General features: G+C 37.3%; 1 protein-coding gene, 1 long non-coding RNA gene and 1 pseudogene across 2 annotated transcripts; 1 reads left to right on the top strand and 2 right to left on the bottom strand.

The window, feature by feature from the left end:
* Positions 1-12,801: 12,801 nt before the first annotated feature.
* Positions 12,802-13,746, bottom strand: LOC148690783 (uncharacterized). Its single transcript, XR_015956764.1, has 2 exons — positions 13,501-13,746; positions 12,802-13,153 (listed from the first exon to the last, which is right to left on the bottom strand). It is a non-coding gene; the product is annotated as an uncharacterized LOC148690783 (long non-coding RNA).
* Positions 13,747-31,319: 17,573 nt separating this feature from the next.
* On the bottom strand, positions 31,320-34,253 carry LOC137717784 (cytochrome P450 711A1-like). Its single transcript, XM_068457274.2, has 5 exons — positions 33,844-34,253; positions 33,381-33,533; positions 32,186-32,978; positions 31,981-32,076; positions 31,320-31,906 (listed from the first exon to the last, which is right to left on the bottom strand). The coding sequence occupies exons 1-5, from the start codon at positions 34,071-34,073 to the stop codon at positions 31,580-31,582; spliced, it is 1,599 nt and encodes a 532-aa protein (XP_068313375.2). The 5' UTR covers positions 34,074-34,253; the 3' UTR covers positions 31,320-31,579.
* A 25,754-nt stretch (positions 34,254-60,007) lies between these two features.
* Positions 60,008-63,351, top strand: LOC148690782 (abscisic acid 8'-hydroxylase 1-like; annotated as a pseudogene).
* Positions 63,352-72,089: the final 8,738 nt, after the last annotated feature.

Here is a 72,089-nt window from a genome sequence, read left to right as displayed (position 1 = left end):
GAAGACCCAGGGCATTTGTCAGGGCCTAAAGATAAACCAGATCACTCGAACCACCCAAGCCCCAATCCCAATTATTTACCTCCCAACTAATGTCGAGCGTGTGCCCATGTTAACAGTTTGTTAACCCACGACTGCGGGGCCCTGATCCGGAGCAAATGCCCCATGAACGTTGATTCATGGATTTCCCATCAGCAACAGGTTCGTGACGCGATGTACTCTCAACTTTCTGTAAGTTTATAACTAACGATTAGGATCATTTTAAAATAAAAAAATAAAAAAAATGTGTAGTTCATTTTTTTTCTCATTAATGAAAATGTGCAGACCAACTTCGGTTGGAATAAGGAGGACAAAGCATGTGAAGAGTACATCAACTAGGTCTGGAGCGATTGGTACAAGGAGTGGAAGTACAAGCTCCACCTACTATGACTTTTGTCCAACAATAGAGGCAGCACGGGCGGACCGTTTTAAAGAGTTCCTAGAGAGGGTGCACGAGTGGCTCTAGCTTTGCATTGACTTTGAGAATGCAAAGTTCCAAGTAATAATTTTTTGTTTAATTTTATATTAATTTGATATGTATTGTGTTTTTTTTTTTTTTGTCTTCATTTAAACTAATATTTTTTTAATGTACAGAAAAAATCGGCAACAAATAAGGGAAACCGGGATCAAAAGGCATACGAGCACCATTCATATTCCCGACTCCTTTCTTACCTGGTCGAGGAACAGGATGCTGGGGAACAGTTCTTGGAGGTGGTGGTCGAAAGAAGGGGGGGAAGACCCATGCTAACTATGGCAACGAGGTCGTGGAAGGGATTTATGTAAGTATTCTTTCATAACTTTGTATTTTATTTTTAAAGGCTTTAATTATGGTTTAAATTCCAATTGATCTAACTTTGTATTGTTTGTATTTTTTTTAGGCTCCAATGGTACAAAAGAATGACAAGGTCCTCGCCATTCTTTCCTAGCAGCATCCTGACATGCATGTAGAGAAGCTAACACCCGATCCAAGAGTGTCTTTCCAAGTGCTGATGGACAGGGTTGGCCGAATGAAGGACAAGGAAATCCGCAGCCTTGGAGCAGGTTAGGTTCGGAAAGTCGAGTCTTGTTATTCATCAAGTTCTACTGCAATGACTAAGACCGACTCTCAACTTCAGCATGTGGAGGAGGAGCTAGCACATCAAAAGGAATTAATCCGCCAATACTTCATGGTCGTATCCCAGAGCTTATCAGCTTCTGGCATTACGATTCCACCAATGTCGCCCGAGATTGTGCCGCCATTCGAAGAGCCTCCCCAACAGTCGTCCCAACAGGCCCCCGTGCAGCTGCCCGATAAGCCACCTCATCAGTGATCATGACCCCTCCTAGTTTACAATTCTTGTTTTTTTTTCTCTTTAATGTAATATGTTAGAACAAAAAATAGGGGCACGTCACCATCCAATCCTATAACTAATGACCCAACATGGTGTCCTAATTAATGTGTATGATAGATACCCAATACTAGAATATTCTTTAATAAAGCATATGGTGTGACTTGTTTGAATTTTTTCGTTTGCATTAACATTATACTATAAATTGTAATGTCTGGCTTAATGCACTCGTCTTTTACATAATGTGAATCTAACCAAATAAATATGGCTCAACCATCTTCCCCAAAGATGCTTCTAACATTAAGATGGATATATCTTCTAACATTTTGTCTCATTGTCATAAAAGTCTTTTATGCACCAATGTGAATCTAACCAAATATATATATGACTTAAATGCCACTTAATACTATGGTCTAAGGTTCGACTCTTTTCAAAGGTAAATATATGAATCACATTATTATGGCTCGCTCATTGTGAGACTTAGCCTACTTCCCTTCCCCCTTAGTATAAATAAAATTAATATCATTCGTTAAAAAAAAAAAATATATATATATATATATATGGCTTAAGCATCTTCCCTAAGATTCTCCTAACATTACGAGAAAGATATAATTCTAATATTTTGTCTTTGTCGTCTTTTCACATACCAATGTGAATCTATCCAAATATATTTGGCTTAAGCATCTTCCCCAAAGATGCTCCTAACATTAAGAGAGAGAGAGAGAGATCTTCTAACATTTTGTCTCATTGAAAAACTACATTGTTCCTAAAAATCAATAAATGTTATAAACTTCTTATTTAAATGTGATTGTGTAAATTCTTAATTATATTTGATTCTAGTTATTCTTCCTTATTAGGACTTGTATTCCTTGGAGGAGAAGGATTTCTTCCCTCCCTTATTACTATAAATGAAGGCACTATGCAAGGGGAATAACACATCCTCTACATAACCCTACAAACACATCTCTCTCTATTTTTTCTCTATGCCGCCGGCCCCCCCTTTCCCTGTTAGTTAAATATAGGTCATAACACGTTATCAGCACGCTCCTACCGCTGCGCTTAGGAATCTAACGTCAAAGTTTTCTGCACCAAATCAATTTATCAATATCATCACGCAATCAGGTTCTTTCAAAACAACAATTTTTATCTCGATATTTGTGTACCCCTAATAGCATGAACATTCACCAAAATGTATGACCCAACTCTACACTTTTCGAATTTTAGATTCTACATAATTGTGTAAGCATTATATCCATAATAGTTGAATTATGTGAATTGATATTGCCATGAATTGCATCATATATCTGCTCATGCATTAAATTATATGTTGAATTAATCTAAAAAAACTTTGTAAAACCCTAGCATCACCGGCTCCATGCCGCGTCCCCGTATAAGCCGCCAGCACCATGCCAACAACTTGCATCGGCTTGGCAAGCCCAGGCACGAACTACAAGGCTACAAGCCTATAAGCAAACAGTGCGTTTTAGGCACCATCGTTCCCATCCCAAATCCTCAGCCTAAAGCCAAGGTCATCCCCGTCGACTTTTCCAACGAAAACACAATTAGCTGTCGTGTGATTTGTGTTTTCACCAACGATCTTCGAAATTCCAGAAGGATTTTGTGAGTTTTTCGTAGAATTCACTCGAATCCCTTTGGTTCTCATACCCCCGACGTTGAGGTTCAACCTCTGTCGTCTAATCTTGGTTCTCCAATGAACCAAGGCTTGCACTGACCGTGGAACGCTACCTGAAGTAGCGCCATTGACCCTCTCAGACGGATCTCCATTCCTAGTGCCGTTGGGGTGGCCTTAAGATCCAACTCGAACCATAACGGCCTTAGATTCCTTTTGGTCCATAATGCACATAAACCTTTTTATTGGGCTTACGTGTGCCTAAAGCCTTGACCCGCATTACCAGCCCTTTGGGCTTTGGTGATAACTCAGCTCGAGAACCAGTTAAGCCCTTCTGGGCTCTAGTCGTTTCTCCCATGCAACGCGTCACACACAATCACAGCCTCTGCTAGTGTATGTGTGTCTATGTCGTACCAGATCCCAGCCCACGCACCAAATCACAAGCCCCTATTTTGGGCTTGTGCATGCAGCCCACTTATTTGTGATAATGGGCATACCTGCATGTTAGGCCCGAGCCCAACCTTGCCCAACTTTTGGGCCTGGACCATGGTACTAAATTTGATAAGCCCACCCGTGGGCTTTGGCTCATTATTTTGGGCCCCCGATTTTAATTGTTTATTTTTTTAGACAATTTGGGTTTTATAATTTTTCACCCTCACTTTAATTTTGGCCCAAAGTCCAAATAATTAATTCAATTATTATAAAGACCTGAAGTTCTATTTGCATATTTTCTTGTTGCGTATTTCTGTATATATTTATGTTTGTCTGTAGGAAAATATGAACCTGAAGTTCATAATTATTTCAAAACTTGAAGTTTCTAGAAACATGCCTTGTTTGAAAACCTAAAGTTTTCTTTAAAAACATCACCCATGAAAACCCGAAGTTTTTTTCATGAAAATTTAAACCAATACATGTCTATTAGAACCTAAATGTTCTACTCCCATGTGAATGGATTGATTTTTTCTCCATTACACTAACCACATCTTGTCTATTTATTTTGTGATAGGAACATGTCGAATTTGAATAAACATGACTTCACCACTTTAGAGGTCTCTGGAAAAAAAAAAAAAAAAAAACTACCTCAAGTGGGTCCAAGATGTGAAGCTCCACTTCACCGCAAAGAATTTACATCCCGCCATTGAAGATGAGATTGACAACCCGGTTGGCGAAGCTGAGAAAGCCACTACCATGATCTTCATCCGAAGACACATTCATGATGTACTGCAAACTGATACCTTGTTGAGGAAGACCCACAAGCACTTTGGGTCACTTTGGCTGATCATTTTGATCACCAAAATGACCTCTTCTTGCCTAAAGCAAGACATGATTGGCAGCATCCGTGCTTCCAAGACTTTAAGTCTGTGAATGAATATAATTCTGAAGTTTGTCGAATCCGATCACTTCTCAAATTTTGTAACGAGAACTTGACTGAAGAATATCTCCTAGAGAGTACCTATTCGACCTTCTCTGCTACCAATATTGTCCTACAGTAACAATCTAGGGCTCAGAAGTTCACTAAGTTTTCAGATTTCATCTTTATTTTACTTCTCGCTGAAAAACAGAATCAGTTGTTAATGAAGAATCATCAAGCTCGACCTACTAGGACGACTACTGTGCCTGAAGCACACTATAGCACGAACCAACACCCAAAACGCCAACATAAGCATAGTAGGGGGCGGCCAGAACCACCTCGTCAAGGTCAACAGAGCCAAGGCCCACCTAAAGGAGGAAACCGAGCCCAGAAACTCCCTAACCTCACTTCCAAGGCTCCAAACTTCAAGAATAAGGGTTAAGCACCTAAAACCATAGATGGGAACAGGTGTTACCATTGTGGTTCAAAGGACCATTGGCCCCGTGTTTACCAAGCTCCCTAGAAGGTTGTTGCAAAATATCATTCTCGTCGTAAAAAGTTTGAATCAAACTTTGGGCAAGTGGATGAATCGGAGAGTACCAAGATGGAGGTTTCTGACTTTTAGGAGGATACCACCCCTATGGAAGATTAGAATCCTAGACATAAACTAATTTTTAGTTGAAGTTGGAACAATGGGGCTGAATTCCATTAAGCAGTTGAACCCCCTCTTGTTTTTTGGTTTAATTTGCACACTTTTCCTTTATGTTTGGATTATTTGTTGGTGATTTATTTTTTGGATATTAAATTTTTATTAATTGCCATCCTTGAATATTTAAATTATTTTGAATGGATATTTGTTTTAGAACTTTTATGCATGTGCCCAATTCAAATTAATTTTTATTTCTAGGTATGACTAGTATGAAAGTTAGTTGTTTGGTTGATAGTGCAACCACGCACACCATTTTGCATGAACACATCTATTTCACTAGCTTAAGAATGCACCTCTAACAACCCTCTCAGGATCATCCATCCTGATCGAAGGATACGGTAAGGCACGTATAATGTTCTCCAATGGTACAATTTTGACCATTGATAAGGCACTCTATTGTCCACGTTTCGGGAAAAACGTTGTTAAGTTTCAAGGACATTAGAGATAATAATTACCAGGCTGAAACCTATGCAGAAAATGGAGTTGAATTTTTGTGCATCACTTCCTACGAATATGGTCAGAAGCGTATTCTAAAGAAGATGAAGCGTATCCCGAGTAGCCTATATACTATGTGAAGGAAGATTTGTGAAAAACAAGTTCATTTGAGCAACATCAATAACATGCAATTAACAATTAAAAGGCGGAATCATGTTTATATGCACTCAAAAACAAAACTTAACCCATGAACTTCAAAGCCTAGTAGATAGGTGAACCAAGACTCAACTCAAAACAAAGTGAGTTGAGAAATCAATACCTTTGTAGATTCCTCTTTGCATAAGCAAAGGCTAATCACCCAAAGAGAGGGCCTTCATTCCTTGCATCTTAGATCCATGGATTTGGATGGATGAAAAGGTTTCTCCAAGTTCCCAAAATTGAAAACCTCTAAGTCTCCACACCAAGGCATATTGTAGAAGAAATGAGTGACCTTGGAGGAGTTTGATTGCTAGATGATCCCTCCAAGGTGGCTGAAATTTTAGAGAGAAATGAGAGCTTATGTTCTCATCCTTTCCCCCAAAAATTACCTTTAATCAATTTTGGCTATTAAGTCATACTTATTCCTTAATTCATTTGAGTGGCAAACTTGTAAATAAGTCCAAAACCACTCCTTCTTTAACATGGGATTTATTGGGCTATTTGGGCCTTTGTGAATCATTATTCATTAAGTTGTCACACAACTTAAGTCAATGGACTTGACGTTCGAAGCCCATTGGGCCTTAAGGTCCAAAACTATCCCGAGGTCTTTTAACGAACTTATTCGTTTGATTAATAATCATATTAATTAATCCTTGCCATAAATAATTAAACCATTTAATTATTCTTACTCATCTCCGTTGAATCTTCAATCTCTACCTTACATAGTGTACGATCCATTAGGTTCCTTTTAGCGAGGCAGTGGGCGATTCAAACTCTTTCAAATCGATTGTGAATTGGAACTTACTTTCAATTCTCCCGTTAGTGATAATACACTTTTAAGGCTTCCACAAACCATGGTTGACGCCTAGCAGCATGTCATGGTTACCCAAGCTAATCAGAAGAGGTGGAGAACCTATTCAGTTTTAGGATTACAAATGCAATACGGTCTTTCTCTAATACAATACTCTTGACCACATTGTTTGGTTTGATAGTTTATTCATGTCTACTATCCAATGTGAGTCTTGTGCTTATATGATTATCTTGAATGTGATTTGGAACACATTCCTAAATCTCATTCATACTCTGGCCAGAGATTCTAAATCATATCATAGAGTATTCTCCCTCAATCAGTTTGAAGGTTAGAGATCCCTTGTTGCGCATTCACTTGTCTCCATGGCTAAGTGGCTTAACCCCAACGATGCCATGGACACCCTCCTGATGGAGTGACTTTGACATAATCAAAGATTAAGGACCTAACCACAAGACAACTGTGATGCCTCAGGTCAAAAGACTAATTTGCATTATCCCAACCATGAGTTCTCATGTGACATGAATATGAGAACTCTTCGTTGATCGTGTTCAGTGAACTCATTCTCTATTGAGCACCTACGTACTTGTCTTGATGTCACACACACCAATGACTCGAGACTAGTCACTCTCCCTGAGAGAAGACATAGCACGTACTGATCTTAACGGACTGTCAATGCCCAATTGACAATCCTATGATCAGGAACGTTTAGGATGTGTCAACGAAAGAATGGTCTCATGAATCTAACTTCTTTAGATCGCATTCTCCCAATCACATATTCCTTGGACTTATCGTTTAAGCATATAACATTTATATGAGACGGCTCAAACAATAATGTTTGCCCTTAATATTAAACTAGATTAGTTTAACATTGTGAAATGTCCGTAAAGTATCATCATATGATTGGTTTTAGGGCACATTTCCAACACTATGACCATACGCCTAGAAAGCCACTATGTGGTCGGCCCTACCTTTAGGACTATGCACGAAATTACACTTTGGTATGATCATTTGGGACACCCTAGATGAACAACGATATGTCGTATCCTCAAATCATCACACGGGCATCCACTAACCCAAAGTTTAGGTTCGATTTAAGGAATCGCATGTCAAACTTGCTAATGGGAAAGCTTATTATTAAGCCTTCTTATGAAAAGATTCGTTCGGATCCTCCTATTTTTCTATAAAAGATTCAGGGGGATATTTGTGGACCGATTCGCCCTTACTGCAGACCATTTAGATATTTTATGGTTTTGGTTGATGCTTCCACATGTTGGTCACACGTATACTTTTTGTCCACAAGGAACGCTACATTCTCCAAATTGTTGGCTCAGGTTATCAAGCTCAGGGCTCACCACCCCGATTATCCGATCAAATATATTCTATTGAATAATGCTGAAGAATTCATATCTAAAACTTTTGATGATTATTGCATGTATGTTGGGGTTGAATTTGAACATCTAATACCTCATTTTCACACCCAGAACTACCAAGCACAAGCATTCATTAAGTGCTTACAAATGGTTACTCGATCATTAGTTATACGTACCAAGTTCCCGATAGCTACTTGGGCCAATGCAATATTATATGTAGCCATGTTGGTCCGCCTGAGGCCTGTTGCGACCCAACCATATAGCGCCATTTAGTTGGTTACTGAATACGAACCCGACATAGCGCCATTTAGTTACAGTCTATGTGTGATTTCACCGCCCTTACATACAAAAATAAAGCCTTAGCGAAGGATAGGAATCTATGTTAGATATGATTCTCCTTCGATCATTCGTTACCTAGAACCTTTGATGGGCAACCTGTTTATCGCTCGTTTCGCGGATTGTCACTTCTATGAGACAGTCTTCCCGTCATTAAGATGAGATAAGAACGTCAACATTTATGAAGAATAACACGAATTATTACGGACAACTCCCAGTTTGTCTCATTTAGATCCCCACACTGCTCAGTCTGAAACTGAAGTGTAGCGCATATTAAATCTCTAAGGCATAGCTCAAAGCATGCCAGATGCTTTCACCGATCTAGAACAAGTGGCAAGATCACATATTCCGGCTGCAAATATGGCTGCAAAGATAGATGTACCAAATGTATGGCGGACTTCCTTCCTGGAGGCCTGGGACACTAATTTGGCTGATCTGCGTACATCAGTGGCTAGCTAATCATCTACCCCTGCACATAAGTGTGGCAGACCACTTGGTTCAAAGGATTCACACCCTTAGAAGAGGAAACCCACGACATTGGTTCCTAAAAAACCTACCGTGAATTCGATTGTCACTTACTCATTATATCCAACTCATGAGGAAATTCTAGATTACGAAAGCATCCTTGAAGAGACAAATCTACCTCCCGAGAATCAGAGATTTCAGTCCATTATGCTAGCTTGGATGATGTTTGGTGTACAAATGAGATGATCGTTGACGATGCATTAGCATATGCAGTAGCTACTGAGATCATGTTGAGCAATGACATTGAACCCCGTTCCATTGATGAATGTCGACGTAGAACTGATTGGTCAAACTGGAAACAAGCAATCCAAGTCAAACTTGATTCACTTACGAGACGTAAGGTGTTTAGACATATAGCTTATACTCCTCCACATGTAAAGCCCGTTGGCTACAAGTGAGTTTTCGTTTGGAAGCATAAGGTGAAGAATGAAATTGTGCGTTACAAAGCTCTTCTTATTGCGCAAGGCTTCTTACAACACCTCAGGATTGACTATGACGAAACTTATTCACCCGTTATGGATGTGATTACTTTTCACTACCTTATCAGTTTAGTATTTTCTGAAAAACTGAGTATGTAGCTGATGGACATAGTAACTGTGTATCTCTATTGGGATCTTGATATTGAAATTTATATGAAAGTTCCCGTTATGGATGTGATTACTTTTCACTATCTTATCAGTTTAGTAGTTTCTGAAAAACTGAGTATGGAACTGATGGACATAGTAACTGTGTATCTCTATGGGGATCTTGATATTGAAATTTATATGAAAGTTCCCGAAGGACTTACATTGACTGGATCAAATATTTCCAAACCCCAGAACACGCTCTCAATTCAGCTGAGGCGTTCACTCTACGGTTTGAAGCAATTCGAAAAAATGTGGCATAACCGTCTGAGTAAGTATTTGACTAGTCAGGGAAATATGAACAACGAACTATACCCTTGTATGTTCATTAAGAAGTCGCATTCTAGTTTTGCAATTGTTGTAGTATATGTCGAAGGCATGAATCTCATTGGAATTCCTGAAAAGCTCCAGAGAATTGTTTCGCACCTGAAGTTAGAATTTGAGATGAAAAATCTAGGAAAGACTCAATAATGTCTCGGTCTCGAAATAGAGCACCGTTTAGATGGAATCGTAGTACATCAAACGAACTACACCCAAAAGTGTTGCGTCACTTTAATGAGGATAAAGTGAAGCCTTTGATATGGTCGTTTGATCACTAGATGCAAAACAAGATCCATTCCGTTTAAAGGAGGATGATGAAGAGATTTGGGAGTTTGAAGTTCCTTATCTAAGTGCGATAGGCGCTTTATTGTACCTAGTTCAATGCACTAGACCCGACATCTCATTCAATAGTAATCTTTTGGCAAGATACAATAATGCATCAACACATAGACACTGGACTGGTGTTAAAGACATCTTCTAAAACCTTAAGGGTACCACGAATTTGGGCTTGTTCTATCCCTAGAAATCCTCGAGTGATGCGACCCCCTTATCTCGAGTTGATTTTCACCTTATTGGCTATGCCGACGCAAGATACTTATCTGATCCGCACAAGGCATGCTCTCAAATGGGTTATGTCTTTACCGTTAGAGGCATCACAATATCTTGGAGGTCAACTAAATAAACCTTGGTTGCTACTTCGTCTAACCATGCTGAAATTCTCACCTTACACGAAACAACTCGAGAATGCTTCTGGATGAGAGCAGTTGTGGGCCATATTTGAAGCTCATGTTTTCTTTACCCCATCGTTGACATCCTAACAATGATTTATGAAGACAACGCAGCATGCATCGAATAGCTCAAGAAGGGTTACATCAAATGAGACAACACTAAGCACATTACATTGAAGTCACGCAAATCTGTTCACAAGACAATATGGCTACCTCTTCACCAAATCACTACCGAATGCGACTTTTCAGAAGTATTTTTCCCACTAGGTTTTTGCTACCTAATGAGGTTTTGACGAGGCACCTACCTTGGGTTGAACATATTCCTGATGACATTTCATTTGACTTTGCATTACTCATGCATTTTTTCTTAGACTATGGATTTTGTCCCTACTCGGGTTTTTACCATAGCCATACGGTTTTTTGTGAGACTTACTTCCTTATGCAAGTTCCTACCTTATTGAGACTAGCATATTCTCAGAATCAGTGCCGACGAGTCGACTTCTTCAACTTTACATGATGCCGAATCTCCTTGAGTATTTACACACTCAAGGGGGAGTGTTATAAACTTCTTATTTAAGTGTGATTGTGTAAATCCTAGATTAGATTTTATTCTAGCTATTTTTCCCTATTAGGACTTGTATTCCTTGGAGGAGAAGGATTTCTTCCCTCCCTTATTACTATAAATAAAGGCACTGCGTAAGGGAAATAACACATTCTCTACACAACCCTACAAACACATCTCTCTCCATATTTTCTCCCTGTCAATTAAATATAGGCCACAACAATAAATAAATAAATAAAATTACATTGTGCATTTGTTTATGAAATGCACTATTGGAACAAATTAGATTCATTACCAATGTTAGTTTAAACCAAATATACATGCCTGAAGCCTTTCTCACCAGCGATGCTAGCTCCTATCATCAAAACAAAAACAAAAACAAAACCTCTCGAATATTTTGTCATTATGTATTTCTTTATTAAAATTAGACTTGACAATTTCTGACAAAACTCGTTAACACGACACGAAAATAACGGATTTTAGATCAACACGATAAATAATTGGGTCGTTATTGGGTCACCTGTTAACTACAAGATCTTAATTAATTAGGGTTCTTAACTTTACACAATAACCCTTTGGATAACCCGTTTCGACCCATTAAAAAGAAAGGAAAACTAATGAAACTGGCTTGAACACTTTGAGTTTTAACGATAAGGATAAAATAAAAGGTAAAGTGAATAGTACCAGGATTGACTTTTTAGTGTAAAAATGTGATTTTTCGTTAAAGTGAATAGTACTAGGAGCTTTTCGTTAAAGTTCTCCTAAAAAGAAAGTTATTTTGATGATTTTAAAGTTAAACTACTAAAAAAGCTTACTATAATGTGCAATAGTTATAGAATATATATTGTACATTAAATATGCATTAAAGTGTTATTATTCTATAAAAGTTTTTTAAAAAAAAAAATTATCAATAACGAATGATTTCATTTCATAACAAAGCTTAATTATACAACTTGACATGTTCCCCAAAATTCAAATCAACTGGTATATATTAGTATAGGCAAAGAGACAAACTTTCAATTTTACAATCAACGACCTAACAAATTTTTTTATTCTATCTCATACAGTCATACTCATAAATGTTTTATCTTCTTAAAAGTGAGATTAAAACATTACAAAACACATTAAAATATAAAAATAGCAAAGTAATTTAAAAATACCAAACACATTCCAAAAATTATAATAATTAATTTATAAGTGCGAAAAAAAATGTGAAAGAATATGCAAATGCTCGTGATGGCATTCTATACGTTTTGAGGGTGGATACATAGTCGTTTGAATTTTTTAAATGCTACAAACCCTCATGAATAGTTTTTTTAGGGAGTTCAAAATAAACAAAAATTCAAAATAATTAATATACAAGTGTGAAAAATATGAAAGAATATATAAACGCTTGTTGTTGCATCCTCCACGTGTAGATGATGATTACATTGTCGTTTAGATTTTTAAAACCGTGCAAACACTCATGAATAATATTTTTATATTTGAGTGCAACATTAATAAAATTCAAAATAATTATTGAAGAAGTGTGAAAAATAATTATTGAAGAAGTGTCAAAATATTTTCACTACCAATGTTAGTTTAAACCAAAAATACATGTGTGGATGTAAATTTATGCCATCTCTTTCTTTGACGAAAATGCACCTGCAAAATAATAACACCTAAAGCCACACGTGCCCACAATGAAACTACAAGAAATCGAATTAATATAGGCAGAAATATTTGCCTCTAAAAACCACCAATAGGGGCCAATAAATAGAAAAATCGCCCCTAATAACAAGGAGTGGCGGAAAGTAGATTCACCCCTAAAGAGACTGTTGCTTATTAGATACAAAAAATGTCAAACATTCGCCTCTATTATTTTTATTGCCACATTGGTAGGTTTTATGAATAGACATAATTACAGGTAGATAAATGCATCCGCTCCTAATACTTTCATTTATATAAAAAAAATCCACAAGATAATAAATGCATTATCCACTCAAACGTCATTTATTGGTTTTGAATCATTCACAATATTCAAACCTAGCATGATTCATCTTCATCTTTCTAGACCTCAGAACAATAGAGTAATTTTAATAAAAAATTACAAGAAAAAACATTTTCTTCCTTCAATCCTCTCCTTTCCGGTAGTCTCTTTGTAGACCAGATCTCTGAGTCCATCTTCTTATGTTGCAGCAGCACACGAGTCTATATAAAAAACAAAAAAGAAAACATAATAAACAACAAAGCCAAATTATGAAGTACAGTAATTTGTACAAACAAACAGGAAAAATCAAACCTGAATTCCAATCCATTAAACGTATAAAAAATAAATAAACAAAGATTAACACAAGGCAATTACCTCTAAAATTGAAAGTTCTTGAGAATTCTTTCTCACTATCAATCAAATGATATTTCTATTCCAATCTATTCATAAAATTCTCTTCCACTCTAAATTATTCAAAATCTCACCAAGTGTACCTACAAAACAATTCAAGATGGAAAAAAAAAAAAAAAAAAAAACCTTCAATCAAACCAAATAAAATGAGTTTTACCTTCTCTGTGACAAACCTTTCTTTTGGTCCTCCCGGAGTAGCAAAGGACAAATAGACAACAAAAGATTACTAAGAATGAAAGAAAGAGATAACGGATTGGGATTTGCACAAGACAAAGAGAGGGGAAGAAAAATGAAGGAAAAATGGAAAAATGATGAGCTGTGTGGCAGTTGAAGAAGGGAAAAGAGAAAATTGAGGGAAGTGGGTTTGTATTGGAATTAGGGTTTACATAATTAATGTTTTTTTTTCCTACTAAATAATAATATCCTTTATTTTTATTTTTTGTAAACATTAATTTGTAATTAAACATATCTACCTTAAATAGAAAGAAAAAAAAAGTTTAAATAAATAAGTACAAACATCCGCTGTGAGATCCCACATCGGCGGGGTGAGGGTTGGTCCCTGGCCTTATATGTACATGCTTACTTCCCATTGCAAGCACGTTTTGGGAACTCACTGGCTCCGGATCCCATAAGAACTCCGAAGTTAAGTGAGCTCGGGTGAGAGCAGCTCAAGGATGGGTGACCCACTAGGAAGTTCTAGTGCCAAAACCCAAGAACAAATCCGTGAGGGCGTGGCCCAAAGTGGACAATATCGTGCTACGGTGGAGTCGAGCTGGGATGTGATAATTTGGTATCAGAGCCAAACTTGCCATCTGTTTGAGTGTGCCAACGAGGACGTTGAGCTCCCAAGGTGGGTAGATTGTGAGATCCCACATCGCGAGGTGAGGGTTGGTCCCTGACCTTATATGTACATGCTCACCTCCCATTGCAAGACGCATTTTGGGAACTCACTAACTCCGGATCCCATAAGAACTCCGAAGTTAAATGAGTTTGGGCGAGAGCAATCCTAGGATGGGTGATCTCCTGGGAAGTTATTGTGCCGAAACCTAAGAACAAATCTGTGAGGGCGTGGCCCAAAACGGACAATATCGTGCTACGGCGGAGTCGAGTTAGGATGTGACATCCACCCTAATGAAAAAAATAATTAAATTTAAATTATTATTAGTTGAATTGGGGGCTAATTTATTCGCCTCTAATAGCTAAATAAAGTAAAGGCAGTTTTTTCTGCCCTTACAAGTAGTAATAAAATTAATAGAGGAGAATTATTTTTTGTCCCTATTAAATTAATAGAGACAATTGCATGTTTTTGCCCTTAATGAAAACTATTAGAGGCAAATTTTTATTTTCACATCTAATATAATGCCTCTAATATTCACTTTTTCTGTAGTTTTTTTTTTGGGGGGGGGGGGGGGGGGGGGCGGGCTTTGGTTGAAGAATCTTCAATGCCAAAGTTAGAATTCTGAAGAAAAAAAATGTGTTTAAGAGTTTGTGGGTAGCAAATTGCCTCCCAAATTTTGAAGATAAAGTGGGTATTTATAGGAGAGAATGAGGAAGTGGGCCGAGTTTAATAGTGAAGAGTTTACACAATACATAGGTTCAAGCATAATCATCATTAGTGAGTTGTAATGACGAGTTCAAGTACAATATTGGCATTAGGGCTTAATTGTAAGAGAATTATCTTCTTTTATAGTTGAGGAGAGTTTCCCACTTCTGTCCACGGTTGATGTAATTTGTATTAGGGTTTGTAATTTGTTGAATTTGGGTTGTGAGAGTTAAATACTCTTTGGTAATCTTTGTTTGTTTTGTGAAATTTCTTGTCGTGCTTAACTTGTGGGCATAAGTTTTTATGCTGAACAATGTTAATCTCTTGTGTTCTTATTTTGAGATCATTTGTTTCTTCACTTTCACTTGCGACGTTAATATTTGGTACTTCGTTAAAACTCGTTTCCGCTTGAACATACCAATACAACACTTCCCTCTTAACCAAACTGAGATTTAAAACTTCGGTGGAAGGACTGAGCACCTATTACTGTACCAACATTAGCACAATCCTATTCTATAAATAGTCACACTCTGTTGACCCTAGAAATTGCAAAACCTATGTGGCACATATGCCGCGTAGCTACTGAGTTAACTACTCCTTTCTATTGATGCAAGCATACCAATTCTTGACCTAGCTCGGTCAGGTGAATGAAATAAATATGGTGATGCAGTGATGAATCGTGTCGCTGATTTCTTCACTAAGCGACTTTGGCCAAGGAAAGAACACTCTCGCCCCAGCATTCTAGAACCTAAAGACAAGGTTATGCCTCCGGCTACAAATGTAAGGGAAAAGATACTTTGGCCAAGGAAAGAACACTCTCGACTGCTTCAACTATATTTGTGAAAATATGGGTGCACCGAAAAAGAATCAGGTTGTAAGGGAAAAGATACAAGGAAATGAGTGTCTTTACTGTGAATATCATTCGGTCATCTAAATGTTGAACGCTGAAGTATACTTGTGAGTAACTGACCATAGAACACCTCACTTTGTTGGAAAGTTGATGAAGTGATCTCTTTCATTGAAAGAATCGTAGAATCTTCGCCAGCTGAGACTTGGATAGATAACCAACCAAACTTGAAGTAGTGATGTTAATTTAAACTGAAGATACTTCTCGATTGACTGGTTTTACGGCTCTAGTGGTGTTAAGTTAAACTGAATATGTCGCCGGTTGTCAGCACAGTGTTGTTAATCCAAACTAGAGGTGTGTTGACGAGAAGTTAGTGAAACAGTTAATATTTTCTCAGGGGTTTGAGAAGAGTTTCTCGTAGAGTGTTGAGTTGTTTAAGGTCCTCTTTGCGTTTCAAAACCTCATATTTCTAGGGATAAATTTCATTATGGCAAAGGTTGCCAAGTTGAAAAATTATGATAATAATCCAATTCCTCGGCGCATTCTTTGAATATACTTGGAATTATTCTCGGCATAAACTTTATCACTGGCAAGTGCCACCGTCTTCAACTATGACTATGAACCTATATTGATTATGTAATTGATTCAACCTTTATCCAAAAATAAATTATGATTTTTAACATTTCTTTCATCCAACAACTTAGAATATAAGGGTCGAGTGCATGCAAAATTAGATCCAAACACACTTAATTTAGCAACATATTCGAATCAAACCATTCTTATTTTTTCAACTACAAAATCGATAATTCACAACTAAAGAACAATGAAAGTATATTAAATAAAGGATTTTGGTGTCCAGAAAAATAAATTCTCCACTGGGTTAAATGAGGGTTTGGGTAAGGTGGGTGATGTTGGCATCTGTGTAGCCATGTAAGCAAATTAACGAAAAACTTAACAGAAGGGCTAACGTTGTGCGATAAACAAAACTCAAGTACTAAAATGTTCATTTAAGAACCAATCTAAACAAGGGTCATAGTTTAGGAATCAATTCTAAATTTTTATTTTATTTTCTTATATTCTTCTTATACAGTGGTTCATTCTATTATTTCTTCACCTCATTCTCCTTGTTTATTCTATACGTCTTCTTCTCATACATATCCACCATTACTGCGACCTCGCTTTCCCCCCTATAAGGTTCAATTGTTCTTTTATCCATCTACACTTAATTTTGCATTGGTTCATTATATTTGGATGGCTCTATTTTTAAGATCTAGAGCATAATTTTGAGTAGAGCAGATACGTTGGTCAGACCATTATGTTTTTCATTTTGTATCCAAATTCGAATTATTTCTTAGGCTTCTAGCTTAGATTAAATTAGAGTATTACTCAGAAAAGAAAAGAAAAAATCTCAATAATTGGGCCACGTCATTATCCAATTCTATAATTTTTTTTGTTAATTTTTTATTCTTTTTGTTATTAATTTTGTTTTGTTTTTGTTTTTTGTTAAATAACCAATTCTATAAATAATGACTCAACATGGTGTACTAATTAATGTGTATGACAGATACCCAATACTAGAATATTCTTTAATAAAGCATATGGTGTGACCTGTTTGATTTTTTTGTTTGCATTAAGATTTGATCTGGGATTCGTGTCATATTTTCCATGTTTATGTCGTTTTCATGTCATACCTGATATCTTAACAGATCGAATCGTGTAACACTCGTTAAAATAAACAGGTAAAATGACCTGATCCGAAATCGAACAGATAATATTAACAGGTAATATAACCCGACCAATTACCTATTAAGGAAAATATATTTTAAACATAAATAATCAAATAAACAACATAATACTAAATAAATATATACATACCATATTGTCACGTCCAAAACATAAAAACGTATTTTTCTTTTAAATATATTTTCGCTTACCTAAATTGATCAAATGGTAAAATTGGAAAATATTGGAATAGAGAATGGGTTTTTTCGTCCAAAAAAGTTCTAATAATATAACTGAAATAGAATCCACGGGTATAGATTTACTCTCATTTATCTTACAGTTTTTATTTAAGTAAAATCTTTAATAGTTTTTAAATTAATGTAGAAGTGTAAAATATATATATATATATATATATAAACACTCGTAATGACAAGCTTTATAACTGTCATGAAGAGCTTAATTTCGAAATTCGCCACTATAATTATATAAATCATAGATCAAAATTTGACCGTTGATTGTTTTTTACATTTACGCTTCATTGTTCTCATCAAATTTTGTTTTTTCAGATTTTCTATTTTGAAAACATGATCTATTAGAAGATGCAGGAAGATTAACGGTTTGGATCGTTGATATTATATTCAGAGTTTTACAGTTAGTGAAAATATTGCTTGATGTTTATAAAGTTTTTATAAACTATATAACATCAACTCATATTTCAGTTAACCGTAAATATCGAAAAATGATATTAAAGATATGAACCATTCATATTCTTATATCCACTAGATGATCATGTTGTCAAAAAAGAAAATTAAAAAAAAGAAAGAAATTTAGTAAGAAGAATAAAGCATAAATGACAATCAACGGTTAAATATAAATTTAAGGTTTATGGATTATAGTGTTGGATTTCGAAGCTGACCCATTTATGAAAGTTGTAAAGCTTGTCACTATGAGTGATTTTATATATTTTTTACATTTTTTACACTTCTACATTTTTTTCATCTTCTTATATCCGCTAGATGATCATGTTTTCAAAAAAGAAAATTAAAAAATAAAAAGAAATTTAGTAAGAAGAATAAAGCGTAAATGACAATCGACGGTTAAATATAAATTTAAGGTTTATGGTAAGCCTAGAGCGTAAGGGAATGGTAAGCCTAGAGCGGACAATATCGTGCTACGGCAGAGTCGAGCTGGGATGTGACACAAATACTATACTAGTTTATTTTAATTTTGGACAACAAGATGTTAAGTAAAATTTATCCTAGTAATGATAATAAGGAACTCTTATAATAAAAATAAATAATGACTAAAACTTTTTTTTTTTTAACTTATATTTAATATAGAATATATTGTATATATGAATATGGCTATTGTATTTTATAATAAATCTTTTAGTAATTAAACTTTAAAATTATCAAAATAATTTTTTTCTTAACGGGTCGAAACGGGTTACCCGCGTGTTACCCGCATGTATACCTGTTCAGAACTTATTATTAACGGATCACCCGATAATGATCCGATTAATTATCGTGTTGACCCGAAATCCGTTACTTTTGTGTCGTGTTACCGTGTCGTATCAGAAACTGCCGGATCTAATTAAGATGGTGTACTAATTAATGTCTGGCCTAATGCACTCGTCTTTTACGTACTAATGTGAATCTAACCAAATATAAATGGCTCAAGCATCTTCCCCAAAGATGCTGCCCACATTAAGAGAGAGATATCTTCTAACATTTTGTCTCATTGCCGTCAAAGTCTTTTACGTACCATTGTGAATCTAACCAAATATATATGGCTTAAGCATAAAGCATCTTCCCAAAGATGCTCCTAACATCACGATAGAGATATAATTCTAATATTTTGTCTCATTGTCGTCTTTTATGTACCAATATGAATTTAATCAAATATATATGGCTTAAACATCTTCCCCAAAGATGCTCCTAACATTAAGAGAGAGATATCTTCTAACATTTTGTCTCATTGAAAAATTACATTGTTCATAAAAATAAATAAAAAGTTAAAAAAGCCAAAAAAGTATACAGAAAATGCAAACCTCTATCACCCCGCAACACATACGAATCACCAATTTTTCAAATTGTACATCATAGAACATTCTTACAAAATAATCAAATCGGAAATATTTAAGGCATCTAATTGAGTTCAAAGAAATTGATGAACACTTTGTTTTAAGAAAACATTGAAATTTCATCGTGATAATTAAATAGGCAAATGGTTTTAGATTGAATTGAATTTTTACAAGGATGATCTAAGAATCAAGACTTACAAAATGGAAGGTTCGGATCATTAAAGTTCGATGTGAAGTGGGATCCACAACTAATTTGCATTTTTTTGAATAAAATGAGAATTTCTTCCCTTAAAGGCGCACACATATATATAGGGATAGGATCAAGGGACAAATATTTAAACAAACATTTTTACATTTCTTTGTAGCCTTTAGATTTTATAGTTTTCAATGGTCTAGACTAAGGGGGTGTATTCAATTGGGAATTGAGAGATTTTAATGGATTTTTAAATCCAAGGATTTTTATGGAGTTTAAATGATTTGTAGAGATTTCATGTAAAATTTTGATTCAATTCCCTTGAAATCTCATGGGGAGAGGTGAGATTTGTGGATGCTTAAAATACACTACAAAATCTCTCCAATTCCCTTTAAGTCCTCAACTTTTCCAAAATCTTTAAATTCTAATTCTAATTGAATACACCTGGAATGTTATAAACTTCTTTAAAATTCTAATTGAATACACTCGGATTTCTAAGGATTTTAATAAACTATCTTAAAATCCTGATTGAATACACATTGAATTTCAGAGAATCACTTAAAATCTTGATCGAATATCCCTGGATTCATTAAAAGAATTAAAATCCCTCAAAATCCCAATTGAATACACCCTCGTAAGAGTGATGTGAAGAGTTTTAAACATTAATTGACTTAAATGATGATGTGGATAATAATTAACAAGAAAAATGCTAATCTAAATTGAAAACAAATATCTAATAGAATAAAACTGAGAAGAAAAAAAAAACAAATAAAATTTGAACCCTAATAACAAAAAAACATGAAATCTATCCTTTGCCAATAAGGTCTGCAATGCCTCCCTTCTTTCATTTTATGAAAAATAATCCTAATAATAATAATAATAATAATAATAACATGATTTAAGAGTAGAAAATTCATGAATCACATGAACTGACAAATCTTAATTTTATCACCCCCGCATATATGAACAACAATATAGAATTTAGGGTTTTATTTTGCTTACGTAATAAAGATTCAAGGCATGGAAGTTGCAAACCTGGGGGAGATGGAATTGCAGACCTGGGGGAGATGGGGGTTGCAGACCCCCTTTCTTATTTTCACAATTATAGCTAGGTTTTCTTCCCCTTTTAATTTTAGTTTTAATTTTCTTCTGGATTTTATGTTTTTCAATTTTATTGTTATTTTTAATATTAGTTAAAATCCACATAAGTATCCAAGTTAATTAATGAATAAATAATAATCCTTGGATGCTATAAAATCTAAAGGCTACAAAGAAGTATAAAAATGTTTGTAAAAATATTTGTCTCTTGATCCTATCCCATATATATATATATATATATATATATATATATATATATATATATATATATTGTGCTATACAACATCCCGTTTTACTTTTCTTACACCCTTTGTTAATTTCTATCATTTGTTCATCTTTAATTCAGTTGATCCGACGGTTGTAAATTAGAAGAGTGTGTAAGAAGTAAAAAAAATTGTGTGGATAGCACACCTCATATCCTATATGCGGATAGGGAAAAATGACATAATGTAGGTCTTTGTCGGACAATTCGACCGGATTGTAGCACGGCTAGCCCTTGTTGTAGGTATACCCTTGCACAATTTGAAGTTTAGAACCAATTAGATTCATTGACAATAACATGGGAACTTTTGAAATTTTCTCAAATATGCTGAATCTATCAAAGGAAGAGTTCCGCTTGCTTGTGAGGGGAAGGGTCACGAGTTCCAAAGTTAGCATCCCCGGCGGGTTGGGGACATTTATTTATTTATTTTTTTATAAAACCTCGACAGTACGAGGGGAATTTTATTTATAACAAAAAAAAGTTACACCTAGTTATGAGGAACATAAACCTACCCCCTCATAATTCAAGAAAAATGGATAAAAAAAAATTACATGAAAAAGAACGGGGCCATAAACTTTACCCTTCTATAAATGAAAACAATAAAGATACAAGGAAAAGAGGGGGGGGGGGGGGGGGGGGGGGGGGGGGTATTTATGATACCTAACATGTATGCTGATAAGCAAATTAATTTGAGAAGCAGTAGTCAGGAAAGCCACCATAGTCTGAAAGCAAAGCAATACAACCGCCAATGGTGGGGAATCATTTCCTTCGCGATATATATGAGAGGTGTAGACAGTTATTTTCTAAATGCGGTTCAAACAAATAGACCATTGCGTATGAAGAGTCATCTTTTGAATACAATCCAAATAAATAGACCATTGCATACGAAGAGACCAAGGAGGATCAAAATCAATTGATTGGAAAGCAGAAATAACACTAGAAGAGTCAATTTCCAACCAAAGCCAATGCCAACCCCGTTGATATGCAACCTCCACACCAATAATAATTATTGATAATTCAACAAAAAAAGCATTGCGATGACTTATCCCTTAGCAGAAGCTACCAAGAAATTGACCATGGCAGTCCCTGAAAACTCTTCCACAAGCAACAGGACTAGGATTTCCTTTGGACAAGCCATCTGTATTAAGTTTAATCCAAGGAAGGAGAAGACCAAAGCACAAGAAGAATAGTGGCACCTTGCGATGGATAGGCTGGATTAGACCTGGTAATTCTTACATGGTCCGTCAATACAACACATAAACGATACGAAAATAATGGGTTTCAGGTCAACATGATAACTAAGTGGGTCACATAATAAGAACTTGCTAATAACGGGTGCTTAACAGGTTTACACGAGAGTGACACGCGGGTAACCTGTGAAAAATGTGAAAAAATATGCAAATGCTCGTAATCGCATCCTCTACGCTTTGAGAAAAGCGTAGAGGATGGGTACTTTGTCGTTTTAATTTTTAAAACCATACAAACCCTCGTGAATAGTATTTTTAAGGGAGTTCAAAATAATAAATTCATAATCATTAATATATAAGTCTGAAAAATGTGAAGGCATATATAAATGCTCGTGATTGCATCCTCTACCCTTAGACGATGGTTACATGGTCATTTAGATTTTTAAAACCCTCCAAATCTCATGAATAGTGTGTGTGTTTTTTTTTATTTATTTATATTTGAGCGCAAAATTAATAATAATTATTATAGAAGTGTGAAAAATGTAAAAAAAGTATACAATCACTCGCAAGGACAAGCTTTACATCTTTCGTGAAGGGGTTAACTCCGAAATCCATTGTCGTTTACAATTCTCACAATGACACCATAATCCATAAACCATAGATTTTAATTTAACCATCCATTGTTGCTTACGCTTTATTCTACTCACTGAATTTCATTTTTTAGATTTTATTTTTTGAAAAGTGATCTTTTAGCAGATGTATAAAAAAGAACGATTCGGATCGTTGATATGACATTCCGATAATTATGTTAACTAAAATATGAGTTGATGTTATATAGTTTCTAGAGACTTTATAAACTTTGAGCTATATTTTCACTAATGGTAAAACTCTGAACGTAATATCAACGATCAGAACCATTCATCTTTCGGCATCTTCTAAGAAATCACGTTTTCAAAAAAGAAAATTGAAAAAAAAAAAATTTGGTGAGAAGAATTGAGCGTAAATATAAATGACAATGAACGGTTAAATTTAGATCTATAGTATATACTAATTTAGTATTATATTTTACATTTTTTTTGGTCAAATTACGTTTTTCATTTTCATTATTTATTGATTTAAAATATATTTTTCTTAACGGGTAACGTGTCATATTACCTGATAATATTAACGGGTCAATTTCAGGTTAGGTCATATTACCCGTTTATTTAAACGGGTGTTAGACGACACGACCCGTTCAGCTATCGGATATGACACGAAAATGACACAAACACGATAAACACGACACAAATGTCATGTCTAGGTTAGATCCCCAAAGAAGAAATGAGTGTCAAAACCTTGAGAATAACTAGGAATAAACTTCCCATTATGAACGATCACATAATTGATAGACATTAAAAGATGACGAGAATAGATTAGGCGACCCTAAAAAATATACTTATTTCGAGCTTTCCAAATACCCGAAATAGTAGAAAGACTCACAAAAATCCAAAGATTGTGCAATTGTTGGGAAAATGGCTTAGGTATGTAGGCATCCTAAAAAACAACCAGGGAATTTGAATAAAACAAAAAAACAAAAAAAAAAAAAAAAAAAAAAGACAAAGAGGTACCAAATTGACATGCTAACTACCTCCAAAGCTGCCTAGATATCTGGCAACTGAAGAAAAGATAAACAGTAGGTTCCTCCGAATTATGACATAAACAACAGATGGATGCCAAAGAAATACCACGTCGTTGAAGTGCACCTTCGGTAGGAAGTTTATCATGAAGAAGCCGCCAAGCCAAAGTAGACAATCGAGGTGGGATAAAATGTTGCCAAATAACCTTAGCCCAAGTACAATCACTATGTTTTCGTCGAATGAGATGATAGCCAAAAGAAAAGGAAAATTTCCTAGTAGGTGTAGGCTCCTAGATCAATTTGTCATCTTCTACATTTAAACGTAGAATATGTTGCACTACAGAAGGAAATAAATCTACAAAATAATCTGGCAAATACCAACTTTGAGCTTTAATAACATTTAGAACCCTAGGAAGAACTATAGAAGAAATGATCGAAGATAATGAAGGGCCAATAATTGGACTATCCAACCATTTGTCAAACCAAAAGGAAACTTACTTCCCCTTGCCAATAACCCAATAGCTATTATTATTCAGAATAAGCAAAACACGCTTCAACCTATGCCACATAGAAGATCGTAAATAGATATCTTATTTTTAATAAGGTGCAAGAGGAAAACGTTGACGAGCGAATGAACCCCACAAAGAAGAGGATTGTTAAGCATCCCAGCCAAAACTAATCAAAATTGTCAACTTCAAAGTAGTCAAATAACGAGGACCAGGGGCCACCTTCATGCCTAGGTCCACACCCCATACTCCAGTCAACAATTACTAGCTTTCGTGAAGCCAAGTCCCTTGACCAAATAAAATTTCATACACAAGCAGAAAGATGTTTTAAAAAGAAAAATGGGCAATTGATAAATTGAGAAGCTATGGAGAAACAAGCTTTGATAAATAGATTACACCAATTGGAGTTGTCCAACCATTGAGGGAAGTTTACCTTTCCAACCTGAAAGACGAGCTTTAACCTTATCCACCAAAACTTGAAAGTGAATTCTCCCTAGCTTACCACGAAAAATGGGTACCCTAAGATAAGTGAAAGGAACAACACCCATACGAAAGCTAAGATATCATGAGACATGCACTTTACGATGGGCAGAGGTGGATGCGAGATAAAAAGTACTCTTAGTTGTATTAACAAGTTATCCGGATGCACAACCATACTTATCAAAAACTTTTGAAGAGAACAAAGAGATCGAACATTCCCACGACAAAAAAAAAAAAAAACAAAAAAAAAAATCATCAGCATATAACACATAAGTTGGAGGGCAACAACCCTGTGGTGCCGAAATAGCTATTATCCATCCAGTAGAGAAAAGAAAAGATCAACTTCTACTCAAAGTTTTCTATGCTAAACAATAAAGTAGTGGAGAAAGAGGGTCTCCCTAACGTACGCCTTGAGAACAAGAGAAAAACCCTGTGGTGTACCATTTACCAAAATAAAAGGACGAGTAGACTGTAATAAAACATGCACCTAATCCACAAAAATACGAGAAAATCCAAAGCTAGAAAGCACGTGGAACAGAAAATTCATGTTTAAAGTATCAAAAGCTTGAGCAAAATTGACTTTTATGCCCACATAATAGAACTTTTACGGGAATTAATTTTCTTCTATTACTTGTTTAGAAATATATATACATCAGTACTATTATAGTTTTACAAGGAAACAAATAACATATACACAAACCTACTTAATAAAGGACTCCTATTATTTACATTCCCTATTTTTCCTAATATTGACTCACGCTAACACTCCCCCTCAAGTTGGTGCATAGATATCACACATGCCCAACTTGACAAGTGAGTCATCAAACCTTCGACTACATACTGCATGAGTTAGAACGTCTGCAAGTTGCTCCTCTGACTTCACAAAAGGTATTGACACAATCTTCCTTTCAAGCTTCTCTTTAATAAAATGTCGATCAACTTCCACATGTTTTGTCCTATCATGCTGTACCGGATTATCAGCTATATCTCTTGCTGACTTATTATCACAGTATAGTCTCATGGTTTCCTTTGGCTTGAACCCAAGCCCCTCAAGAAGCTTTCGAAGCCAGAGAATCTCACAAATGCCGTGAGCCATCCCTCGATACTCGGCCTCAGCCGAGGATCTTGATACTACCTTCTGTTTCTTACTTCTCCATGTAACCAAATTTCCTCCTACAAACGTAAAGTATCCCGAAGTAGACCGTCTGTCACCTACACTTCCTGCCCAATCAGCATCCGTGAACCCCTCAATTCTCAAATGTCCATACTTCCGATATAGAACTCCTTTCCCAGGTGCAGACTTTAAATATGCTAAGATACGCATAACAGCAGCCATATGATCTAGACTTGGTGAATGCATAAATTGACTTACTACACTTACTGCATAGGCAATATCAGGCCGTGTATGAGCCAAATAAATTAGTCTCCCTACAAGTCTCTGATAACTCCCCTTATCAACTGATTTCTGATTCGGATCCACACATAGATGATGTTTTTCAACAATAGGTGTATCTACTGGCTTGCATCCCAGCATACCAGTTTCTTTTAGCAAATCCAAAACATACTTACGTTGTGACAAGAAAATACCTTTCGAAGATCGAGCAACTTCAACTCCAAGAAAATATTTCAAATCCCCTAGGTTCTTCATTTCAAACTCAGCCGCAAGATTCTTCTGTAATCTTGAAATCTCATCACAATCATCTCCAGTAATAATCATGTCATCTACATAAATGATTAAAGCTGTCACTTTTTTCTATCTCCGTTTAACGAACAATGTATGATCAGAATGACTCTGATAATACCCAATCTTTTTCATAACTTGAGTAAACCTATCAAACCATGCACGAGGCGATTGCTTCAGCCCATAAAGAGACTTACGCAACCGGCATACTTCTGTACTTCTAACAGCACTGTACCCAGGAGGAAAATCCATATATACTTCTTCCTCCAAGTTCCCATGGAGAAAAGCGTTTTTCACATCAAACTGTTTTAATGGCCAGTCCATATTAGCAGCTAAAGAAATCAGAACACGTACCGTATTCATCTTGGCAACCGGAGAGAACGTCTCTTGATAATCTACACCATATGTTTGGGTGTATCCTTTAGCTACCAACCTTGCTTTGTACCTGTCTATTGATCCATCGGCTTTGTATTTGACGGTAAACACCCACCGGCATCCAACTGTTTTTTTTCCCTCCGGCAAGGACATCACCTCCCAGGTATTATTCTTCTGTAACGCCAACATTTCTTCATCCATTGCATTTGCCCACTTTGGATCCTTTAGAGCCTCATCCACACGAGTTGGTACTCGAATAGCCTCCATATTGTCTATCAAGGTCTTACGCTCTGGTGCAAGACCATTGCATGAGACATAGTTGGCTATCAGATACTTTACTTTGCCTTCCGGAGAAAACCTGTCAGGTGGCACACCTCGATTTTGTCTCGGTGGCAGCTTATATGTATTTACATCAGTACTTGCATTAGTTACATAATCATCCACAATACTTACCTCAGGTTTATTCAGAGAAGAATCATTGGGCATCACCGTGGAGCTAGAGAGAGGGGGTTACACAAGTAGGCTCGACAATGAACTGTCCTGACTGCGGATCACTCTCGGCATCTTTTGCTTCTGACTGCATGCTGCTCTCGGCAGCAACTTCTGGCACGGCATGTATGATCACTGCCGCATTAGGCACGGCATCAGCATGCACGGCCTCAACATCAACCACAGTATTTTCTCCCAAGTCCAACCATTCCAGATCACCACTAGAGCTCTCCCCCTGGTGATCTGAAGATGAAGATACGGGGGAATAAAAAAACTCCGATTCAGAAAAGGTCACATCCATAGTAACATACATATGCCGAGTCTCAGGGTGATAACATTTATATCCTTTTTGGTGAGATGAGAAACCAACAAACACACATCGAAGGGCACACGGATCCAACTTAGTGCGATGAATTTTCGGAATATGCACATAAGCCACACAACCAAATACCTGGGGCTTGAGAGTATGAGTAGACATCACCTGAACATGTTGAGTGAGAACTTGAAGAGGAGTTCGAAAGTCAATCACCCGAGAGGGCATACGATTAATCACGTAGACCGCATAAGTAACTGCTTCAGGCCAAAAAATCTTAGGAACAGACGCGCCCAGAAGTAGAGCACGTGTCGTTTCTAAGATATGGCGATTTTTCCGTTCAGCCACTCCATTTTGCTGTGGAGTATAGGGACAGGTTGTTTCATGGAGAATGCCTTGATCACAAAGAAACTCCGACAACTCACAATTAAGATACTCACCACCATTATTAGAACGAAGAACTTTAATTACAGATAAGTATTGTGTCTGAATCATTTGAGAAAAGGTTCAGAATACCATACCAACATCACTCTTATTTTTCACCACATATAACCACGTCATACGAGTGCAATCATCAACAAACGTAACAAACCACTTAATCCCAGAAGAAGTAACAACAGGAGATGGTCCCCAAACATCAGAGTGCACAAGTTCAAACGGTAAAGCTCTTTAATTCATACTAGGAGGAAACGAAGCCCGATGGCTTTTAGCAAGAATACATACTTCACAATGTAAGTCTGATTCATTTATTCCACTAAATAGACTAGGTAACATATGCCGTAAATACCCAAAAGATGCATGCCCTAACCGACGATGCAACAACCACACTTCTTGTAAATTACTAGACCGGGACGCTCGAACCGCATTAGCTCTGCCAGAAACGACGTCGTCCACATAGTACAACCCCTCTCTCTTAGTGCCACGCCCAATTATCTCCTTGGTCTGAATATCCTGAAGGAGACAAAATGATGGATACATTAGAACAACACAATCCAATTGTTCAGTAACCTGTGGTATGGACAACAGATGATGGGATAAAGAAGGAACAAGCAAGCAATGATGTAGGGGAAGTGTAGGGGTAAGATGCACAGTGCCGGCACCAGACACGGGTGCCAAAGTACCATTGGCAGTTGATATATTTTTCCTGTGAGATGTGGTCATGTATTGAAACATATTTTTATCATATGTCATATGATCCGTTGCACCAGAATCTAAAATCCAACCTGTATTTGCCATTTAATAATACGCAAAATGACAATCACAAGTACACGGCAATCACAGCACCCTACCAATTACGGAACCACAAGTTGCAAGAACAAACAAGCAGCAGCCACTCACGGCAATTACCCACGGCAAAACAGACAGCAAGCAGATTGCAACAGTAGAGCAATATTCCCACGAGGCACAATACGAAATATAATACGCGACACACTTGCTGCAATAAGTACAGCAGCAAAGACACAATACGCTGCAACAAAAACACACAGCACACACGCAGCAGTTGTCTCTTCCTGCAGTCTTTGTTCTCCTTCGTTCCTCACGACACCAGCAGCACGCAATACACAGTAGCACGCAGCAAGTAATTGACTTTGCTGCAAGGATGCAGCGGGAAAAATTTGCTGTGTGTTTCCCTTTACAAAAGCAACAGCACGGCACACGAAGTCTTGGCAGCAACACACACACACGGCAGCAGCAACAGACACGGTACAATTGCAGAAAAACACAACAATTTGTACACAACCCTCACGGCAGCAGCAAGGTATTGTGCTGCACAGCAATATACAGCAACAGACTACACACACAGCAGTACCACACCCACACGGCAACCCTGTTTTCTGCAGAAGACTTGCAGAAATAAGGTCAACCAAGCACAGCGGAAAAGAAAACTAGGGTTTTGGCTCTTGATACCAAATAGAACTTTTACGGGAATTAATTTTCTTCTATTACTTGTTTAGAAATATATATACATCAGTACTATTATAGTTTTACAAGGAAACAAATAACATATACACAAACCTACTTAATAAAGGACTCCTATTATTTACATTCCCTATTTTTCCTAATATTGACTCACGCTAACACACATTACCACCAAAAACCTTTTTGTCCATAAAATTGAACACTTTTGAAACTAGTTCAATGCAATGGAAAAGGATGCTATGACTTTGTCAGATGCCGGTTATTATGGTTAGTTATTCTATCATTCCACGCCTATCTTGGAAGGTACATGTAAGATTAGGCGGTCATAACTACACACCAAGGCTTCATCGGACAACTAAGCTACTTACCCTCTTCTTGTTCAAAGAAAAAAGTTTTCGTGTAAAATGTTGGCTCAATACAAGCCAAGATGGATGTGAAGAGAGTCCCACATTGGAGAAGTACAACAATAATCTAAGGTTTAAATATAGGTGTTCCACTTCTAACTACACCGAGGTCTTTTAAGATAAAACTCCACACTTGAGATCTATTGGGTTTGATACCACCCAGGAGATTGGGCCTAGGTGCTTAAGTGAGGACAATATCAGTGCATGGCAACCTTAATAGTGGACACTTATGGAGCCTGTGACTTACCAACCGAGATTCAAATTATACCCTCACCAAATACACACCCATAGTTGAACAGAATAAATTACAAGAAAACACTTATGGAGCATGTGACTTACCAATCAAGATTCAAATTATACCCTCACCAAATACAAAACCACAGTTGAACAGAATAAAATACAAGAAATAAAGACATCAAAAAATTTACAAGGTTCGGCAAGAACCTGCCGACATCCCTGGAGAGATATTGTTCTTCACTATGAGAATAACAGTACAATTTACACATGAGTTAGATCGACATAACCCAATCCCAAATTCCTTGTACACCCACTCACATAATTTTTCTAAGATCTTCACTCTACCCCAAGAGTTCTTTCACCAGAGACTTCACTCTAGCTCTTTTGATTTTCTCTCAACCCATGTTCAACCATTCCCATGGGAGAGCCGAATGCTCTTCCCCTAGTAGAGTAGGGCTCGGAAAATCCTAGTCCACCAGGAGCTAGGTGGAGCAAGGGCTCCTAGAGGGGCTGAAGGAAAAATCCTTGGAGAGGTAGAGTTGCAGTGACCGGTGCGGCAACCATACCATTCTTGGGAACCCGTGGGTTGTAAAGTATGGCGTTACCTTGGCTTGCCCACGCCAGCGTGGAGATTGTTGGTGTAAAAGGTTGGCTCAATACAAGCCAAGATGGATGTGAAGAGAATCCCACATCAGAGAATTACAACAATAATCTAAGGTTTAAATATAGGTGTTCCACTTCTAATTGCATCGAATTGTTTTGAGATAAAATCCCACACCTGAGGTCCATTGGGCTTGATACCACCTAAGGGATTGAGTCTGAGTGGTTAAGTGGGAACAATATCAGTGCATGACAGCCATAGTAGTGGACACTTATAGAGCCCGTGACACAACAAATAATAGAGTCCTTAATGCGAGGTTCATTTATAAAATATTTTTTTTATGGTTATGAGCGTGAGACATCTACTTGTTTGTTTCCAGTGAAATGATCATTATCTCGCATTTATGTTATTACTAGCTCATAAGATTCAAAATTACGATTAAATTTAAAAGCTTTACAGTGAAGATGTTTACATAAAACTTCATTAAAACAAAGCAGAAGCAAGACACAGCCAAGGCTAAGTAATGCCACCAACAAACAGCATAAGAAAGGACAAATGATGGTACTGCATGGATAGCGGGAATTGCAAAAAGATGCCGCAGTCAGATCTTGCTCCACAAGGATTTATGAGTACGAATAAAAAGATTGATCTGGCAGTGTTGAAGACTAATCAGTGCATGATCACCGCTTTACGACTCTAACCTTGACACCGTTCTTGAAATTAAGGACAATGCCATACTCGAGTGCCAGAGGGTTCTCCATGTTGGGAGAGTGCCTGAATACATACTTCCGGTACAAATGAATCAGCGAGACCTTTAATTCTTGCAGTGAAAATTTCTGACCAATGCATGCTCGAGGCCCGATTCCAAACGGTATAAAAGCATAAGGATGCCTTTCTTTCTCTTCTTTGCAATTTGGATCAAATCTCTCTGGCATGAACGAGTCTGGTTCAGGGAAGTTGTTTGGATCTTTGGCTAAAACTCCGAGTGCTAACCACACCCAAGTTCCCTGCTCCTCTAAAAAAATTAGTCCCATAAATTATGCAACCATTTCCAATTTACATAGGAAAAGTAGAGCAATACCTTTGGTAGAAGATAGCCTCCAATTTCAACTTCCCTAGATGTTTCTCTTGCAACTAATGGGGAAACCAGGTAAAACCTCATTGCCTCTTTAATAACCTGCATTTGAAAAATCAATATGAAGGCATGACGATCAAGTAAATTAAGCCCTTGGAATTTCAAATCTTTTACAAAAGTCTACACTAATTTTGAAATTCCGAATGCATGCCTGATCAATATAAGGAAATTTGTATTGAAGATCATGAGCAGTTGGCATCTGATCAAGAGGTCCAAATCCATCAATTTCCGCCAGCAACTTCTTTTCAACATCTGGGTGTCCGGCAACCAAGTAGACAATTGAAGACAATGTGAATGATGTAGTGGCTGATCCAGCTAGGAGATGCTCATAAGCAACAGCACTAATGTAGTCTAGAGTGAAGACGTTTTTGGCAACCATTTCCGATTCCCTCGCATTCATTATGAGTGACAAGAAGTCCTTTGAACCACGTTCACTGTCTTTCATTCTCTTCACCACAATCTCATCAAGCCGGCCACTCAACTTCCGGTTAGTACGCTCAACTTTCCAGTCCATTGTCCCGGGAATTCTTTTCAAGACCTGCCTAAATGGCTCCTGAAGAATAGGAACAAGTAGTCCCAGTATAATTGAAAAGGAACCGGATAAATCCATCTTAAGCTGAGTAGTGGAATATATGTGTTGGTTAATAAAATCCGAGACTTGATCATCATTGTTGCTGTCTTTGCTGTCAATCTTGTCAATTGATTCACTAATGGATTGTGGTTTAGAGAGGCCAAAGTTGACACCAAATGCAGCTTGTCCTATTACATCAGTGGCCAACCTGAGGGAGAGGTCAGAAAAGGTAATCTCTTCATCCTCTTTAAACGAGTCGAACTTTTGAGTTGCAGACTCGATGAATGATTGCATTGTGGGGACAAGGCTGGCTAGGTGCGATGGCTGATACAATGATAATATAGTGTTTCGCATCGTCGACCATCTTGCATCCCTGTAGATAAACTTTATGAATTTAACTGACAGATATATATAAATTCTACACTACTTTGTATTCATGTTTCATTTTGGTAATTCAAAACAGGTCCCCAAATTCTACTTTGTATTCATGTTTTACTTTGGTCATTTTCCCGTCATTTATGGACATTTACTAATAGATGACCTATGTTCCACTTCATGGAGTTAGGGTTTTCCATATATCATTCACTATTCCTCAAGTAACTGCTTATCCATCAAATATATGGTTGTATGGACGAAACTGTAACATAAAGACAAGTGAGAATCACTTGATGCAATTGCAGGACCACAAAATTTATGAACTGAACTGAAGGATCAAAGTGAAATATGACTATAAAGTTATGTAACCGCTGCCGTAATTAGCCCATAAAACAAATACCTGGTGAAAAAGAGACCCTTCTGATGAAGAGGGGAAGCTGCGATGGGAGACGGAATGCTTCTGTTGTGGATATCTTTGAATTTCTTGATTCCTACTTCTCTACAAAGCTCTGCATCAGCTACAATTATTAGTGGCTGTCTACCCATATGAAACCTGCCAAGATGTGTAGAATCAATACCTTAATAGCTATGCCATGGCCATATGGATGCGCCACCAGCTTTAACAAATTCAGAACTAAAGTGACATAACTAAAATGTACAATTTATTACGAGGTCATATGTTTAACAACCAACCTCCGTTCGAGCCATATATTTCAGTCATATATATGAAGTTAATTTCAAACGTATACCATTTAATAAAATTTATTTGGGAATATATTGTCCAACTATTAGACATAAATTTTGGTCCCAAAGACGATTGCAAATGCAAATCTGCTACATATATGCAATATACGCATACTAACCTGAAAATAGGGCCATACTGTTTGGCAAGAACTGAGAATATATCAGGACCATATTTTGCCAGCAAGGGAAGGTGTCCTACGAAAGGGATAACTGGTGGGCCAGGTACCCTTCTCACCTTCCAGTAGGGGCCATACAAGTAACTCAAAACTCCTGCAAACATTGCTAATACCGTGAAAAGGGTCGGTGGTGATATCAGAAAACCATTGGTGAACATCGACGGCAGTTCCATATTTGCTGCCGCCGATCAGTTTCTGAATCCTGATTGCCCAGAGTCAGAGAGCTATGGTTGCTTTAGTATTTGCTACTCTTTAAAAGTATCTTCGATGACCTCTTACATAAGTATATGGTCCTTGTCGCTATATAAATGATTATTTTTTTATTTTTCAGTCGTTTCGTTCTACTCGGCAGTTAGCTAAAGATTGGAGATTCTAAAGCATATAAAAAATAGGGAGAGTTTAACTCACACCCTCGAGGTTTGGACTTATTACAACCATACCCCTAGGTTTAATTTATTAACCCTAACATTTCCTTTTTCAAAATTTTAACTCCTTTGTGTTTGTAAATGTGAATCACTCTCTTTGTGTTGCACCAAGCAATGTAGGATGAGTGTAGAGTGATTGTTTTGTGAAAATCCCTGCAAAAAAGTTCTCAATCATTGGTATATAATAGCCCAATTTGCTCTATAATATATAAATAGCTGAATGAGTTAACTTAATACTCGTCTTTTACGTACTAGTATGAACCTAACCAAGCATGCTTTAACTTAAAACTTATATTTTTACTTGTCTTCTACATACCAGGTTGAACCTAACCAAATATGATTGAGCTCAATACTTATCTTTTTAGTACTAATGTGCCTAATTAAGCCTTTTTCCCATAATGCTCCAAGTTACCATTAAAGCAAAAGAACTTCTAAGTTCTAACAATTTGACTTATTTGAAAGCAAGTGTCTGTGAGAGGGAAAGTTGCAACCAGTTAGATCCATAATCTCGGAACTTTTGCTAGTTTCTTCGTTAATTAGTAGCACTGTTCTAAAAATTCCCGACTGCCTAGGCATCCGCTTAGGTTGCAACTCACTTAAACAGAAAATAGATAACTTTCTTTTTGAATTTTATTATTTTCAATAAATTGTAAGAGCCTTGTTGAATACTTAAATGAACACACATTATAAGCTTGTTCCCCATGTTTTCATTATGTTCCAATACTTCATAATATATATATATATATATATATATGTTATTCTATTTTGTAGTTTATGATGAAATTATATTTATTTTAAGTATAAACAGACACTTATTTACACAAAATATAATAGATTTACTTAAATCCGCCTAACCACCTAAGAGCTAGGAACCAGGCAGAACCTTGATTAGCAGGGAGTAATCTCTCCCGCGAATATGGTTTGTAAGGTGCCTTTAAGAGTTCATCAAACACTAGTACAATAAGAGTTCATCAAACACTAGTACAAAAAATTTGGTGACCTTTTGTTAGTCCGGGCAAGAGTATGTCGAATAGATTTCTTGAATGAGCTCCTATGTATACAAAATTTTAGAAATGTTGGATGTTATAATAAAATGAGTGCATATATGCATTACCATGCATTACCCCGAAGAAGGAAAAAATAGTACAATTAGCAGTGTGATTATGAGAAAATCTAGTAGAAACCATAAATCATTTTTCCGATTCTTATGTTATTTTATGGTGAATATTTAATTTAAAATCAATTGGACATATATCATCATTGGTATATAATTATGTGCATGACAGATATCGGCGCTAGAGCTTTCTTCAATAAAATTATAAAAAAAAACTTAAAAGTTTTAACTTAACACTCAACCAAATTTGCATCAGCTACTTATCTTTTTTACTCGTCTTTTACGTACCAATATGATTATAACCAAATAATATATAAGCCTAATTAATCCTTTCTCCCCATAGATGCTCCATATGAACGTTAAAACAAATAACTTTAACACTTTGACTCATTCGAAAACAATTCTCTACAATATGCACCATTGCATCCCCCTGATAGATTAATTGACACTTTGAAGAATCTACTGCTCATCTTTTCTTCGACTGTCGAATATCTAGGTAGTTTTGGAGGTGGTTAGCATACTAATTTGGTACCTCTTTGCATCTTTTAGATTTGTTGGATATTTTTTGGGATATTTATGTGCATAAGCCTTTTTCCAAATAGTTGCACAATCTCTGGATATTTGCGAGTCTTTCTACTATTGCGGTTATTTGGAAGGCTCGAAATAAGTTTATTTTTTAGGGTCGACCAATTTATTTTCATCGTCTTTGCATGTCTATCAATTATGTGACTGTCCATGGTGGAAAGTTTATTCCTTGTTATTGTCAGGGTTTTGACACTCAAATCATCTCTTCGCTGGGAATCCGACATATCTCTTGCAACGCGCCTACTATTCTTTCTGTCCTCTGGTCTCCTCCTTATTTTCCTTGGATTAAACTTAATACAAATGGTTTGTCTAAACGAAATCTCAGTCCTGCTGGTTGTGGAGGAATTTTCAAGAATTGCCATGGTCGTTTTCTTGGTAGTTTTTGCCATTGGGTTGGTAATCGCAACTCTTTTTTTTTTTTGCATAATTATCTGCAATTATTATTGGTGTAGAGTTTGCATATCAATGAGGTTGGCATTATCTTTGGTTTGAAAGTGACAGCTCTAGTGTTATTTCTGCTTTTCAATTGTCTAATTTTGGTTCTCCTTGGCCTCTTTGTACGCAATGGCCTATTTGTTTGGACCGCATTCGGAAAATGACTTTCTACGCATCTCACATAGATCGCAAAGGAAATTTTGTTGCGAACAATTTTGCTAGCATGGGCTTGTCTTCTCCAACTTTAACTTGGCATAATTCTCCTCCGCCGACAGCTCGTGCTAAAGTGTTTTCAGACTATGTTGGCTTGCCTGGCTCCCGCTTCTCAAATTAATGTGCATCTCGGCATCCAAGTTTGTCTTACTTTCTTTTTTTTTTTTTTCCTAACTTTGTGCTATTGCTCAACTTGTTTTGCAAGTTTAGACCTTTAGGTTTGGCTTTAGAAGGGTTAGGTTTCATGTCCCCACCTTCTTTTCTTTGTATCATTCTTATTTTTGTTTCTAGAAGGCAAGGCTTCTGTCCCTCTTTTTTTTCTTGTATTGTTATTTATTGTCTCCGTTTTTTGATGGGTAAGGTTTATGTCCTCCCTGACTAGGTGTAACTTCTTTTTTAGTTATCAATAATATCTCCCTCATTTAACCAAAAAAAAAAACTAGGTTTAGGATTTAGACCGTGTCTGTTAGAATTAGGTTTTCGTTTAAGAATTAGAATTAGTTTATTATAAAATGTTTGTTATTCACTTGTGAATAATTCAATCACAATATAATCCATTCGAGTTATGTAGCTGTTTCGGCTTGTTTTTCCGATTTGGGCTTACCCTGCATTTGTCTCGCATCAGTTTGTCTATCGTCGTATTTTCCATTGTTTTGTTTGTTCTCGGTTAAAATTTGCATCTCACCACCACAGCCTGCTCGCAATCGGACAAACCGCACCGCCGTGTCTGACATACCAGCATCAAAGGCACCGCCGCACCCACCATATGTTATCACACCTTTGTTGATCTGCACAAACCAGGTCTATTATGCTATCACGCTTGTTTTTCACATTTTGAAGAGGCCCGAGGACCAGGAAAAAGGAAAGAAAGAAAACAAAATAACGAATCACAAAATTTGGCTGAATCTTTAATCTTGTTGTGAAGTAATTGATTGAATAGAACTAATTATGCTAATTTTCTAATGACTGGAGGGAGAAGATCGATGAGGATGAAGATGGTTGTTTAACCTCCGATAAGGTTGAGGTATTTGAGGTTGGGGATCCCGGGGGGAGGTGGCGGAGAGGGCGCCGGTGACGAGGTTCAGGGAAAGCATGAGGGAAGGAAGGTTTTGAGCCTCCTTTTTCACTTCCTTAGTTTTTCATTTTATAAAATTTTCCGCATTTAGTCAATCAACAGAGGAGATAGAATGGGCTCTGCAACTGCCATGCCAACAGTAAATAAACAAATTCACGGATTTTTAAACGGAAGATTGATCTTACAACGAATTCGAAATTGATGTATAATATTGCAAGGTTTATGGTTTATGGATTATAGTGTTGGATTATAGTGTTGGATTTCAAAGCTGACCCCTTTATGAAAGTTGTAAAGCTTGTCACTATGAGTGATTTTATATATTTTTTACATTTTTTACACTTCTACAATAATTATTATTAATTTTATGAATTTTTCCCTCAAATGAAAAACATTATTCATGAGGGTTTGAAGGATTTTAAAAATCTAAACAATAATATAAGTGTAACCATTATCTACTTGTGGAGGAATAATGATGAATCACGAGTGTTTATATATTCTTTCACATTTTTCATACTTGTATGTATATCTTCTTAGTTCTTGCTTATACAAATTGTAAGATCCCACATCGACCAACGGAGTGGGGGTGATGTGCCTTATATGTACATGCTTCACTCCCTATAGCTTAAGGCCTTTTTGGGAACTTCTGATACCATAAGAACTCCGAAGTTAAGCGAGTTTTGGGCGAGAGCAATCCTAGGATGGGTGATCCCCCTAGGAAGTTCTCGTGCTGAAACCCAAAAACAAAACCATAAGAGAATGGTAAGCCTAGAGCGGACAATATCGTGCTACGGCAGAGTCGAGCTGGGATGTGACACAAATACTATACTAGTTTATTTTAATTTTGGACAACAACATGTTAAGTAAAATTTATCCTAGTAATGATAATAAGGAACTCTCATAATAAAAATAAATAATGACTAAAACTTTTTTTTTTTTTTTAACTTATATAGAATGATAATACAAAACTATATATTTAATATAGAATATATTGTATATATGAATATGGCTATTGTATTTTATAATAAATCTTTTAGTAATTAAACTTTAAAATTATCAAAATAATTTTTTTCTTAACGGGTTACCCACGTGTTAACCGCATGTATACCTGTTAAGAACCTATTATTAATGGATCACCCGATAATGACCCGATTAATTATCATGTTGACCCGAAATCCGTTACTTTTGTGTCGTGTTACCGTGTCGTGTCAGAAACTGCTAGGTCTAATTAAGATGGTGTACTAATTAACGTCTGGCCTAATGCACTCGTCTTTTACGTACTAATGTGAATCTAACCAAATATAAATGGCTCAAGCATCTTCCCCAAAGATGCTGCCCACATTAAGAGAGAGATATCTTCTAACATTTTGTCTCATTGCCGTAAAAGTCTTTTACGTACCATTGTGAATCTAACCAAATATATATGGCTTAAGCATAAAGCATCTTCCCAAAGATGCTCCTAACATCACGATAGAGATATAATTCTAATATTTTGTCTCATTGTCGTCTTTTATGTACCAATATGAATTTAATCAAATATATATGGCTTAAACATCTTCCCCAAAGATGCTCCTAACATTAAGAGAGAGATATCTTCTAACATTTTGTCTCATTGAAAAATTACATTGTTCATAAAAATAAATAAAAAGTTAAAAAAGCCAAAAAAGTATACAGAAAATGCAAACCTCTATCACCCCGCAACTCATACGAATCACCAATTTTTCAAATTGTACATCATAGAACATTCTTACAAAATAATCAAATCGGAAATATTTAAGGCATCCAATTAAGTTCAAAGAAATTGATGAACACTTTGTTTTAAGAAAACATTGAAATTTCATCGTGATAATTAAATAGGCAAATGGTTTTAGATTGAATTGAATGGATGATCTAAGAATGAAGACTTACAAAATTTGCATCATTAAAGTTCGATGTGGAGTGAGATCCACAACTAATTTGCATTTTTTTTGAATAAAATGAGAATTTCTTCCCTTAAAGGCGCACACATATATATAGGGATAGGATCAAGGGACAAATATTTAAACAAACATTTTTACATTTCTTTGTAGCCTTTAGATTTTATAGTTTTCAACGGTCTAGACTAAGGGGGTGTATTCAATTGGGAATTGAGAGATTTTAATGGATTTATAAATCCAAGGATTTTTATGGAGTTTAAATGATTTGTAGAGATTTCATGTAAAATTTTGATTCAATTCCCTTGAAATCTCATGGGGAGAGGTGAGATTTGTGAATGCTTAAAATACACTACAAAATCTCTCCAATTCCCTCTAAGTCCTCAACTTTTCCAAATTCTTTAAATTCTAATTCTAATTGAATACACCTGGAATGTTATAAACTTCTTTAAAATTCTAATTGAATACACTCGGATTTCTAAGGATTTTAATAAACTATCTTCAAATCCTGATTGAATACACATTGAATTTCAAAGAATCATTTAAAATCCTGATCGAATATCCCTGGATTCATTAAAAAAATTAAAATCCCTCGAAATCCCAATTGAATACACCCTTGTAAGAGTGATGTGAAGAGTTTTAAACATTAATTGACTTAAATGATGATGTGGATAATAATTAATAAGGAAAATGCTAATCTAAATTAAAAACAAATATCTAATAGAATAAAACTAAGAAAAAAAAACAAATAACATTTGAACCCTAATAACAAAAAAACATGAAATCTATCCTTTGCCAATAAGGTCTGCAATGCCTCCCTTCTTTCATTTTATGAATAATAATAATAATAGTGATGAACGCTTCCCAATCTTACATGGTTTGAACGCTTCCCAACAAGTGATGAAATTGGCGTTGGAACTTGGTCAATACAGTTTAGTTTTCTAACCCCGCATGGCAATAAAGGCCCAAGCCTTGGCGGACTTCATAGCGGAATTTACGCCTAGCATAGGCAATGCAACAAAGTGGCCTAACAATACCCCAGAAGCAACCGAGCACACCTTAGTCACGCCTACTTCCCTAATGGAGACTTCTGGCATTTGTATGTCGATAATGCATCCAACTATAAAAGCTCTAGAGCATGCATGGTCCTTGTGTCCCCAGACGGTTCAATGCTCGAGCAGGCGATCATTCTAGGCTTCAAAGCATCCAACAATGAAGCAGAGTATGAAGACCTACTAGCAAGCCTCTGAATGGCAAAAGACTTGGCGCTGAAGAAACTCGCAATTCATTTTGATTCCCAGCTAATCAGCAACTAGACTACTGTGGAATACAAGGAAAAACATCCAAGGATAGTGCCATACCTAGAAAAAGGTACGCAAGGAACTTGAGGCATTTTAGACTTACACTCTTACTTAAGTTTCGTAGGCTGACAACGCCTATGCGAACGCACTAGCCGGCCTAGGCTTTACCCTCGACTACTAACTCAAACGCTCTATAACTGGCAAAGTTCTATTATAGAGTACTTGGTCAATGGCACACTCCCTACTGAAAGGTTGGATTCTAGAAAGCTCCAAATAATAGCAGTACGCTACTATATGTGGAAAGACATTCTTATCCGATGATCCTACACCGGACCACATCTCCGCTACCTAGCGCCTCCAGACGACCTAATGGTTCTAAGCTCAATCCATGAAGGCATTTGTGCAAAATCACTCCAGAGGCCAATCCTTAGCACAAAATGCTCTAAATGCAGGCTATTATTGGCTTACCATGCATCAAAGCGTTAAGGAGTTAGTACAAAAGTACGATCGCTGCTAACGTTGTAAGCCGGTACTAGCACTACCTGCCAATGAGCTACACCCGCATACGAGTCCTTGGCCGTTCATTTAGTAGGTAATCGACTTGGTAGAGCTAATGCCGCCCACTATTAGGGGCAGAGGTATGATGATCGTGGTAACCAATTACTTCACTAAATGGGTAGAAGCAGAGTCCATGACAACAACGACTCAGACGGACATAGAGCGCTTCATATAGAGGAATATCATTTGCCGATTTAGCATTCCTTAATCCATCGTCACCAACAACAGCTCGCAATTCGTGGGCAAAGATTTGGTGAAGTTCTTCCAAAAGTATGGCATCAAGCAACACATGTCCACGCCAAGATATCCTTAAGGCAATGGGTAGGCCAAAGTATCTAACAAGACGATCCTCGACTACGTCAAGAAATCCCTCACCGACAAGAAGGGAAACTGGACAGACGAACTTCCCGGATGTCTATGGGCATATCGCACCACCAAAAGATGAGCAACCGGTGAGACTCATTTCTCTTTGGCATTTGGTTCGTAAGCAATCATTCCTCCCAATATCATCCTGACAAGTATCAGCACTCTACTACCAAGTATTGAGCAGAACAGTAAGGAGATAGCCATAAGCTTAGATCTAGCAGAGGAGAAACACGAGCAGATCATCACTCACATCATAGCCTATCAGTAGTAGCTTCTTTCCAACAACAACAAAAGGGAAAAGATCTGGAAGTTCCAACCCAGAGATCTAGTCCTAAGAAATACCTTCATCACTGCCAGCAGAGAAAGCTCCAAAAAGATTGATCCCATCTGGAAAGGTTCGTACAAGATCAGCAAAGTAGGTGGCAAGGGCAATTACACCCTCGCCAGCATGAACGAAAAAAAAATCGAAAAACAGTGGAACGCCTACGATCTGAGGAAGTACCATGTGTGACCTCTCACTACATTAAAGCCTGATGAACTTGAGCATCTCAACGGGCACCACCTCACGATCCGAGGATTATCAAATTGTTATGCAGTCTCTACTTTACAGCTACGTTTTCGTTCCTTTCACTCGTTTTTCAATGAGGAATTTAGAAGTAATTTACAACTTGGCTTCAGTACATGTTTACAACAACTGACCACTCATGCACTTCAAAAGAATACCGCACCCCTCGAGAGACCAACCATGCTCTCCAGTGCGAGAATGTAAACTAATTCCCTGACACCCACATAGGTCTGCTCTCCAAAGTGGGAGGATAAAATCTACACTCCAAATATCTAGACGTGGATGAGTCGGGCTGCCCTAGTATAACTAGATGCACAATGGCTTACGCCGGGATTCCTAGAAGTAGCCACAATGGTCTTTTTCAAGACTTAGCTAATTGAAGGATTTGGATCTCTTGGCCTAATTCATGGGGAACCGGGCTTCAGAGATGGAGGGGGAACATTACACAATATGCCCTATGGACGGCTGCCATTGAACCTTAAAGTTGCTACCAAGTGCACTAAGGTAGCCTACAGTTTCCAGAAGACTGCATACAACTTGCCATTCGAAAAGTAAGTCATTTTAAACTTATACAATCGCACGTTTCTGTGAAAGCCAAAGCTAATAACCAAGTGGTGACGTGAACTCGTCTATTTCTTTAAGTAAGGCGTCCGGCTACCGACCCTATCACTAACAACTTTGCAAAGTTCTACACCAACACTTACGGCTACATAAGCTACACAGGCCTATCTGCTTATAGAAAAGTAGCACGTCTGCCACTGGTCTATAAAGCCTAAGGTTAGGGCATGAACAAAAGAAGCGAAGATGGAAAAAAAAGAAGGAAGCAAGTTTATTAAATTTTCTAGCAAAATTGATAAACAACTAGCAAAGACTGAAAGAGTTCAAGTGAAAAGCAACAAGGAAAACAAAGAAAATCCTAACGACTACCTAGAAAACTACACTTCAACAGCTTAGACGATCCATGACTACTTGGTTGCTACACCCTTAGCAGCGACACCATCCGACGCTTCACCCGCGATTACTCCAGCTTGGGCATCAACTTCTTCGACTACTTCACCAATGGAAACCTCGAAAGTAAAGGCAAGCAAGTCTTCCGGAGAAATGAAGAAGGTCTTGAAGTCTTTACCAGAAAACTCAAAGTCAAACGGTCGCCCAAAGGGATGGCTTACATAACCCAGCTTGTAGAAATCAGCTTGACACTAAGTAAGCAAAGCCTCGAACCCAGCATTCTTACCCTTCAACTACTCATTCTCCTCGAGCAAACCAGCACAGACCCGCTACATCTCCTCTATTTCCTTATTCAGACTATCATTGATCTTCAAAACACCTTGGAGTTTCAACACTTGAGGTTCAAGCCTATCAACGACCTTCTTGAAGTGGATCATTTGGTTGTAAGCAATGATCAATTCTTCATCATTTGTGTAAGCAGCGGAGTGGAGCTCAGAGACAGGACGCTTAAGGTCTTGAATTTGAGGTATGTAACACCCGATCTCCTTCTCTGCACTTTTATACTTTACTTGGATCGTGCCAAGCCTAGTTTTCAAACCCACGATCTTTTGGTGAGCGGTGTCAAGCTGCAGAGAAATAGGGGCAAAGATATTAGATCTCTTCAAAGAAGTAAGCTCAGATTCCAACTTCTTGACTTTCTAGGCCGAGGAGTAAGGTTCGACTGCCACAGTTCTTGCCACCTCTTTGGCAGCCTTGGTATTCTCTTGATCAAGGAACATAGATTCGATTACTAGAATCGCCATTTTCTGCATCATAGTCAGCATAGCAGTTCTCCTGTACTCAGTTGTATGCTTCGCAAAGGAACTCGGGCCAACAATCCATTTAACGCCATCAACAAACTTGGCACACACATCCATGTCCTCGAGTAGGTTTAACCTTAAAAGCACACAAATCTCAGCAGTTTTCCAGGAAACAGACTTGGTGGATTTCTCACAACTGCCTGTATGAGCAGCCTCATTCTTCTTAGTAGACAAATCAGTCTCATCAGCAGAGGGAACGGGTTTTGGCACCACTTTAGCAGACAAAGGCACCTTGTCACTCTTCATAGTAGCAAGTCTCTCCAAAGGTGAACAGACTTAGCCCCAGACGGACGTTTTAACACAAATTTTGGCACTAGAGGCGCGGATGAACTCTTACACTAAGCAATCATGTCAGCAATCGAACTAGCCACCTTTGGAACATCAGGCGTCACTGGCAAGGATCTAGTAGCCTCATCCTTCTTACCTTTAGGAGAAGTCAAGTCAATCAGAAGCTGGGGGGTAGCCGACGAACCTTCACAAGCAACAGAAGAAGTCTTTGGCTTTTTCTCAACTGACATCTTTTGAGCAGCTAGTGAAGGTCTATTTTTCCCAACTTCACTTACAACGGGCTCCATAACGGTGATCGAAGGAGCTAATGCCTCTACCATGATCATTTTTATCTCATCTCTTGAGGGCATCCCACCTTTTTCCCTACAAAGAGAACTAAGCAACCAACACTACTGCCGGTACTCGGAAAGGGATACCTGGAGCGACATGCACTTTCTTCATGTCCGGAGAAGTCTTAGGAGTTGAGCCAAACTCCGAATCTACAAAACCAGCTGGAGACAATCAAGAAATTGGAAAGCAACTTAGCACAAATACACAACAGCCTAGAGATTAAGTAGCCTACTTACCGGATATGAAGATCATTGGAACACGCAGCTTGGGGGAAAAATCAGATTCTCATTCTCCACTTATCTCCAAAGTCTCATTAGCCCAGTCATGATCTTCCTTGCTCGAATGATCGAAGAGCCTATGGCGAAACCACAACTGCCCAACTTCCTCAATGTGGCTTATGTCAAAGAATTACCAAAATTCGTTAGCGGTTAGATCTAAGTTAAAGAATTAGCTTAGATCGAGGAATCCCACCATCACACTAACCGCATTCAGAGAACATTGAGCGAGCACATATCTCATGAAGCATAACACTTCTTAGAAGAAACACGGCATAGGAAAAGTAAACCCCAACAAAAAATAGTAGGAGTGACACTTGATGGCTCTCCGAGCCCCATTGCATGGCTCACGGCTACTACCATCCTTGACACACTTTACACGCACTCCTGACGGCACAGCGTGCCTATATGCCTCAAGGAAGTCTCTAAACAAGTCATCGGAGCTAATTTTGAAGTGAGCAACCTTGAAGTAACCAACCTTGCTTAAAGACCCGCCTTGACGATACAATGATGGGACACCATCATCGTTCTTCTCGCTCGAGGAAGACATGCTTAAGGAAATTCTTCAAAGACGCAAAGAACATTCGTTAGACAGCTGCTTCCCAAAAAAAAAAAAAAAAAAAAAAAAAAACAAAAAAAAAAAAAAGAAAGAAAAAGGAAAGGGCACGACACAACAGGCCCCATGGCCCAAAAAGGTCTTTCGACCTCTTTTTCTTTTCTCGGAAGTGGGCCCAAGCCAGCCATCACATCAGGCCCCTTGCCCTAAAGTCGTCCCCCAAACCGCAAGAACCTAGTAACCATGCCAAGCTTCGTGTCCTAGTCCGATTTCTTGGCCCAAAAAGCCTCTCGGCCTCCTTGTTCTTCTTTCCCAGGCAAGGACCCGAGCCCAGCCATTAAAATAAAAAAATAAAAATAAAAAGAAAGAAGGGAGGCCCTCGCTTCCCTGGCCTATCACCAGTGGCCTGAGCTCCAACCCTGACACAACATCACGACGCCCTAGCGCCCAGACCCGAGCCGAAGCCATACCAAGCCACACATGGCAACAACCTTGTCGCGGCTTCCCAGTCAACTTTTCACACCTCTTCGACCCTCGTCGAGCCAAATTTCAAGCCCGAAGGCTCCTAAAATAAATTAAGAATACAAGAAAAATTAAATTTTCTTACCTTGAAGCGCTGTGAAGACGAAACAAGCAACGAAAGATGATCATTTGCATGAGCAAGATGTAGAAGATTGCTAGAGGAGGGGAAACAAATATCCTCTAAGCTTTCTCTTTCTTGTAGGGAAAAATAAATGGCTCTTCAAAGTTGATTTAATAATCTACTTAAGGTAGATTTAAATAAGCTTTAAGAGAAATTTATTTCCCTTTTCTAGAAGGATCTAATTTCCAATTAAAGAGGGGATCAACATCAAAATAGGAAACAATCCTATGTTTCCTAAAGCAAGAAGATCTCTACACCTGTTGCCTTTTCTTGCGAACAGCCTAACAAGTGTGGGGGCATTTGTGGAAATAATCGAGAAAAATATGGAGGCGACATATGGATTCTAGGGTTAAAAAGACAAAATTACCCTCGAGGCATACTAAAGCTTCTACACGCAAGCAGCGGACAATCATGGCTCAATCAAGGTCAAAAGTGATCAAAATAGGTATTTATTCAAAATCTATTTCATCCATCCTCATCAAATCTTCCTCACAGCTTAACTCCCAAATTATTTCTTCCAAATTATATTCTCCAAACACTTTTCCATCAAAATTCTAACTTTGGCATTGAAGGTTCTTCGGCCAAAGCCCCTCCCCCCCCCCCAAAAAAAAATCAATGTGGGTGCGTGAGGCTCTTGGTCTTGACCTAAGGTGTTAATTGTTTTTGCAGGTGCATTTTTGTCCAAGAACAAGAAGGAAGAAATTTGCATCCACATATGTGTAACTAATTCCTACTGCGAGGCCATGAGCCTTAGCATGAATATGTGATTTTCTTGATTTGCTTATAAATAGATGCATGGTTGTTTTGAATTATTAATCAATGGTGTAAACTATCTAATTGACTTAGTGTTTGGCCACCAATAGGGTAATTAGACAACTAATTTGATGCAATTTCTGTTGGAACATCACCCAGAAATTAAGGAGGGCTTCTTGTGATTAGTAATTGTAAATTCATTTAAGGTGAACATCACGCTCTTAAAGGTTGCATGGTTTTTCCAAGGGTTTTCACAAAACTAACTGAGTCTTGCATGTTTATATTTGATCCGAACGTCACAGACGGGTTGCATGTTAGATATACGTTTTTGCTTGAACATCACAAGGAAAATATGCATTAGGAAAACCTAACCTTCAAGGTATGCATGTGGAAATTCATAAGTAATTGGTAAGATTACATAGGCTTGTTAATGGTGATGGCTAAACCCTAGTCTTTCCCATAATTGTTTTCTTCTAAAAAACCTTTCTCTTGCTTTGTTACAGTTTTCAACAAATCTAAAACCTTTGATAAAAATATGTTTAAATAATTAATTAAGAGTTAGTTTAATTACAAATTAGCCACACAATCCTTGTGGAGAACGATCTTGCATGAGCGATTATACTACGATTACATTGTACTCTTGCAAGTATTTTAAGTAATTTTAACCCCATTTGAGTAGGTACTAAAAATCATGTCACAAAGCCTGCTTGTCTATCCAACGAACAGAGCTTGCATCCACATCTGCTTGTTGGCAAACTAAATTTGTTTATCACCATAAGTTTGATGGGGAGAGTTGGAAAATAATAAGTTTAGGATTTGGGCTCAACCCGTTCATATTAGGTTTTCGTTTTAGAGATTAAAGTTTAGTTTATTATAAATAGGATGCTTGCTATTCACTTATCAATAAGTCAGTCACAATGTAGTCCATTGGAGTTATACAACTGTCGCGGCGAATTTGTAATGTTTCTTCGTTTTCACAAGCATCCTTAGTTTTGTAATTCTTTTGTCCGTTTGTACATTATGCACTCTAATTCTCAACTATAGGACCTTTTGATATTTCCTTGATCAGTAAAGTCTTGTTTTAAAAAACTATAGACGATGACTCCATAGATGGAATCGTACACCTTTCTTGTGAAGAAATGCAATGATTTTTTTATCAATGTCCATTTGCATACACTGTGTAATTCCAATATATATAATTTCCTTGGCTAGTTAACCAGAGAAGGAGTAACGCTACACGAAAGTTAAGGAGTCAGTAAAAACTAACACAAACAATTATTAAGGCATTTGTATGGTTAAAAGACATCAACCATGGTAGGTTGATAAGAAGACGCACGCTAGAACATCAACCCTAATGCTTATGCTAAGTGTGTCCAGATCAAAATTACTCACACAGTTTGCGGGTATCTTTTTTCCGGCCACTAATCACTTATCTTCAACTGCTACTCGACACTAATTATATTTCTATACGTAAAAAAATACACTAATAATATTTAAAGGCCAAGCAAACTAATTAAGAAAAGAGAAGACGACGGGAAAAGTGTGGGTTTGATGCTCTGATGAGTGCTGACAAACCTTGGCAAGGATGCAATCTATGCAAAATGTAAACCAAAAATTAAAAAAATTAAAAAATAAAAGAACACACACAATTTTGAGCATTCGGATAGCTCCCATTAATATTTTAGAACATTATTAGCTATCAACAAGATGCCTGAACATTCTTTGTTTAAAAAGTATAGATGATGATCTCAATGCTTAAATTAGTTGAATCCTTAAACTGTTAATAGCAGACACAGCTCTCTTTTCTATACTCAAATATTTGAATATTAATTTTTATAGTTTTAGATTATTATATTTGAGGGCAAAAAATCTCAATCAATAATGGGTCACTGATCAATTAATAAAATGACCTAAGATTGTTCTATTAATTTAATGTATATGGTAACTTTTGCTATAAACTTTTGGCCATTTGGTGTGACTTCTTTACATTTCTTAGTGTATATCAAAAGTACATGATGAATTGAAATATCTAGCTTCATGCACTCGTCTTTTAAATAGCAATATAAATCTAATCAAATATATAAACTTAAATCTTTCTCCCCATAGATGCTCCTAACAATAAAACAAAAAATTCCTTTCTAGGATGAGTGTTGAGTGATGATTGTTCCCTAAACCCTAAACCCTAAACCCTAAACCCTGCAAAAAAATTCCTATTCATTGGTATATAATAGCCCAATTTGCGTTATAATATATAAAGAATTGAAATATTTAACTTAATACTCGTCTTTTACATACCAATATGAACCTAATCAAAATGCTTTAACTTAAACTTGTATATTTACTTGTCTTCTATATACCTGGTTGAACCTAACCAAATATGTTTGAGCTTAATACTTGTCTTTTTAGTACTAATGTGCCTAATTAAGCCTTTTTCCCATAATGCTCCAAGTTACCATTAAAACAAAACCAAAAAGAAAAAAACTTCTAAGTTCTAACAATTTGACTTATTTGGAAGCAATTATCTATGAGAGGGAAAGTTGCAACCAGTTAGATTCAAAATCTAGGAACTTTTGCTAGTTTCTGTCAATGAGCTGTACATTCCTAATTAGTCTAAGTCAACTATTTGATTATGCAAGATTATAGGCTCATAATTACTTTCCTAGAATAGTTTCATAGGCTCTGTATATATAACCTTCCTATTGTTATACATCAATATCAATGAAGTATTATTTTTTACCCAATCTGAGATGGTATCCGAGCAGTCAATCATGACTGTGTCTTGACTTAACCCTACCAATCGCTTCTGCAAACAGCAACCGTCAACCGTCAACAAACCCAACACCAGCAAATCACTCAAAGTGTTCCCTTGCCTTTTTTCCCCCTCAACCTCTATTTCTTATTGCAAATCAGTTTGTCTTATTGTAATTCAAACGTTTCCCTTAGTCAAATCGGTTTGTCCACCTTCATCAAATCAGTTTGTCAAACCAGCCTATATTCCATCTACAACCTTCATGTGTAAGCCAATATCATGGCCAACAATGATGGGTCAGCAAACCCCAATCAATCCGTGGTGTCGGGAGGCTCCAAAACTACCACACAAATCGTCACTTTGTAGAGTGACACCTCCAACTTCTCCGCAAGAATCAAACTAGATGAGAATAAGTATTCTTTATGGCATCAAATCATAGAGATGAAGATAGTTGGGCGAGAAAAACATGGCCACCTGACTGGTGATATTGCCCAGCCTACAGACTCAGATCCCATATTTAATAAATGGCGTGCATCGAATTGCCAAGTCAAGAGTTGGTTGTTCGACGCCATGCAACCTAATCAAATTAAACGATTTATTAGTTATGACACAGCAAAGCAAGTCTGGGTTGCAACCAAGCAAACGTATTCAGATGGTGCTGATGAAGCTGAGATTTATGACCTTCACAAACGATCATTCATAATGAAGCAGACTGGTGCATCAGTTGCCAAATATTACAGTGAGCTCGCTGAGATTTCATAGGAGCTTTATTAATTAAGTCCAAGTACCATGGAGCATCCGAAAGATGTTGAGACTAGACGCAAGGAAGTTGATCATCTTATATTTATATATTTCTTGCCGGTTTGGACAATAATTTTGATCAAATCCGAGGAGAGATTTTGAGGATGGAGCCTAAGTCCAAACTTGAGGCATCATATGCACATATTAAATGAGAGAGTAACCGACAGGGAACTATGTCTGAAGCTGGTGGAACCTCCGATGCCACAGCCTTGGCTGCTGCAAGGTCCAAACAATCTTGGCTGAACAACTACAGTGTCGACTCTACTCGTAACGGGCCTCCAATAAAGTGTACTAAATGTTGTTTAGATAACCACACAACTAACGGCTATTATGAGATCATTGGTTATCCAGAATGATGGGTCCACAAAGGGCGAAAAAAGGATTCGACAAGAGCCTCATTTGCATCCGCTCAGTCATCTAAAGAGACTGCATCAGAACCTCTATCAAATCCGAAAAATGTTGACACTAGCGCTACTAATCACATGATATCTAGTTTTACTGGGTTGCATTCTACCAAACCATCAAGCCAAACACATATTGCCAATGCCAATGGAACCACCTCCTAAGTTATAGGAGAAGAGTCTTTATCTCTTACATCCTTATTAAGTCTTGATCATGTCTTAGTTGTCCTTTCACTCGACTATGACTTGTTATCTGTTCCTCAAATCATTGATTCCCTTAATTGCACCGCGTGTTTTTGGCCATTGTATTGTCTATTTCAAGATCTTCTCACCAGGGCCGTGATTGGATGTGGTACTAGGAGGGGAAAGTTGTATTATCTGGACTTGACAGACGACAACAGTAAGAGATTGAGTCATGCACATCATGTGAGAAAAGATAAGTCTATCAGGATGAAGAAAATTTGGCTGGCATAGATGATTAGGGTAAGAGATTCGAGATTTGTTTTCCCAGTTTGCTGAATCAGACTTTCATTGTGAAACTTGCATTTTGGCAAAAAGCCATCGTATTTCTTATCCATTAAGATTGAATAAAAGTTCTCTGCCTTTCATGATTGTTCATTCTGATGTTTGGGGACCATCACGAGTTCCCACTATTAGTGGTTTTAAGTGGTTTGTGACGTTTATTGATGATTGCACCCGGATGACCTAGGTTTTTCCATTAAAGCAGAAAAGTGAAGTCACCACCAAATTCAAGTTATTTTATCAATATGTTGCTACTCAGTTTGACAAGAAAATCACTACACTTCGATCTGATAATGGAGGAAAGTACGTCAAACATGACCTACATAATTTTTTAAGTCAACATGGTATTGTTCATCAAACCACATGTGTCTATACACCACAACATAATGGTGTCGCATAGCGTAAGAATAGACATATCTTGGAAGTTGTTCATGCCTTTTTATTTGAGGCCCGTATGCCTCATCATTTTTGGGGGGAAGCTCTTTGTTCTGCTTCTTACCTCATTAATAGAACACCATCCAGCACTCTTCAGTATCAAACTCCATTTCAAACATTGAACATTCTCCTCACCATGCCATTCACACCAAATCTCGAACCATATCTCTTTGGTTGTGTTGTTTATGTTCAAGTGTATCCACATCAGCATGGCAAGCTTGATCCATGTGCATTGCATTGTGTCTTTGTAGGGTATGCTGACACTCTATAAGTGTTTCCATCCTCCTACTCAGACTATGCATTTTACCGCAGATGTGAGTTCCCACGAGAGTAAGTTCTATTACTTAGGGGGAGTTTATGAGCATCTTCTACAGGGGAGAGCTCTATCTTTGCAGCAAATACTCAGATCATCCAAATTCAACAAAATGTTTTAGAATAGTTAGTGACCCTTTGTTTGTCAGGGGAAGAGTATGTCGAATGGCTTTCTTGAATGAACTCCTTAGTACTCAAAATGTTAGAAATGTTGGATGTTATAATAAAATGAGTGCATATATACATTACCCTGAAGAAGGAATAAATACTAAAATTAGGTGTGATTATGAGAAAATCTAGTAGAAACCATAAATTATTTTTCCAATTCTTATGTTATTTTATAGTGAACATTGAATTTAAAATCAATTGGACACCAGTTTCAACAATTAGAGGAGAAAGAGAGGGCTTAATGGGAGAGAGAGGCTAGGAATTCTTTAAACTATTAGGCAAAACATCAACCAGTAGGTCCTATACTTTCGTGCGTGACATCACTTAACCTAACACATAACATATATTGTTTGAGAGGATGCAATCATGCAATGAGCTATTGGACTAAAAGAGCACAGCTCCGGTTGCTTTGATGAACTCTGACATAAGTACATGGTCCTGGCCTCTATATAAATGATTATTTTTTATTCGTTTCATATTGTATTTGGCAATTAACATTTAAAAAGTATTCTACTTTGCAAAAGTACAGGTTAATTATTCCAACCATACCTCCAAGTTTTAATTTAATTAATACACTAACTAACATTTGGTCTTCCGTGGTTATTGTTTCTTGTTTACATTTTAACTTATTTGTCTTTATAGATGAGAATCTCTTATTTTGCGATGCCATTGGAATCTCATTCTAAATTTGTCTTCACATATACTATTGGTATATAATTATGTACATAATAGATACCGGTACCGGAACTTTCTTCAAGAAAATTATAAAAAGAACTTAAAATGTTTAGCTTAATACTAAACCAAATTTGCATCAGCTACTTATCTTTTTACTCGTGTTTTACGTACTAATATGATTCTAACCAAATAGTATATTAGCCTATTAATCCATTCTCCCCAAAGATGCTCCATATGAACATTAAAACAAACAACTTTAACATTTTGACTCATTTGAAAACAATTCTCTACAACATGCACCATTGCATCCGGCTGATAGATGAATTGACAATAATCTAGGTGTTGCAAAATAATAAGTTTAGGATTTAGACCCAGTCTGTTAGAATTAGATTTTCGTTTAGAAATTAGAATTTAGTTCATAATAAAATGTTTGTTATTCACTTGTGAATAAGTCAGTCACAATGTAGACCATTCGATTAATGTAGCCGTGTCCACGAATTTGTAATATTTCTCCATTTTCAATAATATTCTTGGTTTTGTAATCCGTTTGTTCATCTGTTCATTATGCGTACACTGATTCTCAACTTGGTATCAGAGCAGGTTCAATCCTTTGGGATTTAATTTGCTATGGATTTGTATCAGTTAGTCAGTGTGTAATTTATTCATGTCTTCTGCTTGTCGTTTTTCGGATTTGAGTTTACCCTGCATTCGTCACGTATCAGTTTGTCTATCGTCCTATTTTGCATTGTTTGGTTTGTTCTCGTATGAATCCGTAGAATTGTAGTGTTTTTTATTTTGGTAAGGAGTTATCATTGTTAGTTTTAAATTAGAAAATCTAGAGATCAAACCTGCTCAAACATCTGCAACAGAGTTGAGCCCGTCTGCACCCTCACCCAAGTCTACATATGTGACTGTTCGCATCGTACCATTTGCATCTCACCATGCTACCTGCTCACAATCTGACCAACCACACCGCCGCGTCTAACATATAGGCATCAAACCCACCGCTGCACCCACCATCTTTTGCCACACCTTTGTTGATTTGCACCAACCAGGTCTATTACGCTGCCGCGCTTCTTTTGCACAATAGAGGAGATGGAGTGGGTTTAGTGCCTCCCACGTCAACAGTTAATACACAAATTGAAAGATTTTTAAACGGAAGTTTGATATTACAATGAATTCGAAGTTAATGTATGATATTACAAGGTTTGAAAGATAAGATATGAATTTTTTATGTGACTGTTGACCCTAAAAATTACAAAGCCTACGTGGCGCGCAGGCCGAGTAACTAATGACCTAACTACGTTTTTCGGTTGATGCAAGGTGTGCCAACTCGTAGGCCGAGCTCGGCCGAGGAGTAAAATTTGTTGACGTGTTGAGTGCATTGCTAGACTTCTTGATCTTGTGATTGCGGCCGAGTAAGGAACAAGTCTCGGCCTTCAGGTTCTCAAGCCTGAAGACAAGGCTGCTAGTTCTGCGAAGTTCACGAATCGTCGGCGCCGGATTCGGTCACAGTGATTATATTCCTAAGAGTATAAGCACGTCAAATCGACACCAGACTATATGGACACAAGTACTCAAAGGAGATGTATGTCTTGATGGTAAATGTGGTTCGGCCGTCAGAATGCCGAACTCTGAAACTCACTTGTTAGTATCCAATCATAAAACCACTCAGCGTTCAATGTGCCGAATGTCGTAACTCGTAACACCCTACTTTGCCGAGAAAGCTAATAAGATGACCTCCGCCAACAAGGATTCGGAAACCCTTCTCGATCGAGACTTGGATAGGTAATCGGTCGGCTTTGGCGTAGTGTTGTTTATCCAAACTGAAGGTGCTCCTTGATCGGCTAATTCTACGACAACAGTGTTGTTTATCCAAACTGAAAATGTTCGCCGGTTGCCTTCACAGTGTTGTTTATCCAAACTGAAGATGTGTCGGCGGAAAAAAGAAAATAAAAAATCTTAAGATGTTTGAGAGGTTTGTGCAGGGCAGTTGTGTGTTGAATTCGGGAGCCTGAATGATGCACTCTTCTCTCTATTTATAGCAACAATCCTCCTCAAGATCGAGTCGAAATCATATTCTGATTAGGACTTCTTATTCTGATCCAACTTTATCTCGACCAATTCTACTCTTACTAGGACTTTGAACTCACCCCATTTTCAGGCCGTATTCATTACCGGTCGAAAATCCATATTGCACTAGGACCCCTTATCATATTTGGACTTCTTCGACCCATCCGCTCATCCAAACTACTCTTTCTTGCAATAAGACTCGACCATCTTTACCAAACAGCCCGGGACCACCAGGCAGCCCATAATATATTTGGAAAAGCTTTGGGCCGAACCTACGCTTGGCCCAAAATATTATTTTAAGCCCAAACAGTGACCTAAAGTTAACGTGGTAAAATGTAGTTTACCCTAAAAGAAAAGATTTGATGACCGTGAGAAGTTGGAGTGCAAAAAAAGTTGTTGGCCCCATTTGAGCTTGTTGGATCACTTGTTGCTTTAAAGGCCCACACAAAGGTTTCAATTGTTGGCTGTGTATGGAAGTTGTTGTTGCCTACCTGTCAATCACTTGATTGGTTGGACTGGTAGCCACTCAAGTGATTATTGTCGAAGATTTTAGAATTGTCTGTTTGTCTATTGCTGCAGTTAGGATATAGGAACCTCCTCTGTTTAGTGACAAGGTCCATACTCCCAACATCTGTTTGCTTGGAATTTGAATATGCCTGTTTGAATCTATCTGCCATCAGTCATCTAAAAATCTACATGCTACAACGGATCATGTATGTCTGTCTACCTATGCGAGTAGTGATGCCTGCCTGCATGTGTCAGTAACGTTGCCTGACTGTCTTTCTGCTTTGCAAAGCCTACTTGCCTGCCTGTCTGTTAGTCTGCATAGCGGAACCAACTTGCATGTCTGCTTGTGTGTGCAGCAAAGCCTGCTTGTCTGTCCAACGAACAAAGCCTGCATCCACATCTGCTTGTTGGAAACTCACGTTGTATACATCCATAAGTTTGACGAGGAGTGTTGAAAAATAATAAGTTTTAGATTTAGGCTCAACCCCGTTGGTATTAGGTTTTCATTTAGATATTAAAGTTTAGTTTATTATAAATAGGATGCATGTTATTCGTTTATCAATAAGTCAGTCACAATGTAGTTCATTGGAGTTATGCAGCTATCTTGGCAAATTTGTAATGTTTCTTCGTTTTCAAAAGTATCCTTAGTTTTGCAATTCTTTTGTTTGCTTGTTCATTATGCACTTCTCAACTATAGAACCTTTTGATATTTTCTTGATCAGTAGAATTTAGTTTTAAAAAGCTATAGATGTTGACTCCATCAATGGAATCGTACATCTTCCTTGTGAAGAACTACAATGATTATTTTATAATGTCCATTTGCATTCTCTGTGTAATTTCAATATATATATAAAATATCTTGGCTGGTTAACCAGAGAAGTAGTAACGCTCCACGAAAGTTAAAAAGTCGGTAAAAACTAACAATAAAAATTATTACAGCATTTTAAATGGTTAAAAGACATCAACAATAGTAGGTTGATAAGAAGACGCGCAATAGAACATCAACCGTAGTGCTTATGCTAAAGTATTGTCCAAATCAAAATTACTCAACACAGTTGCGGGTTTCCTTTTTCCGCCACTATTCAAATATCTTGATGCTCGGCCGAGTGCCGACAAACCTTGGTAAGGATGCAATCTGCAAAATGTAAACCAAAAATCAAATTAAAAATGAAAAATATAAAAATAAAAATAAAAAATAAAAAAAAACACACACACAAACAATTTTGAGCATTTGGATAGCTCCCGTTAATATTTTTGAACATTATTATCTGTCAACAAGATGCCTGAACATTCTTTTTTAATTCGGTGCTACATCAAAAACTCACCCAGACATACAAAAATATAGACGATGATCTCAGTACTATTCTCAAATTTGACCAATAATTTTTATAATTTCAGTTAATATATTTACGTGCAAAAAATCTCAACCAATGGAGGGTTACTGTTCAATTAATAAAATGACTCAATATTGTTCTATTAATTTAATGTTGTTTGGGCCCAAAATATTGGATCATTCTAAAAGACGCTAGGTGCTAATCGGGCAACAATCTGGGGTCAAGTGCTTAGGCAATTAGGCGGGGACAAGAAGGGGGCCTAGGCGGACTAGGCGAATTTAAGTAAATTTATTATATATTGTATAAATAAGTGTCTATTTTTACATAAAAACACACATAATTATATTGGTATACATAAGTTACAAAATAAAATGAGATATATATATATATATATATATATATATATATATATATATATGTTGAAAACATGGGAAACAATCATATAATGAGTGTTCGTCTAAATATTTAATAAGTCTCTTACATCTTATTGAAAAATTAAAATGTAAAATAAAAGTTATTGATTTTCTATCTAAGTGAAAGTCTAGACCTAGGGGGGTTTAGGCAGGTCAGGCGGTTGCCTAGGCGAGCTAGGCATACGCTTAGGTGGGTCTAGACGCACTTTTTTAATTTTCAAACGCCTAGGAACTAATTAGGGCAGTGGTCAGCCGCCTAGGCAAGGATTTTTAAAACAGTGAGTATGACTTTGGGTTCTACCCAGATAGAAAACCCAAGACGCCTAGGACTATCCTAAGACTAAGGTTGAACCAAAGAAAAGTAGCTGAATCCTAATTGGTGTCTGACTTTGAGAAAAATGGGATTGGATTCGGCTAGTCCTAAATTAAGTAGAATTGTTAAGGATCAAGCTGAATGTTGATAAGATTCATAATATTCCGAGAATCAAGTTCATAATTGATTAAGGGCAAGAATGAATTAAACATGGAAAAGGAGTAGGTTCAGAGTCCTAAGTCTAGTAGGAGTGGTTGAGCTCTATACAAAGATTAGAACGAATTGGTGTTGTGAGGGTATAATCCAGATAAGACTCTACTCCAACAAAAATAGAAGTGGATTTGTGACATTCAAATCCTCTTCAACACAACACACAAATCTGTCATGCGCAATTTCTTACTTTATGCGAAACCCTCTCACCTTTGAGAAAACATTGACCTTCCTAACTTCATCAACCATATCTCTCAGTTTGTATAAATAGCTCTATAGTTGACAATTGGTGACAACTCTCAGTTTGTAGAAACAACTCTGGAGTCGTAGAGTCAGTCGATCATGAAGCATCTTCCAGTGAGGATAAATAACACTACTTCAAGCTTGGCTGATTATCTATTCAAGTCTCTACCAACAAGGAGTCTTTGAGTTCTTGTTGAGGGAGGTCATCTTATTAATTTTCTCGATGAAGTAACATATTACCAGGTTACATTGTTTGCCACATTAAAAGCCGAACCCATTTTGTGATTGGATATTCACAAGGGCATTTCAAATTCGGCATTCTGATGGTCGAACCATATTTACAGTCAAGACACTTATCTCTTTTGAGTATTTGTGTCCATACAATCTGGTACCGATTCGGCGCACAATTGAAGCAGCCTTAGTTTTGTAATTCTTTTGTTCGTCTGTTCATTACGTACTGTAATTCTCAATCATAGGACCTTTTGATATTTTTCTTGATCAATAGAGTTTAGTTTTAAAAAGCTATAGATGTTGACTCCATCAATGGAATCGTACCTCTTCCTTGTGAAGAACTACAGTGATTTTTTTACGAATGTCCATTTGCATTCTCTGTGTAATTCCAATATATATAAATTTTCTTGGCTAGTTAACCAGAGAAGGAGTAATGCTACATGAAGGTTAAAGAGTCAGTAAAAACTAACACAAAATATTATTAAAGCATTTGTATGGTTAAAAGACATCAACCATAGTAGGTTGATAAGAAGACTCACAATAGAACATCAACCGTAGTGCTTATGCTAAGTATTATCCAAATCAAAATTACTCACACAGTTGGGTATCTTTTTTCTGGCCACTAATCACATATCTTGAACTGCTACTCGACACTAATTATATTTCTATACATAAAAGAAGACACTAATAATATTTAAAGGCCAAGCAAACAAATTAAGAAAAGTAGAAGACGACGGGAAAGGTGGGTTTGATGCTCTGCCGAGTGCTGACAAACCTTGGCAAGGATGTATTCCATGCAAAATGTTAACCAAAAATCAAATCAAATAAAAAACACAATTTTTAGCATATGGATATCTCTCATTAATATTTTGGAGCATTATTATCTATCAACAAGATGCCTGAACATTCTTTTTTTTTTTTTTTAATTCGGTGCTACATCAAAAACCCACCCACAAATAAAAATATAGATGATGATCTCAATATTTAAATTAGTTGAATCCATAAACCTTTTTTTTGGTAAAAGAATCCTTAAACCATTAATACTAAACAGAGCAATGTTTTCTCTTTTCTATACTCAAATTTAAATATTAATTTTTATAATTTTGGATTATTATATTTTCGGATAAAAAATCTTAATTAATGGCCGGTCACTGTCATCAATTAATAAAATAACCAATATTATTCTATTAATTTAATGTATAAGGTAACTATAAACTTTTTGTCTTGGTGTGAGATGTTTACATTTCTTACTCTACATTAAAACTACACGATGAATTGAAACATTTGACTTCATGCACTCATCTTTTACATGCCAATATAAATCTAATCAAATATATAAACTAAAGCCTTTTCCCCCCAGAGATGCTCCTAACACTAAAACAAAAAAAAAAAAAAAAAATTCCTTTCTAACATTTTGTCTCGTTTGAAAAACTACATTGTGCATTTCTCTATAAAAGGCCCCATTGGAACCGATTAGATTCATTAAGAAAAACATGGCAACTTTTGAAATTTTCTCAAAGATGCTGAATCCATCAAGGGAAGAGCTCCTCCTCTTCGTGAAGAACTATAGTGATATTCTCATTGCTGCTCTGCTTTCTATTGTAACAGTACTTTTGGTCCCAAAAATTGCTAGGGGAAGGGTCACCAGTTCCAAAGGTAGCATCCCCGGCGGGTTAGGGTTACCCATTTTCGGCGAAACCCTTTCTTTCCTTTCAGCAATTAACAGTGCAAAAGGATGCTATGACTTTGTCAGGCGCCGGCGAATGTTGTGAGTTATTCTATCACCCCATCGCTATATTGGAATGTACATGCAGGACTTATCGATCACTTAGCACTTCTTTGGTGTCTAGGACTAAATTTGATAGGAGAATTCACTTTGTGTAAAATATGTTGAAGAAACAAAAATTACATACATTGTTTCCAAAACTGCAGGTAGAAAATGGATTACTAAGGGATAAGTTTCCTTAAACCAAAATAAATATTAAATAAATCATTCGTTTAGGAATTATTCAATCCAATCCAATTCTTGACATCAAACGAGGCTTTAGTAACTGCAAGTAGTGAGGGTACACGATCAAGTTGTTTTCTCCATCGACCACGTTACCAATTATATTTTTCTTCTTTTGTGCTGACCCTTCAACACTATGAAAAAACAAAAATAAAATCATTCAAGGGGAACTTGTCAAAGGTGATGCTTTATGTTGCTAGTGCACCTAAACTCCTAACTTGTAACACTATTGATTACTGGGATGAATTATTTCTTACACTCCTATGTAGTTGATGCAATATTATGGATGCACTTTAGAACCTACTTGAATAGACTAAAAAAAGTTCTTTTGGTTGATAGAGTATGTATATTTAATCATTTTCATACTGATGGAACGTTGAATTGACTTTCGCGGTCAAACTACAGGTATGGAGATTGGTTTAAGACGAGGTTATTTGGCAAGATCCATGTTTATGTTCCAAGTTCTGAGGGTGCAAGAACCATTTTTGCTAGTGATTTTGCTACCTTCGACAAGGCGTATTTGAAACCAATGTCAGATGCTGTTGGAGTCGATAGCTTGCTGGTTGTGGCTCAGGAGACTCATAGAAGGATTAGGCGCCTTCTATCTGATCCTTTCTCCATGAGTTCTTTACCTACGTTCATTCAGAAGTTTGATAAAATTTTGTGCCAGGAGCTAAAAACAAGATAAGAAAGCGGGGAAAAATTTTCAGTGCTTGCCTTGAGTATGAAGGTATGAAAATTCTTCTGGAATGCTTGTAGAAACAAGAGTTTCATATATATATAGAATATAGTAGTAGGGTAAAAGAAGCTGATCTCTCTGAATGTTATCTGATGCGCAGCTAACGTCCGACGCAATTTGCACCTTGCTAATGAGCGTCACAGATGATAAAATACTGCGAATGTTTGAGCAAGACTGCGCCTTAGTCTCAGATGCCATGATATCCTTTCCAGTCATGATTCCGGGCACTAGATATTACAATGGCATGAAGGTACGTGACGTGTACATCCTTGTTAGTTCATTCACTGTTTTAAGTTTTTGGAGTTCATCGTCTAACGCATTGTTAACGCTTAGTTAGGGGTCTTAACATGATATACATTGTCGACCAAAAATGTGGCTGGAAGTCAACTCTCTCTCATTCAAATAACAGTTCACAAATCTCACTACATCTCATTATCCGAGTGTTTTGTAATATATGACTAGAGAAAAAGTTTACCTTGAAGAGTGTACTAAAAGAATTGGCAAAGCAGGCACGAGCACGTGTTATGAAAGTCTTTAAAGACATGATCGCCGAGCGGAGAAGCGGAAAGGAGTATTCAGATGACTTCCTGCAGTCAATGATAGAAAGAGATACATGCCCTGACAATGAAAAGCTGACAGACGCAGAGATTATGGACAACCTATTGACATTGATAATTGCAGGGCAGACCACCACTTCAGCTGCAATGATGTGGAGCCTTAAGTTTCTCGACGAGAACAGAGAAGTCCTGGACAGACTCAGAGTAAGTAATTCCAAAGTGTATCTTCATATCATATAAATTGTGGTAGCAATTTCAGCATCGTTGAGATAGATAAGAAAGAATATATGAATATACAGGAGGAACAGTTGACAATAGCCAGAGCTAGACCAGAAGGAGCTTCAGCTACACATGAAGATATTAAAAACATGCCCTACTGTGTCAAGGTTCGCACCACATCCTAGAAACTTTCGATTGTTAAATTCAACGTAGAAAAAGGATCTTTATTAATGCAACTTTTCAACTGATTAAACTGATAGCGGAGACATCTTGCATACAAACGCGTTGACATCCTTAGTGCTCCGTATGTTTTTCTCCAGGTTATGAGAGAGACATTGAGGTTGGCAAATGTTCATGTGTGGTTTCCTCGCGTAGCTACCAGTGACTGCACTTTAGAAGGTATGTTACAATAAACTTAACCTAGAGAAGTTAAATATGACTGGCACATACAAATATTTCTTCTGTTTATAGATGTTCGAAGCCGTGAGTTACCACAGCTAGCACTACAGTGGAAATGCTTTCCGTTTCATAGAGAAACCCGGAGAGGATAGATGATAGGTTCCTTTTCAATATTTCTCTTAACAAAAACTTGTTTAATCTTAATTCATCACAATGCAATTGCAGGTTTTGAAATAAAGAAAGGGTGGCGGGTGAATATTGATGTGACTCGCATACACATGAATCCGGATCTGTTTCCAAACCCAACGCAGTTCGACCCATCTAGATTTGATGTACCCGTCTCTCTACCCGAAAACTTCATTTTTCTTTTAACTTCTTTTATACACAAATATATTTCAACCACTCAAATATGCATGAGAGGGATTTAAGTATGGTTGAAACTGGAATTTCATACACTTCATTTTTCATTGTTGCCAAGGTATTGACATTGACAGATGTGTTACTTATCGTTTGTGTCAATTTTCTCCAGGAAATGCCAAAGCCATATAGTTATATACCATTTGGGTCAGGACCCAGGTCATGCTTAGGAACCAATATGGCCAAAGCAACAATTATGATCTTTTTACACCGCGTAGTAAGTGGATACAGGTGAGCGAGAGTTTTCAAAGCCATCATTTGATTTTTCTTATCTTGTATGAGCTATGTTAAGGTGATTCGCCCATGCATGTATGTGCAATTTATGACCATTTGTTTTGGAACTCGCATTTGAGCAACAGTAAAAATTCACCTACGGGAGTGTGGACATCTTATATTGATGAATCTTAAAATTCTTTCCCCTTATTGTGTAGCTGGACAATTCATGATTGGGATCCTAGCCTGGAAAAGATGTCACACGTTCCACGGTTAAGCAGTGGTTTGCCCATTACCTTGAAGGCCTTGTAAGAGAGCAAACCTGGTATGCCTGGAAAATTAGGGTTCAATAATCCCGCGTCTTGCCGGTTGTGTGGATAGTCACTACCCCGTGGTTAGCGCCAGCTGCGAAGGCTTCTCCTCGTGCAAGTAAATATTATGCGTGGGTCTTAGGGCTAGGGTTTCTGTTTTACTGGAGCTACATGTTTGGGGCTCATTTGTGTTTTGTAGCAACTACTGTTGCTATGTTGTGTTTAGTCTCATACTATATATTGTGGCTTGTTCCGCTTGCGTCTTGTGTTAATGAAGTATTTCTTTTTCCGAACAGAAAAAAAAAACATCGGGAAGCATGTAATTTTGCAGAATAAGTACGCATTCTTGCCAAATTTATGTTACTATTGATCAGATCATATAATATTACAAGTGCCTTTCCAATCCCCAGCGCCCCCACCCCAAACAAAACGCTACTTGACACTAGCTAGACCCAACCTATTGTCATATTTTCATGCCCACGTTATAATCTCAGTCTCTCCTTTCCCATAACCATAATCATTACTGACCGCTGAGAAGCATATAATACGATCACATCCATATTGCTTGACTTCTTCTTTAACACCATCCCAACTATCCCCATGGCTGATCACGGAGGCAATGCAACAACAGAAACGATGAGCAGTCGCTCAACCAATCAAAGAATCAAAGCTGAAAGAGAAGTGAAATTGGTGGAGAAAGAAACCCGGATGACATCCATATACTGCATTTGATGCATTCAGTCTGTTTGATGGTTGTTGCGGCGAGCTCAACGAATACAACAAGACGAACGCGGGATTCAATCATAGATTCAATAGTTTAGGATCTTCTAGACATAAATTAAAAATTGAAAGAGTTGAATATCAGAGTGCTCAACAAATAATATTATAAAATAATAAAAATATAGATTGGAAGGTTTTCTGAAATTGACGCTGGAATATTATAAAATAATAATAATCTAGATTTGGATTATAATTTGTGAATTGGATTATAATTTGTTAGTTAGCGGTTTTTTAATTTGGTAAATTTGTTAATCTGTGATGTATAAGGTTAGGGTTTTAATCTGTTGATTCTACAATGTTGATGGTTTTAATCTATTGAATCTGTGAAGATATGTGTTTTGTGAAATTTTTAATCTATTGAATATACGATGAAATTGTGGAATTTTTAATCTGTTGAATATGTGAAGAAATTGTGAAATTGTGAAGATATGTGTTTTGTTGAATCTGTGAAAATATGGGCAAGATTCTAAAAGATGTCATGCGCTAGTCAGATGGTGGGCTGGGGCCTAGTGCCTCGGCAAACTATGTGGATTTTAGTAAATTTATTATGTATCGTATAAATAAGTGTCTATTTAGACTTAAAAAACATTATGTATTGAAATATATGAATTGAAAACTAAAATGACATATAGATTAAAGTATTATAACATATTGAAAATATGGAGAACAAGCATATAATGAGTGTTCATCCAAGTATTCAACAAGTCTCTTACAATTTACTGAACAAAAATAAAATGCAAAATGGAAGTTATCGATTTTTTGTCTAAGTCGCGACCTAGGCATGTGCCCGGATGGGTCCAAACAGGCACCTAGGTGGGCTAAGTGGATGCCTAAGGAGGTCTACGCGTCATTTATTGATTTTCAAATGCATTAATTGGGGCAGTGGCTAGCCGCCTACCGCCTAGACGAGATTTTTATAACAATGGATATGGTTCTTAATTTGTAAGTTTGTTAATTTGTTAGTTTGTTAGTTTTTTAATTTGGTAAATTAATTTTGTGAAACTGGATGGCTCCCCGATTGATCACAAGTGACTACCGCTCTGCTTCCTATTCGGCTCATAATGAGCCGTCAACCTTTAGTGTGGTGGCCAATGGGATCCAAGCCACGACTACGGAGTCGGCAGCGGGGACGAGTTCCACTATCCCATTGCCCCCTGCTCCACGATCTGCCAAACGACTCAATAGCACATGTTGCCACTAACCGCCCCGCCCCCCCCCCCCCCCCCCCCTCCCCCCCCGATCACATCACCCACGACTGGCAGCGTGGAGGCTAAATCAGCCCTCGTGGAGGGAGATGAGGGCAGAAAGACAGCCCCCTACCAAGCCAAGGAATAAGAAGACCCAGGGCATTTGTCAGGGCCTAAAGATAAACCAGATCACTCGAACCACCCAAGCCCCAATCCCAATTATTTACCTCCCAACTAATGTCGAGCGTGTGCCCATGTTAACAGTTTGTTAACCCACGACTGCGGGGCCCTGATCCGGAGCAAATGCCCCATGAACGTTGATTCATGGATTTCCCATCAGCAACAGGTTCGTGACGCGATGTACTCTCAACTTTCTGTAAGTTTATAACTAACGATTAGGATCATTTTAAAATAAAAAAATAAAAAAAATGTGTAGTTCATTTTTTTTCTCATTAATGAAAATGTGCAGACCAACTTCGGTTGGAATAAGGAGGACAAAGCATGTGAAGAGTACATCAACTAGGTCTGGAGCGATTGGTACAAGGAGTGGAAGTACAAGCTCCACCTACTATGACTTTTGTCCAACAATAGAGGCAGCACGGGCGGACCGTTTTAAAGAGTTCCTAGAGAGGGTGCACGAGTGGCTCTAGCTTTGCATTGACTTTGAGAATGCAAAGTTCCAAGTAATAATTTTTTGTTTAATTTTATATTAATTTGATATGTATTGTGTTTTTTTTTTTTTTGTCTTCATTTAAACTAATATTTTTTTAATGTACAGAAAAAATCGGCAACAAATAAGGGAAACCGGGATCAAAAGGCATACGAGCACCATTCATATTCCCGACTCCTTTCTTACCTGGTCGAGGAACAGGATGCTGGGGAACAGTTCTTGGAGGTGGTGGTCGAAAGAAGGGGGGGAAGACCCATGCTAACTATGGCAACGAGGTCGTGGAAGGGATTTATGTAAGTATTCTTTCATAACTTTGTATTTTATTTTTAAAGGCTTTAATTATGGTTTAAATTCCAATTGATCTAACTTTGTATTGTTTGTATTTTTTTTAGGCTCCAATGGTACAAAAGAATGACAAGGTCCTCGCCATTCTTTCCTAGCAGCATCCTGACATGCATGTAGAGAAGCTAACACCCGATCCAAGAGTGTCTTTCCAAGTGCTGATGGACAGGGTTGGCCGAATGAAGGACAAGGAAATCCGCAGCCTTGGAGCAGGTTAGGTTCGGAAAGTCGAGTCTTGTTATTCATCAAGTTCTACTGCAATGACTAAGACCGACTCTCAACTTCAGCATGTGGAGGAGGAGCTAGCACATCAAAAGGAATTAATCCGCCAATACTTCATGGTCGTATCCCAGAGCTTATCAGCTTCTGGCATTACGATTCCACCAATGTCGCCCGAGATTGTGCCGCCATTCGAAGAGCCTCCCCAACAGTCGTCCCAACAGGCCCCCGTGCAGCTGCCCGATAAGCCACCTCATCAGTGATCATGACCCCTCCTAGTTTACAATTCTTGTTTTTTTTTCTCTTTAATGTAATATGTTAGAACAAAAAATAGGGGCACGTCACCATCCAATCCTATAACTAATGACCCAACATGGTGTCCTAATTAATGTGTATGATAGATACCCAATACTAGAATATTCTTTAATAAAGCATATGGTGTGACTTGTTTGAATTTTTTCGTTTGCATTAACATTATACTATAAATTGTAATGTCTGGCTTAATGCACTCGTCTTTTACATAATGTGAATCTAACCAAATAAATATGGCTCAACCATCTTCCCCAAAGATGCTTCTAACATTAAGATGGATATATCTTCTAACATTTTGTCTCATTGTCATAAAAGTCTTTTATGCACCAATGTGAATCTAACCAAATATATATATGACTTAAATGCCACTTAATACTATGGTCTAAGGTTCGACTCTTTTCAAAGGTAAATATATGAATCACATTATTATGGCTCGCTCATTGTGAGACTTAGCCTACTTCCCTTCCCCCTTAGTATAAATAAAATTAATATCATTCGTTAAAAAAAAAAAATATATATATATATATATATGGCTTAAGCATCTTCCCTAAGATTCTCCTAACATTACGAGAAAGATATAATTCTAATATTTTGTCTTTGTCGTCTTTTCACATACCAATGTGAATCTATCCAAATATATTTGGCTTAAGCATCTTCCCCAAAGATGCTCCTAACATTAAGAGAGAGAGAGAGAGATCTTCTAACATTTTGTCTCATTGAAAAACTACATTGTTCCTAAAAATCAATAAATGTTATAAACTTCTTATTTAAATGTGATTGTGTAAATTCTTAATTATATTTGATTCTAGTTATTCTTCCTTATTAGGACTTGTATTCCTTGGAGGAGAAGGATTTCTTCCCTCCCTTATTACTATAAATGAAGGCACTATGCAAGGGGAATAACACATCCTCTACATAACCCTACAAACACATCTCTCTCTATTTTTTCTCTATGCCGCCGGCCCCCCCTTTCCCTGTTAGTTAAATATAGGTCATAACACGTTATCAGCACGCTCCTACCGCTGCGCTTAGGAATCTAACGTCAAAGTTTTCTGCACCAAATCAATTTATCAATATCATCACGCAATCAGGTTCTTTCAAAACAACAATTTTTATCTCGATATTTGTGTACCCCTAATAGCATGAACATTCACCAAAATGTATGACCCAACTCTACACTTTTCGAATTTTAGATTCTACATAATTGTGTAAGCATTATATCCATAATAGTTGAATTATGTGAATTGATATTGCCATGAATTGCATCATATATCTGCTCATGCATTAAATTATATGTTGAATTAATCTAAAAAAACTTTGTAAAACCCTAGCATCACCGGCTCCATGCCGCGTCCCCGTATAAGCCGCCAGCACCATGCCAACAACTTGCATCGGCTTGGCAAGCCCAGGCACGAACTACAAGGCTACAAGCCTATAAGCAAACAGTGCGTTTTAGGCACCATCGTTCCCATCCCAAATCCTCAGCCTAAAGCCAAGGTCATCCCCGTCGACTTTTCCAACGAAAACACAATTAGCTGTCGTGTGATTTGTGTTTTCACCAACGATCTTCGAAATTCCAGAAGGATTTTGTGAGTTTTTCGTAGAATTCACTCGAATCCCTTTGGTTCTCATACCCCCGACGTTGAGGTTCAACCTCTGTCGTCTAATCTTGGTTCTCCAATGAACCAAGGCTTGCACTGACCGTGGAACGCTACCTGAAGTAGCGCCATTGACCCTCTCAGACGGATCTCCATTCCTAGTGCCGTTGGGGTGGCCTTAAGATCCAACTCGAACCATAACGGCCTTAGATTCCTTTTGGTCCATAATGCACATAAACCTTTTTATTGGGCTTACGTGTGCCTAAAGCCTTGACCCGCATTACCAGCCCTTTGGGCTTTGGTGATAACTCAGCTCGAGAACCAGTTAAGCCCTTCTGGGCTCTAGTCGTTTCTCCCATGCAACGCGTCACACACAATCACAGCCTCTGCTAGTGTATGTGTGTCTATGTCGTACCAGATCCCAGCCCACGCACCAAATCACAAGCCCCTATTTTGGGCTTGTGCATGCAGCCCACTTATTTGTGATAATGGGCATACCTGCATGTTAGGCCCGAGCCCAACCTTGCCCAACTTTTGGGCCTGGACCATGGTACTAAATTTGATAAGCCCACCCGTGGGCTTTGGCTCATTATTTTGGGCCCCCGATTTTAATTGTTTATTTTTTTAGACAATTTGGGTTTTATAATTTTTCACCCTCACTTTAATTTTGGCCCAAAGTCCAAATAATTAATTCAATTATTATAAAGACCTGAAGTTCTATTTGCATATTTTCTTGTTGCGTATTTCTGTATATATTTATGTTTGTCTGTAGGAAAATATGAACCTGAAGTTCATAATTATTTCAAAACTTGAAGTTTCTAGAAACATGCCTTGTTTGAAAACCTAAAGTTTTCTTTAAAAACATCACCCATGAAAACCCGAAGTTTTTTTCATGAAAATTTAAACCAATACATGTCTATTAGAACCTAAATGTTCTACTCCCATGTGAATGGATTGATTTTTTCTCCATTACACTAACCACATCTTGTCTATTTATTTTGTGATAGGAACATGTCGAATTTGAATAAACATGACTTCACCACTTTAGAGGTCTCTGGAAAAAAAAAAAAAAAAAAACTACCTCAAGTGGGTCCAAGATGTGAAGCTCCACTTCACCGCAAAGAATTTACATCCCGCCATTGAAGATGAGATTGACAACCCGGTTGGCGAAGCTGAGAAAGCCACTACCATGATCTTCATCCGAAGACACATTCATGATGTACTGCAAACTGATACCTTGTTGAGGAAGACCCACAAGCACTTTGGGTCACTTTGGCTGATCATTTTGATCACCAAAATGACCTCTTCTTGCCTAAAGCAAGACATGATTGGCAGCATCCGTGCTTCCAAGACTTTAAGTCTGTGAATGAATATAATTCTGAAGTTTGTCGAATCCGATCACTTCTCAAATTTTGTAACGAGAACTTGACTGAAGAATATCTCCTAGAGAGTACCTATTCGACCTTCTCTGCTACCAATATTGTCCTACAGTAACAATCTAGGGCTCAGAAGTTCACTAAGTTTTCAGATTTCATCTTTATTTTACTTCTCGCTGAAAAACAGAATCAGTTGTTAATGAAGAATCATCAAGCTCGACCTACTAGGACGACTACTGTGCCTGAAGCACACTATAGCACGAACCAACACCCAAAACGCCAACATAAGCATAGTAGGGGGCGGCCAGAACCACCTCGTCAAGGTCAACAGAGCCAAGGCCCACCTAAAGGAGGAAACCGAGCCCAGAAACTCCCTAACCTCACTTCCAAGGCTCCAAACTTCAAGAATAAGGGTTAAGCACCTAAAACCATAGATGGGAACAGGTGTTACCATTGTGGTTCAAAGGACCATTGGCCCCGTGTTTACCAAGCTCCCTAGAAGGTTGTTGCAAAATATCATTCTCGTCGTAAAAAGTTTGAATCAAACTTTGGGCAAGTGGATGAATCGGAGAGTACCAAGATGGAGGTTTCTGACTTTTAGGAGGATACCACCCCTATGGAAGATTAGAATCCTAGACATAAACTAATTTTTAGTTGAAGTTGGAACAATGGGGCTGAATTCCATTAAGCAGTTGAACCCCCTCTTGTTTTTTGGTTTAATTTGCACACTTTTCCTTTATGTTTGGATTATTTGTTGGTGATTTATTTTTTGGATATTAAATTTTTATTAATTGCCATCCTTGAATATTTAAATTATTTTGAATGGATATTTGTTTTAGAACTTTTATGCATGTGCCCAATTCAAATTAATTTTTATTTCTAGGTATGACTAGTATGAAAGTTAGTTGTTTGGTTGATAGTGCAACCACGCACACCATTTTGCATGAACACATCTATTTCACTAGCTTAAGAATGCACCTCTAACAACCCTCTCAGGATCATCCATCCTGATCGAAGGATACGGTAAGGCACGTATAATGTTCTCCAATGGTACAATTTTGACCATTGATAAGGCACTCTATTGTCCACGTTTCGGGAAAAACGTTGTTAAGTTTCAAGGACATTAGAGATAATAATTACCAGGCTGAAACCTATGCAGAAAATGGAGTTGAATTTTTGTGCATCACTTCCTACGAATATGGTCAGAAGCGTATTCTAAAGAAGATGAAGCGTATCCCGAGTAGCCTATATACTATGTGAAGGAAGATTTGTGAAAAACAAGTTCATTTGAGCAACATCAATAACATGCAATTAACAATTAAAAGGCGGAATCATGTTTATATGCACTCAAAAACAAAACTTAACCCATGAACTTCAAAGCCTAGTAGATAGGTGAACCAAGACTCAACTCAAAACAAAGTGAGTTGAGAAATCAATACCTTTGTAGATTCCTCTTTGCATAAGCAAAGGCTAATCACCCAAAGAGAGGGCCTTCATTCCTTGCATCTTAGATCCATGGATTTGGATGGATGAAAAGGTTTCTCCAAGTTCCCAAAATTGAAAACCTCTAAGTCTCCACACCAAGGCATATTGTAGAAGAAATGAGTGACCTTGGAGGAGTTTGATTGCTAGATGATCCCTCCAAGGTGGCTGAAATTTTAGAGAGAAATGAGAGCTTATGTTCTCATCCTTTCCCCCAAAAATTACCTTTAATCAATTTTGGCTATTAAGTCATACTTATTCCTTAATTCATTTGAGTGGCAAACTTGTAAATAAGTCCAAAACCACTCCTTCTTTAACATGGGATTTATTGGGCTATTTGGGCCTTTGTGAATCATTATTCATTAAGTTGTCACACAACTTAAGTCAATGGACTTGACGTTCGAAGCCCATTGGGCCTTAAGGTCCAAAACTATCCCGAGGTCTTTTAACGAACTTATTCGTTTGATTAATAATCATATTAATTAATCCTTGCCATAAATAATTAAACCATTTAATTATTCTTACTCATCTCCGTTGAATCTTCAATCTCTACCTTACATAGTGTACGATCCATTAGGTTCCTTTTAGCGAGGCAGTGGGCGATTCAAACTCTTTCAAATCGATTGTGAATTGGAACTTACTTTCAATTCTCCCGTTAGTGATAATACACTTTTAAGGCTTCCACAAACCATGGTTGACGCCTAGCAGCATGTCATGGTTACCCAAGCTAATCAGAAGAGGTGGAGAACCTATTCAGTTTTAGGATTACAAAT

Source organism: Pyrus communis, chromosome 15, assembly GCF_041283825.1.
Source record: "Pyrus communis isolate YQ-2024b chromosome 15, ASM4128382v1, whole genome shotgun sequence".
NCBI classification, from domain to species: domain Eukaryota; kingdom Viridiplantae; phylum Streptophyta; class Magnoliopsida; order Rosales; family Rosaceae; genus Pyrus; species Pyrus communis.
The sequence above is the reverse complement of the archived record's forward strand: the minus strand, read 5'-3'. Positions and strand labels throughout refer to the sequence as shown.

Coding starts and splice junctions, on each gene's coding strand:
- LOC137717784 (XM_068457274.2), bottom strand. CDS start 34,073: ATGGAACTGCCGTCGATGTTCACCAATGGTTTTCTGATATCACCACCG. Junction 32,077..32,185: donor AATTTCCTTATATTGATCAG/GCATGCATTCGG, acceptor TTTCAAATGCAG/GTTATTAAAGAGGCAATGAG. Junction 31,907..31,980: donor GAGGCTATCTTCTACCAAAG/GTATTGCTCTAC, acceptor TTAGAGGAGCAG/GGAACTTGGGTGTGGTTAGC.